Below are 72,089 nucleotides of genomic sequence, written 5' to 3' on the forward strand. Positions count from 1 at the left end.
TGAGATCTGCACGGTAGCAATCTTCTCCCGTTCCTACCCGTCTCATAGTGCTAAGCTCTTCCTAATATGCATTATCACCTGCACAATGTCAATTAGTACGCTCTGAGCAGGTGTAAATAAACATGAATTAGGTGAAGGTAAATAACCTCGAATTTAAGGTAGTGGATTGGAATTAAACCTGATATTGCAACAACTCAATTAAAAAACCCAGCCTGCATGGTTTCAGAGCCAAATACCCTTCGGATAGTCACAGAGGTTGGATCTAGACTAAGTCGGTTGAAATTAGGTTCCATTGAAATCAATGACACTAATCAGCCATGACTTCTCCTGTGTATTTCAATAGGCGCCAATTGCAACTAATTTAGTCTGGATTCAAACCAGATTCTGCTACTTGAGCTTTAGTACCACATGTTTATATAGACAGCATTTCCCAGTGGTTTTGATGCTCAGATGGGAAGCATTGGCTTGAATTCCTAGGTCTCATCCTGCTTTCCTTCATCTAGTTCAGGGGTGTCCAAACTTTTTTCCAAAGAGGGTCAGATTTGATGAAGTGAACATGCGTGAGGGCCGACCAAAGTTGTTGAGCCTTTTCTAGGATTGAGGTTGTTGAGCTTTTTTAGGGATTTCCCCCCAAAGTTGTTGAGTTTTTATGTTTGGAGTTGCTGACCTTGTTTTGGGATTTTTGCCCAGGTAATAAACTGCCACAGGGGCCGGATTAAACCGACAGGTGGGCCGGATTAGGCTCCTGGGCCAGACTTTGGACATGCCTGATCTCGTTCCATTGTTCTTCATCACTGCTTATTCTGGGTTTATTTTACTCACCGGAACCTCCTGGCCAGAAAGTTCTGCTGCCAGGAACTCTCAGCCCAAGTGCCAATGGGGTGTGTAGGGGAAAGAAGAAGCCATTCTCGCCAGCCCTCCATTTTGAGAGAAGCATGTGTCCCTTTCCTTCCCCCTTTGTCGTTCAACCCTCGATCAGCACCTTTTCTTCAGTGGAGCTATAAATGGAGAAATTTGCATATCAGTATTAATTCTTAACCACAACACAACTGAGCAAAACATAATTTTTATATTCATTTCACTTCATTTGTAACTCAGCTCTCCACAGCAGCAAGGTTAAGTAGGGTATGATTGGTTTCTTTTCAACTCAGCTCTGAATAGTTTGCATGGTGTTTGCATATAATTAGAAATGTGTTGCTTATGCACAGATAGACGGCATAGTAAGCTGTTTGGGCTGCGTATTCAAGCTTCAAACCAGACAGTGCTTCCTGGAGAGGAAACCCAGCTCCTTTAAAATGGCAATGAGGTGGAAACACTGGCACCAATATCTCCCCCCAGTTTCTCATCAGAATGGTGTATTAGCTATCCAGGTTGGGCAGCGGCTAATGCGCCGGAATAGGTAGGAAGTGAAAATCCTTGCTCCAGTTGACATTCATTGTGTGGCCTTCTGCCATAACAACTCAGTGGGAAAATGATCCTCTGGCAGCGGAGTTCCAGGTTCAACCTGAATCCTTGGCATATGCAGTTAAAACACGGGTGGGGAACCAGTGACCACCGAAGCCATTTCTGGTGGCCCACCAGCAAACCCTCCAACATTTCTCCGATGAAAATAGGGACGTCCTATTCCACAATAATACTACGGAAATCCACATGGCTGCAAAGTGGCATGGATACCTACATGAGGGCTGAAGAGAGAGAGAGAGGGAGAGAGAGAGAGAAGGAAGGAAGGAAAGAAGGAAGGAAGGAAGGAAGGAAGGAAGGAAGGAAGGAAGGAAGGAAGGAAGGAAGGAAAGAAAGAAAGAAAGAAAGAAAGAAAGAAAGAAAGAAAGAAAGAAAGAAAGAAAGAAAGAAAGAAATGTTATGTATTCCAGGAATGGAATGTTCTTCTCCAAGGGGTTGTAGTGAATCAGAGGAATAACAGGGTTACTGTGGGGTATTATGGGGGAAGGACCCTGATGTTGGGAAAGATGGAGGGCACAAGGAGAAGGGGATGACAGAGGATGAGGTGGTTGGACAGTGTTCTCGAAGCTACCAACTTGAGTCTGACCAAACTGCGGGAGGCAGTGGAAGACAGGAGTGCCTGGCGTGCTCAGGTCCATGGGGTCACGAAGAGTCGGACACAACTAAATGACTAAACAACAACAACATGATGAGGAAAGGTGAGGGTAAGTTGAATTGGCTACAGGAATTGCCGGAAGGCACCATCCAACCATCTTGGGACTCCACTCTGAGCTACCTTCCCAGGTTGACAAGCCCCATCCCATCAGCCTCTACTATAAAAATAATGAAGATGGATAGAGGGCAGGGACAACTGGTGGAAAGGAGGTAGGTAGGAAGGAGAGCCAGGCTAACTAGATTTGGAACAAATTAGGCTATGGTTTAACCATGACATCTTAGAAGACAGCTTAGAGCTGGGGGAGAGCCTTTCTAAAGGGGAACAAGGGGGACTAGATTCTTGCTGGGGGAATCTATGTTTTCATTCTATTGACATCTATGTTTCCTTAGAGCAGAGTGCAAAACTGTGCAAGAGAGCCAGTGTGCATGGAACTGGTGAAGACTTCTAATTCTTGGCCCATGTGTTGTCCCGATCACACCCCAAAGGCTGCTTTTCATTTAAAACAACACACATCATGGGCCTCCGTATCTACTTTGAGCCTCACAGAGTTCCCCACACATAGACCCCCGATGCAATGTCCCCGGGGGTCTCGTTGTTTATGTTGTGGGGATACTTCACCCTCTGCCCAACCCTATTTTTCTCCTTCGTTATTCCTCCCTGCGCTGTTTCTAAGCCATCCATCCTCGCAGTTTAGTATGCAGGAGATGATCTTTCCTGTTCAAACATTAAACATTATGTTTAAATATTCAATAGTAATGTTCTTCTTTTGCCGGGTAAGCCCTGCTATATAGCAGGGTTTAAATTGGTTTACAAATCTTTGACACTGGGCTTCTGCACCGGCGGTGTCACAAATGACGCAGGAGGGCTCTTTCTATTCCGCAAACGGTGTGGGAACCAACACATACCATTATTTTGAAGACAGATGTTCCTTTATAGGTGCGGTTTCGTTGTTTTCTAGTTACAACGGAAGATATTGCTCTTGGTGCATGTGTGTGTGTGCGTGTGTGCGCGCGCGCCTTACAACTTTCAGAAGCTTTGTTCTATAACAATTTTAAAAGGGAAAGGGGGGGAACCCACACAACATGCATCTTTTTAATCATAATCAGTCACCTGGCGGTTATTTTAGAGAGATGAGAATTCTGAAGTGTTGGAATAGGCATAGGAGTATGCTATTAAAATTTTCATGCAGGCTGCGAGAATACCCACTGAGAGCTTTTTCTCATCTTGCGGCTCCTTAAAAATTATTCTCTAACATTTAAATATAGGCTAAGCGCAGGCTTTCTGGTTTTAACCCTTTTTAAAGTTTCGTGCTGCAGGGATATATATTTCACTTCCCAGACCTTAAGCTCAGGTTTCCGAGGTGTGTGAGATCTAAAACCAGGGGTAGGAAACTTCCAGATTTGGAGTCAAATGTAGCCCTTCAGGTCTATTTTCCTGGCTCTCCAGACCTCCCTGGATCACCCCCCTATCCTGCAACACCCCCTCTCCCAGACCACCCATGGGCAATATTGTGAAAACCTTTTCCTGCTAGCATTGGCCTGAAAATGGATTCCTTTGGTTTGCAGATCGTTGAATTTGCAGTATTTCTGTAGTACCTTTAATGGTTGTTTAAAAGAGGGGATTTCAACAGCCCCCTTCGGAAGTTACTTGCCATATCAGCTGTTAGAGCATGAGACTCTTAATCTCAGGATCAAGGGTTCAAGCCCCGCATTGGGCAAAAGATTCCTGCATTGCAGGGGGTTGGACTAGATGATCCTTGGGGTCCCGACTCTATAATTCTATGACTCTATGTTTCCAAATCCCTGGAATGTGAATGACCCTGTGCTTGTTAAGCATAATAGATTTAATTGAGGGGAGTGTGTGGCACTGTGGTCTAAACCACTGAGCCTCTTGGGCTTGCCATTCGTAAGGTCAGCAGTTCAAATGTGCATGACAGGGTGAGCTCCTGTTGCTATCCCGATTCCTGCCAACCTAGCAGTTTGAAAGCACGCCAGTGCAAGTAGATAAATAGGCAGGAAGGTAAACTGTTAGGTATTGAAGTTCTCACCCTAGGCCACTAGGGGTGTTGTGTATATAGTTTCACTCTGCCCACCGTGGCTGCAGTTCTCACTCAGGTCCACAACATGCAAATGAAGGATTGAGAGTGCCGTTCACGGATTGGGTAGCTAGAGAGAGTTGTTACTGTTGCATGTTGTTGTTGTTGTTGTTCAGTCGTTCAGTCGTGTCCGACTCTTCGTGACCCCATGGACCAGAGCACACCAAGCACCCCTATGCTCCACTGCCTCCTGCAGTTTGGCCAAACTCATGCCAGTCGCTTCGAGAACACTGTCCAACCACCTCATCCTCTGTCATCCCCTTCTCCTTGTGTCCTCCATCTTTCCCAACATCAGGGTCTTTTCTAGGGAGTCTTCTCTTCTCATGAGGTGGCCAAAGTACTGGAGCCTCAACTTCAGGATCTGTCCTTCCAGTGAGCACTCAGGGCTGATTTCTTTAAGGATGGATAAGTTTCATCTTCTTGCAGTCCATGGGACTCTCAAGAGTCTCCTCCAGCACCATAATTCAAAAGCATCAATTCTTCGGCGATCAGCCTTCTTTATGGTCTAGTTTGCATGTTACTGAGTACTATATAAGCAGGCTGGCTGAGCCCTTCAGTCCAGTTCTGTTCCAGCCTGAGAAGAAAGAGAGCTGCTTTGAGAATCACTGTGTCATCTGCTATGTCCACCCACTGCTTAATATTAATGGCGTTTCCGTGCGCTCTGGAACTCGTCGCAGTGTCCTGTTGTGCCAAAAGTGGTTTAGTTCTGCTGGCCACATGACCCAGAAATCTGTCTGTGGACAAACGCCGGCTCCCTTGGCCTGGAAGCAGAGATGAGCGCTGCACCCCTTTGTCGCCTTCGACTGCACTTAACTGTCCAGGGGTCCTTTACCTTTACTAGATTTAATTGACACAGATATGGAAAATGTATGTGTATTAATGAAGGTTTAAAATGGAAAATGGCTAACATTGGGGTTTTTCCTTGAAGTCAAGGAGAGCACTTTGAGCTCTTGCTAAGTTGACGATTAACCGTTTGTTGTTCTCTGGTAGCTAACATGTGAGTTTCTTTGTCCCCCAAACTCAAAAGAGCTCCTTCTCTCCTCCATGTTCTTTTAAAAATCACTGCTCATTTCCCCTCCCTCCAAATAAGTTCCTTCGTTCCCTTCCACTGCATAAAGCAAAGAAGAAGTGTGCATCTGGCTCAGAACAAAATAAAATAAAATAATTCCTTCCAGTAGGACCTTAGAGACCAACTAAGTTTGTTCTTGGTATGAGCTTTTGTGTGCATGCACACAAAAGCTCATAACAAGAACAAACTTAGTTGGTCTCTAAGGTGCTACTGGAAGGATTTTTATTTTATTTTTTATTTTGTTTTGACTATGGCAGACCAACACAGCTACCTACCTGTAACATTAACTACACAGATATTCTTAAGGAGCAGAGGTGGTTGTTTATCATTCTTGTAGCTTAAGGTGTTTGCAGAAAAAAAGAATGGGCTTTTTTCTCTCTCCTGGAACACTTTCCTGTGCTATTCAGCCTCTGCCTCAAACTCTTCCTGGATAGCTGCAGGATTGCTTCTCCCTCCTCTTAGATGAGTTGTTTTGGGAGTGGAATCCCCTCTGCTTTTTGACGGCAGGACACGGCCGCTCAGCAATGTGTCTTCAGCAATCAGTGTCTTTCACTACCCTCTGAATCTGCCAGCTACAGGGTAACTGACTTGTGTGAATACTCGGGGGTGGGTGATCGCACCCACAGCTGACACGGAGAGGAATTAACACCCTCACTCTGTCACAATCTGACCTGTCCTTAGCCTCTCCTTTGGGTATGAAGAGGCCACAGCTGCCGCCCCCGCTCTTGCATAGGAAAATGTGAACTCCCATTACGAGTCAAAGACCTTGATCTGTAAGGAAAATTTTGTTGTTGTTGTTGTTCAGTCATTTAGTCGTGTCCGACTCTTTGTGACCCCATGGACCAGAGCACGCCAGGCACTCCTGTCTCCCACTGCCTCCCACAGCTTAATCCCATAGTGATGATCTGCACTCCGGAGTTTATGTGTTCTTCATTTATATGCAAACAAGACAACAGAGAGGAATCCTCATTTATTTTGGAGGTTTCACACCAGTGGAAAAGGTCGGGATGGGGAAGAAATTCAAATCAGTTTGCATTTAAAGGCGAATGTACTTAATTCACACTTCTCAAAATACAATACAAGGCCTGGAACACAGCAAGCTTTCGAAATTTGCACTCCGCTGAATTTCGCAGTGCAGCTTTCCTACCAAACAACGTCTACAAAAGTTTAAATGCTAGAATAAAGTGTGCATTAAAATGCGTATATTAGTGCCATACGAAACGGCTCAGGACTGCAATACCTCAAGGAACCCCACTTTCCATATGAACCTACCCAGACCCTGAGATCGTCTTCTGAGGCCCTTCTTCGTGTGCCTCCTCCTCGAGAGGTCAGGAGGGTGGCAACACGAGAACGGGGCCTTCTCTGCAGTGGCTCCCCATCTGTGGAATGCTCTCCCCAGGGAAGTTCGCCTGGCTCCTTCATTACACACCTTTAGGCACCGGGCAAAAACGTTCCTTTTTAACCATGCCTTTGGTTGACCGATTGACATCCTATATGTGGCTCTTTGGTGTGGGGGGGTACTATTGGGATATTGTTTTTATTTTTATTTTATATATTGTGATCTTTTTTTGTGAACTTCCCTGAGACCTCTGGATATAGGGCGGTATATAAATTCAACAAATAATAATAAATAATAATAATAATAATACAAAAGACAAGGGGAAATTGCTTGCAAAAATTTGTGCTTTCGCCAGAACTTCATACAGTGATGTGTTTATTAGGAAAATTTCACACTCAAATGCTGATGGATTTTTATGAGGACAACCTTTGCAGCAGTTGGTGAGGCTGTGGCTCCATTAGCCACCACACTAAGTTGTGCATGCATGCTTCTTCCCCCTTAGCTCCTGCATGATTGGACGCATGCAAAGCCTTCAGGCGTTTGGTTTGCTATACCTCGGGGTCCCCCAGAGGATGCAGGTGCCACCTCCTTTTTGTGGGTGGGGCCACCTGAGTGGCAAGGCTATTAGCACCGAGCCAGCTGACTTTGCTGTTAGGAGGATTGGTGCCTGTGTGCTCTGAACGTCACAGCTTCACTATCCTGCCTGCATAACAGCCCGCATAATGAAATCAATGCTGTGCGATGCCTTGGGCTCTTCTGAGTCATCAATCCTATAATCTAGATAAGAAAGGAAGAAGAAGAAGAAGAAGAAGAAGAAGAAGAAGAAGAAGAAGAAGAAGAGGAGGAGGAGGTGGAGGAGGAGGAGGAGGAGGAGGAGGAGTTTGGATTTCATATCCCGCTTTATCACTACCCGAAGGAGTCTCATAGAATCATAGAATCATAGAGTTGGAAGAGACCACAAGAGCCATCCAGTCCAACCCCCTGCCAAGCAGGAAACACCATCAAAGCATTCCTGACAGGTGGCTGTCAAGCCTCCGCTTAAAGACCTCCAAAGAAGGAGACTCCACCACACTCCTTGGCAGCAAATTCCACTGTCGAACAGCTCTTACTGTCAGGAAGTTCTTCCTAAGGTTTAGGTGGAATCTTCTTTCTTGTAGTTTGAATCCATTGCCCCGTGTCTGCTTCTCTGGAGCAGCAGAAAACAACCTTTCTCCCTCCTCTATATGAGGATCACATTCTCCTTTTCCTTCCTCCCCCACAACAAACACTCTGTGAGGTGAGTGGGGCTGAGAGACTTCAAAATGTCCAGAGCCCTCAAAAACCTTGGTCAGATAAATGCCTCCATCATAGCCAATGGTTTCATGATGCTGTGGCCTCTTCTAAGTGGTGGTGAGAAAGATCTTTGGGAAATGTTCTGTGGAAGCTGGCTCAGTAAGAAGAGTTTGGATTTGGATTTGATTTCCCGCTTTATCACTACCCGAAGGAGTCTCAAAGCAGCTAATAGTCTCCTTTTCCCTTCCTCCCCCACAACAAACACTCTGTGAGGTGAGTGGGGCTGAGAGACTTCAGAGAAGTGTGACTAGCCCAAGGTCACCCAGCAGCTGCATGTGGAGGAGTGGGGAAGCGAACCTGGTTCACCAGATTACGAGTCTACCTCTCTTAACCACTACACCACACTGGCTCTCTTGTGTATAACCAAGTGAAAAGAGAGGTATAAAATAGCTCAGGCTGTCCCTTCACTGCTCATTCGTTCTCCGCTTTCCAACACTCTGCCCTCCCCAGCTCCCCGCACTGTTGCTTAGCTAAGTTAAGATGACAATGTCGCTCCTGTTTGATATGGCCTTGATTCATCGCTGATCTGCCGGTTTCCCAAGGTTAGCAAAAACAATATTGGTCTTCAGAAACAAATGCATGATTAATTGGTGCTTTGACAGTTGCATGGTAGTAAATGGGGCTCCAAATCAATCAATATTTATGAAATGCCAGTCCTCTATGAATTTATGAATTTAACAAGCGTTGAGTTAATATCACTCAGTTGTTTTTCATTATTTCAAACCTGGAGGGTAAGAAATCCCCTTCTGTTTTAAAATATAAATAGCTAGCATGCACAGAGAGTAAATTAAAAGTGTCCTGCTTTATTGTCAATACTTAACCCTCCTATCATGCTACATTTTCAAATTTCCCTACCTGGAGCTCACAGTCGGAAAACTCTGAGAGTCAGTAACGCTCTCCAGGAATTCTGCTCATGTGTAAAAGCTACATGTCAACAGGGAGAGTTGGAATGGTCATACTGCATTTCCTATCAAGAAGAAGAAGAGTTTGGATTTGATATCCCGCTTTTCACTACCCGAAGGAGTCTCAAAGCGGCTAACAATCTTCTTTCCCTTCCTCCCCACAACAAACACTCTGTGAGGTGAGTGAGGCTGAGAGACTTCAGACAATTGTGACTAGCCCAAGGTCACCCAGCAGCTGCATGTGGAGGAGCGGAGACGCGAACCCGGTTCACCAGATTACGAGTCTACCGCTCTTCACCACTACACCACACTGGCTCTCTATCAACACACAACTCATGAAGGATGAAGTGCAGCAATGGAGATGCATGGAGGTACCTGCATAATTGGGGTTCTAAACTGGGTGTGGAGCCTCCACGAGTACAGAAATCTTCCCATTTCAAATCTACATATTCTTATATGCAGTTTGGACTAACGTACACATTTTTGCAAGCATTTTCCTGGAATATAATGCAATTTTTTTTGGGGTACATTAGTTTCATTGGTATGTTAGTTCCAGTAGTGTCACGTTCTTGTGCAACGTTTCCCTAATGCAAGCACTATGATTCTATGATTGCTTGATTGGAAAACTGCATCGCAAAATTCAGATAAGTGTGGATTTCAAAGGAGGGCTGTGTTTTGAAGCACAGAATTCCAAAGTTAGATGGGATGACAGGGGTTATCTAGCCCACCCAGCCCACCCCCCTGCAATGCCGGAATCTTTTGCCCAACATGGTGCTCGAACCCACAACCCAATGATGGAGAGTCTCAGGCTCTACCAACTGAGCCACCAACCGGTTTTCATATTGTTTCAGAAAGTGCAATTTGATCAATATCTTTAAATGCAAACTTCATCTTAAATTTTGTCTCCCCCCCCCACCTCTGCTGGATATGCCTGTATGATACAGTTTTTTGCAAGCACCTGTACGTTGCAATTGTACCATACATTTGACCACCAGTTGACACTATCTTGAATGTGAACCTAAGAATGTATTGTGCAATGTGGTTCTGAGTTCAGAAAATGGTGGCAGAAATCCTCCCCTTCTTTTTTTAAAAAAGAAATAAAATAAAATAAAAGAAGATCCAAAAATAGCCTCATGCTTGTCCATAATTGTACAAAAGAAGGAAAGCTTTGATGTGAAATGAAGTACTCATGGTATTCACTTATGGAGAAAAATGGAAGGACTAAGAGCAATTTAGGCAGAAAGTGCTTTAAATATAAAGCACTAAAAAGGAAATATGAAGAGGTGAGGGGGGAATATCTCTGCTCACCAAGCAAAGAATTAGGTGCCAAAATGGCCATGTAGCCTTCCTGGGAAGATTTAATGGAGGTGAATCAAAAGGTAAAGGAGACAGTAAATAAAGTAAATGGGTTAAAAGGGAGATAGTTCAATACCTAAGCTGACTTCAAAGAAATTAAAGAAAAGGTGCTGGCAAATGAAGCAGAACAAAGAGCCATGGGTTGCGAAGATTAACTGTCTGAACTCTTGAACAAATTAGACTTCCAGGAGGTTCAGTAGAACAGCTGGAACGTAATGCTAACATCCTCATTTGAGGAGATTCCCTCCCCCCCTGCCGCCGCCCATTGGGGGAAATAACTCAGTTTACATAACATATTTTGAGCATCAGTTCTTCTTCTTTGGCAATCACTCACAGCCGAGTACGATTGTCTTCCATAAACACGGGTTTAATAATGAGTCTGTAAGTGACTGTGGAGGCCAATTCTGGATCCACACGTCCTTCCACAGTGGGGACATTAGTTTTCAGGTGGGAGATGATCACGGTGAGGGTTTGCCAAGCATGCCTTCCTCTTGCGTCCTGAGTTCAAGTGTCTTCAAAGCCCATGACACCTTTGGTAAAGGCTGTTCTGCCATTGGAGCGCTCCCAGTTGTCAGTATTTATACTACATTTTTAAAGATTTGCCTCAAGAGAGTCTTTAAACCTCTTTTGTTGACCACTGGCATTACGCTTTCCATTTTTAAGTTTGGAATAGAGTAGCTGCTTTGGAAGACGATAATCAGGCATCTGCACAACATGACCAGTCCAACGAAGTTGATGTTGAAGAATCATTGATTCAACACTGGTAAAATAGCTCAGTCTACATAGCATATTTTGAGCATCAGTATGGTAGAATAGACGGAATATTGGTCAAGAAGTGAGGAAACTTGAGTTTAAATCTCTTAAGAACCTAAGACAGGTCTGCTGGGTCAATAATAGCTCCTCTGGTCCAGAATTTTGTTCTCACAGTGGCCAATATGCAAGCGGAATTAGAGCACTCTCTCCCCTCCACTCGGTTATAAAGCTCTCTGGGTGACTTTGAGGCAGAAATTTACCCCCGCCAATTAAGCCAATTAACAGCATTTTTATGAGAATAAAATGGGGTTGGAAGAGTCTCTCTCTCTCTCTCTCTCTCTCTCTCTCTCTCTCTCTTTCTCCCTCTCCCTCTCTCTCTCTGTGATATACTTTGAGCTCCTTTGAAGTGTGGGCATGAGATTAAGCATGAGACTCTTAATCTGAGGGTTGTGGGTTCGAGTCCCACGCCAGGCAAAATATTTCTGCATTGCAGGGGGTTGGACTGGATAACCCTCAGGGTCCCTTCCAACTCTACGATTCTATGAGAGGCACCTTGAAATGATCTGGTAGAATGTCATAGCTGGAAAATGCTAGTAAGGCTCTGGGGGGGGGGAAGAAAACCCAATCAAATGCTCATCGTCATTTGCTGTCATCCTTGTTGGTGGATGGGACTTTTTCAGAAAAACCGGAACTGATACAGTGTTGAAATTTCTGTTAGTAATGACGAGTTTGCTCCTTCTAGATCATTATTATATCTCCACAACATTGCTAAAGTGATTTATAATAAAGCAAGAGTGGGGAATCCCAAGATCAGGAGCCACTCAGCCATTTCTATCTGGTCTGCATAACTTTCCCCTGTCCACACCCGTCTATGGCCCTGAATCGTATCTGGAGCGGGTTTTTGCCCTGCTGGATTTGGTACTGTGATCACGTGTCTGGATGGAGGTTAGAGAGGCGCTTGTGTAGAAACTAATCTAATTGCATTTGTTCCTCGGCCCTTTCGGTGACAGCACCTCAACTTTGGAGTGAAATGTCTGGTGGTCGAATATTGCAATCTTTTCAACGACAGGTGAAGAACATCTCCTTTTTTTGTCCAGATGTATTAGATGGGTTTTTGTTTTGTTTTGTAGAGCAAACCAAATCCTTGAGCATCCCCCAGTAGCAGGTTGTATGTCCATCCTTCACCCTCTGTAGGAGAGAGCATGAGAAACACACACTCCTGGGTACATGGTTTATTTTGCAAGAGGAGGCTTGCAAATACAGGTCTGAAGCTTGAGAGGGACATTGAACGGAAAGCTAAAATATTTCAGCTTAGGCCTGGAAGAGCTGAAGAGAGGGATTTTTTATCTCTGCATAGATACAGGCATGGCAGATAAAGAGCAAGCTGTGGAAAATAAAATTGTTTGGGTAGCTGATTGAAGGAAGTGGGGAAAAGAGATAAGTGACACTCCATATTGCAGACATACCTCTAGCTCAGCATACCTCAGAACCAATAACTGGCTGTTTTAATAATTCACTCTCAGCCCAGACATATATATGCGCTACCACATTTCATAGGCTGGCAACCCCTTGCCAATTTAGCCACATTCAACTTGCACTGATAAGTGACTAGACTATGCAGAAACAGGGGGGCATTCCTATGAGCAGGGGCACCAACTTGCCCCCCCATGGGTGCCCGATGTGCCGCACCACGCCATCATGATGTGACATAACGTCACGACATGGCAGTGTAGCGCATGCAAACATGCCAGCACCATTTAAAAAAACTGGGCCTGGGCCTGTTTTCTTCACGGCACATTTCCCCCAGGGCCACTGCATGCCGCTGCTGCTACCCCCCGCCGCTGCTAACCCCCCGCTGCCATGCACCGCCACCGCTACCTCCCCGCTGCCACCCCACCCCACCCCTGCCGCATGCCACCACCCACCTGTCGCCGCTAACCCTGCCCGCCACAGCCACCACTGTGTGCTGCCGTCCCCCACCGCGCACCGCCTTACCTCAAACCCATGGCAGAAGCACAGGTCCGGGGATGCGCAGGCCTTGGAAGCCTGGGGCCTGTGCGTACCCAAAGACCCCTCCAAAGACCAGTATTCTAATCCCCACCAAGCCATGGATCACAATGGGTGGCCTTCGTCCAGTCACTATCTCTCAGCCTAGCCCACTTCACAATGTTGTTGTGATGCTAAAATTGAGATGGGGGGAAGCTTTTCGTCCACCTTTCTTGGAGGAAAGGTGGGATATGAAAGTAATAAATTAATAAAGCAGTTGTTTCGTCAAGAACTGAGTTACAATTTTCCTTTTTAAGACAGGTCTTTGGTTGCCAAGATGATGTTCACAGTCTTGTAGAGTGAACAGCAGCGGCTGGTGCTGCTGTTGCCCAATTGGAGTTTGTTGTTTTTGTGGTTTTCATTATTTTATCTTTGCAACACACACACACACACACTTTCCGCAAGCCACTGCAAGAGCCCTATGGGCAGGTTGGTAGGATATAAATTTCAGTAGTACACAAAATAAAATTGGCTGATATTATATAAAGGAGATTAGCGGGAGCTGCATGCAGCTGGAAGAAGAGGCAGGAATCAGAGTCAGTCTGCACTTCAGAACATGCTGGCGGGTGTCCACTGCTCCAGTGGAAAGCACTCTGTACAGGGCAGATAAAGCAGGAGGAGAAAACCTTTCCAAAATGTAAACACTTTATTTAGAGGACTCCACTTTGTCATTTTTCAGTCCATCCAAACGCATATGCATAAAAAAATTCCCACCAAGCACCCATTCTGTATTCCTCTCTCATGCACCACAATAATGCAATAATAATATTTGAATCTGTCAATCTTTTAGAAACATTGAAAAAAGATTGTTGATGTTTAGTTCCTCTTATGTTAATTATTTCTCAAACTAGGTATTGTTCTTTAAAATAAAGGGTCAATTTATATTTATTAGATCTGAGGTATATTTATGATATGCTCATGTGGTCTTATTTGGGTTGTATAACTGAGCGTATATTGGAATGACGGGAAAATGATAGAAAGCAACAATTTATCCTGACAGATGTGACCTTATCAAGAAGGTAAGTATCATCCATTTCATTTAAAATGTTCGATGGCAGAGAAGGGTTATTCTTCTAGATTGTGGGTTCTATTTATTAATGGAAAACTCTCTCTTTTTTTGATGGATTGGTATATGCAACGAATAAGATCTACAGGACAAAGGGGGGGGTTATTTTAGCAAACCTACCATTTGAATGCTGAAGTCAGAATGTTTAATTGCAGTGTGGTTAACACGAATGCATACAAAATGGCATGCAATTATAGAGCGTAATTCTAGCTTCAGAAAATCTAATTCATATTAGGAATCAAGTCTTTAAAAAGGATGAAAATGAGTTTCCCCCCTCCCCACATTTTGAACAGAAGCTGCAGCAGCAGCCATCTTCAAAAGCTTGTCAAAAGCAGGTCTCAATACTGCCCACAAAGGAAATTGAAAAAGAGAGAGAAAAGCTTACGTTTTCTATGCAGGATGAAACACATTCCAGGGAGTGGTGGGGAAGGGGGGTTGTTTCTCAAAATGAATCTTACTGTTTTGAGTTATCCTCAGAGCACCATTCCAAGATCTTGTCTACCTTACTTTTGTCTCTTTTATAGCAAAGGGGAGAGATTCTCTAGCACAGATTTTATAAACTGTACGCTTTATTTTGATGTATCCCTGGCTGGACTACTGTGCTGTGATGTACTGGAATGCTCACAAACATTCCAGCTGAAAGGAACCAGAAACGGTGACAAAACACTGTAGGTTCTGTGAAGGAACAGACGTGTGCATTGACTGTGGGAAATTCATACAGGGCCGGGGGGGGGGGGACAAGGGGAAGGCTTGTGCTGTTATCATCATCAGTATTGCAGATATCCATACTGTGCAGTTTGAAGCAACTGGAAGCATAGCAACTGACTCCTTTTGGAATAAATCATTGTCCAGACCCATAAAAAATATTGTTCAAACTTTTACTTGCAGAACTCTACAGAAAATAACAAAGTACAGTGGTACCTCTGGTTGTGAACAGGATCCGTTCCGGAGGCCCATTCGCCATGTGAAAAGCCCACAACCTGAAGTGCTGTATCTGCGCAGGTGCGCGGCGTGATTTGATGCTTGTGCGCATGCGCTAAGCGCGATTTAGCACTACTGTGCATGCGTGAGCGGCGAAACCCGGAAGTAACCCTTTCTGGTACGTCCGGGTCGCCGCGGGACACAACCTGAAAAAAACGTAACACAAAGCAAACGTAACACGAGGTGTGGCTGTACTGTAAATGATACACCCAAAATATCCATAAGGCATATGCTTGTCGAAGCAGTCGCTTTTAGCTGCAATTGGTCAAGCTATGGGGCAGGGCTAATTTATGCTTCCTTTTCTTAAATCCATCTTCTGTGTAGCAGCAAAGTGTGGGAATGTCCAGGGTGGCAGGAGTGGATATATTGTTTATTAATATCCTTCCTAACTTGCGCTAGCAATTTCCTTTACTTAGCAGAGTTTCACATTCCCCTTTTTACATGCACAGCAGATAGCTGGTTGCAGGCTCGTGTAAGCCTCTCACTATTATACAATTCAGTCTGACAGACTAAATTGTACGTTCCTGGTAAGTTCCACTGAATGCCTCTTAAAAGAATAAAGATGCCACAATCTTATTCAAAGTCAATAAAAGAAGTTTACTTACATCAGGCAGAGCACAGTGTGATCCCTGAAGGCAGACTTAGTTACAAATATGTACATGTGGATCTACCCCATATGGAGGAATGACCCAAGTGCCTCTGCTAGCTGAGAAATTAGCAGGGCAGTCCTAGCTAGAAGCTGGTCAAACATAGAAGGAAGTGAAAGAGAGAGAGAGAGAGAGAGAGAGAGAGAGAGAGAGAGAGAGAGAGAGTGCTGATTGACTTGTCCTTTTGTTACCTGGACAGGTTAGGTCACGCCCACCTTCTATCACATGCAAAAGGAAGGATGTTCCAGCTAGGAGGAACAAGGAAGTTTCAACTGGCTGGACCAAACATTCCCTCGCATGTCTTCTCTAGCATTACAAGGAATGTTGTACTTGACTGCTCCCAGTGGATTACATCCCACAAAAAGGGCTTTGAGCATTCCTGCCAGGCCTCCACGGTTGCACACACACACACATTTGCCCAAGGGCCCTTCCGAGGTGCCCTGGACACCCACCTGAATCTAAGAGAATGGGGGAGGCGGGGGCGCATTTATTTGACCTGCACCAGAACCAGGTGTGACCCCCCCCCCAAACCAGGTAGGAAGACAGCTTGCCCTCATTTTCAGCACCTCTGTGGGTGGTGAACATGGCTTTTTGTCAAACCGGCATCTGCTCAGGGCTGTCCAGAGTCGCCAGGCCACTTACTGGAACAACTTCATGGTGAGTTCCGGCACCTATTTTTCTTGAAAGAAAGCACTGCTTGTTACTAAAGTTGTGGCCTGCTTTTTTCAACCTAGCGGCGCCTGTGTGCTCTCTCCTCGTTCTCCCCTGCTATTGCTCTGCTATGGCAAGCACTGTTTAGACATTGCCGGCTTTGCACATCTAGCCAAAAGCAGACATTAGTTGTCCCTGCAGCCTATGCATGCCATATGTTGTTTTAATGTTTCTGCATGAGAAACTTTGGGAGGCAAGCGTGCTTTGAAAGTTAACACATATGCTAAAGATGACTGCACATCTCCTATAATTTTAAATTATACTGGCCAGATGGCATTTTTTATATTGTTATCAAATATTCTCTTGCTCGGTTGAACAAGAGTTACTATTTTATTACTTTCATCCCTTGGTGTGGGATTCGAAAAGAGAGAGTTATTAACGCATGTTTAGATACAACATGCCTAAAGTCTTCACATCATAACATTTTTTTTACCAGTAGCAGCAAGCTTCACTTTCCTCGAGGAAATTAAGTGCCATTAGATTTTCACACTCAGCGTCGTTTTCATAATGCGGCGTCTCCTTTGCATGGAGTAAACAGTCAGATTCTGCTTGGGTTGTTTTGCTTTTGTCCTCTCAGAGAGAAATTACAGCACTGTCTCAATTCGCCCCTGGGTTTATTATTTGCAAATCTTTGCGAAGGCTTCCAGGAAATTAAGTTCACTGTTATAGTACGGAACACCTAGCAACCACAGCAGCGAGAAATTCATATTAATAACGACGTCCTCGCTTAGTCTTCTGTGGTTCCTTCAATGCGTGCATACAGTACCAATTACCTTTGCCGAGAGTTTTTAGTTGCACAGTAAGGATCTAGCCCTCATAATTAACTAGACTTGGGGGTCAAGAGAAACATTACCTTAGGGCTGAACTAGATATTTGGTGGCTGGCATGGCTCAGGGAATTCTGCTCGTAACCCAGAGGGTAAAATGGTGGTAAGGTAAAGGTAAAGGGACCCCTGACCATTAGGTCCAGTCACGGACGACTCTGGTGTTGCAGCGCTCATCTCGCTTTACTGGCCGAGGGAGCCAGCGTTTGTCTGCAGACAGTTCTTCTGGGTCATGTGGCCAGCATGACTAAGCCGCTTCTGGCGAACCAGAGCAGCGCACGGAAATGCTGTTTACCTTCCCGCCAGAGCGGTACCTATTTATCTACTTGCGCTTTGAAGTGCTTTTGAACTGCTAGGTGGGCAGGAGCTGGGACTGAACGACGGGAGCTCACCCCGCTGCGGGGATTCGAACCGCCAACCTTCTGATCGGCAAGCCCTAGGTTCTGTGGTTTAAACCACAGCACCACCCACGTCCCAATGGTGGAGGAAGGTCCAAATTGAAGTGGAGAGATCAGGAAGAGGTGCTGCACTTTACAGCCACTTTTGACTCTGCAACTCCTGGCACCATGATGCTATAACCCCCCTGCCCTGCTGTTGCTAGCTAAGCACAGGAAACCAGCTGGGGCAGGACTTGTAGAGACATCCTTTCCTTCTAAATTTCTTTGCTGCACATCAGGAGCAAAGGCAGATCTAGGGGAGTGTGACCGGGCATGAGGTTTCTGGGGTGCCGTAGAGGGCACTGGATTTTGGCATCGCCACTGTTGGGAGCTGCCTTATACTGAGCCACAAGATAATGGCAAGTCGACTTACATCAGTATTGTTACAAAAGTTGGGTGCCTCCCCCCCCCCACCTCTCTGCTGAGCGGTTGCGAGAGCCCATGGGATTCCAGGCACTCATCCAGGATCTGTGGACCTTCTCTTCCAAATTCTTCTCTTCCAAATTCTTCTATAGCTTTGTTGCAGGATCTCCTGCCCGTTTCTTTATCTGGTAGTCACCATATTTTGGTTGTGATGGCGAAGAAACTTTGTTCCATTTCATCCTTTCAGTGTCTCACATGCTGGGTGTGAGGCTAGAGGTTGGAGGCTGTGCCTCTGCTGGGATGAACTTCAGCGCCAGATTGGAGGAGGCAGGGTTGTTCTCTCAGCACCTCCAGATCTGGGTCAACGCTGGTTGTGCTGTGGTTTGCCTGGGGGGTAAACGTCAATAGCCTTGGGCAACCAAAAGCAACCAGCTGTTTGCACTCCAATGCTAAAATATATAGCTTTGCGTGACTAACAGGCAATCCAAGTGCATTTCAACATAGATTTGAATGCAGCATTTGTGTTGCTCCAAAAAGTTGTATGTTGCTCTGCTCATTTCACAAGTAGTGTCTAATGGGGCTGTCTCCCTTGCAAGTGTCTTTGGAATGGTAGTCTAACTCTACAGTGAAAACTATGCCCAAACAAGAGAGTTGCAGAACCGTACCTAAAACTACTAACTTCATTTCCATAGGGCAACCAAATTCAGACCATTGAACTTGATAGAAAAGGGAATGCTACAAAAGTTCAGATGAAAGAGTGCTGAAGAGATAAAATTAAAGGTAAAGGACCCCTAGAAGGTTTAGTCTAGTCAATGGCGGTTATGGGGTGCGGCACTCATCTTGCTTTTCAGGCTGAGGGAGCCGGAGTTTGTCCACAGACAGCTTTCCGGGTCATGTGGCCAGCATGACTAAACTGCTTCTGGCGCAACGGAACACCGTGACGGAAACCAGAGTGCATGGAAACTATGTTTACCTTCCCACCATAGCGGTACCTATTTATCTGCTTGCACTGGTGTGCTTTCGAACTGCTAGGTTGGCAGAGGCTGCAACAGAGCAACAGGAGCTCACCTCGTCACACGGATTTGAACCACCGACCTTCCGAACAGCAAGCCCAAGAGGCTCAGTGGTTTAGACCACAGCGCCACCCGTGTCCCTTTACCTTCAGTGCTGAAGAATACCAAGCTAAAATGCCAGATTATAAAATTCTGGGTGACTGTAGAATTCAAGAGAAATTTGAAATCCATAGCCTTGGCGGCTAAACCCAACATCTTAGATCAGGCTACTTGGAGAGACTTGCATGCACGTGAAAGCTTATACCAAGAACAAACTTAGTTGGTCTCTAAGGTGCTACTGGAATGAATTTTTTATTTTTTATTTTGTTGTAAGTGCAAGTAGATAAATAGGTACTGCTATTTAAATCACAGAGCCTAGGGCTTGCCGATCAGAAGGTCGGCAGTTTGAATCCCTGCAACAGGGTGAGCTCCCGTTGCTCGGTCCCAGCTCCTGCCCACCTAGAAGTTTGAAAGCACATCAAAGTGCAAGTAGATAAATTGGTACTGCTCCAGCGGGAAGGTAAACGGTGTTTCCATGCGCTGCTCTGGTTCACCAGAAGCAGCTTAGTCATGCTGGCCACATGACCCAGAAGCTGTATGCCGGCTCCCTTGGCCAGTAACACGAGATAACCACCACAACCCCAGAGTTGGACACGACTGGACCTAATGGTCAGGGGTCCCTTTACCTTTACCTTTTAACACAGCAACTGAATTTCATTCTGTTTTGGGTGTTTTTTTAAAAAAAAAATAATAATAATAATCAGAAAGTGCTACAAAATGGATTTTTTTAAACCATTCCATGTATTGGGTAATGGAAATCACTGAGAATACAACAAAGGAACAAAATGCATGAAGGCTCTCCACTCTCAAATAGAGATTGACACACTTATACCTGTGTTTATAAGAACTTAAGAATATTATTGTTGAATCAACCAAAGGTCCATCTGACGTTCTTTGGAACTGCTAGGTTGGCAGGAGCAGGGACCGAGCAACGGGAGCTCACCCTGTTGCAGGGATTCAAACCGCCGACCTTCTGATCGGCAAGCCCTAGGCTCTGTGATTTAGACCACAGCGCCACCCGCGTCCCTAATTTTTGGACCTAATAGGTATCTAAAGCCATTTGCAGATAACAAAATATGTATTTTATCACATTGGTTTTATTTTATTTGTTTTTTTATCTTATATTTTGGAAATGTAGATCCAGCTGTTTTTTCCCTTTAATTTTTTTGGGGGGCCCCAAGAGAGTGGAGCCCTAAGCTATAGCTTGTTTAGCTTATACGTAAATCCGTCACTGTCTGGCACACACACATAATGTATATACAGTTACAGGTAGGTAGCCATGTTGGTCTGCCATAGTCGAAACAAAATAAAAAATAATAAAAATTCCTTCCAGTAGCACCTTAGAGACCAACTAAGCTTGTTCTTGGTATGAGCTTTCGTGTATCTGAAGAAGTGTGCATGCACACGAAAGCTCATACCAAGAACAAACTTAGTTGGTCTCTAAGGTGCTACTTACTGGAAGGAATTTTTTTATTTTTTATTTTGTTTTGATAATGTATATACACTGTAACTTGACGGAATAATTTGCAACTCCCAAATGTTATTAAATATGAAACAATGTGTCCAGAATTAGGCATACACACAATAGAATACTGGGCCTGGACTACCGCTATAAAATACTGGCTGCGCTGCCATTTCCGCTGTCCACCATCAAGCCTGCTTAAGGACTCCTATAAATCTAGATGGTACCAACTCCTAGAAAATAAAATCAGATTGATAGGCATTGAGCTGGAGCCCTTGTACAATTCAAGCGAGCAACATATCTTTCACAATGTCCTAATTAGACTAAAGGATGTTGAGAGACAAAATATTGCGGCAGCTGTAAATAAAATTTGCTCTCCCATATTCTATCATTTAAATATCCTAGATAGCAGGGTCAACTATGTTGCTAAACTAATAATACCAGCCCAACGTAGGGCACTTATGTTGGCCCAACTGAATATCTTTCCCTCGGCATTTGTCAGGGGTAGATATCAGAATATTCCCAGAAACAAGAGATACTGCAGATGTTCCTTGAATGTCCCGGACACTGTAGAGCATATTCTCTTTTATTGTCCACTACACAGTACGCTGCATGAACGCGTGTTGTCCCCCCTTTTGGATGGGTTGAAACCGCAGCATGGTGGAAGTGTTGGATTCTGTCTCTCTGACATTGACCAAGGGGTGACTGCGGGGGTAGCCAAGTTTTTGGCAGCAGTGCTTCAAGGAGTAGTACTTTAACAGGAGGAAATTCTAGATTTTACTAACACACACATACAATCAGCCTATGAGTTTAATTGTTGTTTCTTTGTGTATATATATTTTAAAGTTCCTGTATGTGATTCTTTCTCTCGCGATTTTACTTGTAAATGCCTAATAAAGGTTTGATAAGTAGAATAATTTGCAGTTGCAGTGGTGAGAGAAGCTTTAGGTTATGTACTTAAGGTTCTCATTTGGTCAGTCTCTGCATGTGCTGGATGGAAGTGGCGCACATACTGTGGCAAATGCTTACGTTTGTTCACCGTTCCAAAAGCCTCCAGCAACAATCAGTGTGTGCTCATGTAGCAAAGCCTTGGCCTTTTCTATCAATTCTCTTGACAAGAATGTTGTCAAGTCTCATTTGTTCTTTTCTTATATGATGAAGTTATTTCAGAAGGCTAGTAGATACCTGTCCCATCTGTCTCTGATGTGCTGTGCATGCCCTTAAAAGGTGCCGTATCTTCTCTGTCTGCTCTCTGCCAGTATAGAGTGTCAGAGATGTGTGCCCATGGTCACATTTTAGGCATGAAACTCTTATTAGGCATACCAGGGTCATGGGTTCAAGCCCCACATTTTAGATGAAGTTTTTTTAAAAAAAATAAATATTTTATTTGTTGAATATAAGAACAACATATAATCAAATACAGAAAAAGGAAAGAGTTAGACATGCTAGAACTACCAAAAATAATAACATCCCTTCAATATTTAAATCAACAATACTATGAATTTAATAATAAAAACTCAACAATCTTGGCAAGCCAACTAAAGAAAGGTAAATTAAACAGAACAATCCACTCAATTTTAGATGAAGTTAAAAGCAAAGGCACCACAGAAAATTCACACACACAAACACACATACAGTGGTACCTCGGTTTAAGAACAGTCCAGTTTAAGAACGATTTGGTTTACAAACTCCGCAAAACCGGAAATAGTGACTTGGTTTGAGAACTTTACCTCGGTCTAAGAACGGAATCCGAATGGTGGAAGGGCACCAGCGGCAGGAGGCCTCATTAGGGAAAGCATGCCTCGGTTTAAGAACGGTTTCGGTTTAAGAATGGACTTCCGGAACGGATTAAGTTTGTAAACTGAGGTACCACTGTAGTATGGTGTCATGGGCATAGCCAGGATTTATTTTAGCAGGGGACAGGGTTTGTGTTAGGAGGCAGAACCAAGTTCTCTGTGACGCAATTGGAAGAAGTGTGCATGCACACGAAAGCTCATACCAAGAACAAACTTAGTTGGTCTCTAAGGTGCTACTGGAAGGAATTTTTTATTTTGTTTTGCCAATTGGTCAGTTAGTTAAGTATTTTGATTTGATTTGATTTGATTTGGGGGGGGCAGCTGCTCCCCTGCACACCTATGAAGTTAAAACCAAAGGCATCACAGAAAAAGGTTTTTTGGTTTATGTTTTTATATATGTTGGAAGCCACCCAGTAAGATGTGTGGGGTATAAATAGTAAAATTATCATTATGGAATGGGACGTCCCTATTTTCATCATAGAAACGTTTGGAGTGGGGTGGTATGCTTGAGGAACAAAGTTCCTGTTCCGGGCATAAGGGCAGCGTAGGAGAATTAATAGAGCTGGATTCTTTAAGGCCATTGGGGGTAGTAATGTCTGAAAAATGAAAAGATCACAGGTGGGGTGGAATGAGAAGCAAGAGATAAAAGAAAATAAGAGAGGGCAAAGTCATAGAGAGGAGGAGGAGGAGGAGGAAGAAGAAGAAGAAGAAGAAGAAGAAGAAGAAGAAGAAGAAGAAGAAGAAGAAGAAGAAGAAGAAGAAGAAGAAGAAGAAGCTCAGTAGCAAAATAGTTGTGGTCTGTTTTGCTGGTGCTCCACATTCATAGACCTTTCATTCATTTTTCTTTCAGGCATTTTGCAACAGAAAAAAGAGATTTTGTGTGTGAGAGAGAGGGGGGAGAGAGAGAGGGAGGGAGGGAGAGAGAGAGAGGGGGGAGGGAGAGAGAGGGAGAGAGAGAGAGAGAGAGAGAGGGAGAGAGAGGGGGGGGGGAGGAGAGAGGAGGGAGAGAGAGAGAGAGAGAGGGGGAGAGAGAGGGAGAGAGAGGAGAGAGAGAGAGAGAGAGGGGGAGGGAGAGGAGAGAGAGAGAGAGAGAGGAGAGAGGGGGGAAAGAGAGCACAAGTGAATGCATACAGACACACACACACACACACACACACACACACACACACACACACGTCTCCATATGTACACAGTGTTTGTTTGCTTCCACAGCTAGCAGCATCCAGCTGCCTAATATAACATTTCTGGGACATGACCAGTTTTCTAAACATCTCCGTGTGTCAAAAGTGAAAAATAAATCAACACTGTTGTAACAAAGCAAGTCAGAAATGAAGGGGGGGAAATGTCATCTTTCAAGATCAACTGTTCCGCAGAGTACAGTACAAGCTGGCAGTCAGCATAACACCATACATTAGCTAGCATAAGGTCTGAAAAAATTCTGACAGTCGGAGTGTGCATGTAAAAGAATCAGTTGTCCCTGGAGCTCCGCATGTTGCACTGCTGGAGTTGGGAAAGCACTTCTGAACCACAAACTAAGGTCCCTCCCCACTACTTTTGCAACTGCAAACATAAATACAGACACGCCCGTGCGGACACAGCATCCTGTAGTGCGAAATTACATTCTAATGCCGTTGCTTCAGGTTGATGGAGAATAATGCCTGCAGTAAAGAGATTCTGGGTTTATAATGAACTCATGGAACTCACAGATCGTCCAAGTTTCCCTGTTGTCCAAATACAGTCCCAGATTTACAGAAGTTGTCCAAGTTACAGGTAGGTAACCATGTTGGTCTGCCATAGTCAAAACAAAATAAGATAAAAAATTCCTTCCAATAGCAGCTTAGAGACCAACTAGGTTTGTTCTTGGTATGAGCTTTCGTGTGCATGCACACTTCTTCAGATACCAGTTGTCCCAGTTTCTGATTTCATCCTGGAATGTCCCACTTTTCCTTAGGACGTCCCTATTTTTATTGGGAAAATGTTGGAACATATGGAAAAGGACGCCATGTCCCTATTTTTTTACCGGAGAAACATTGGAGGGAATGTCCCAATTTTCACCGGAGAAATGTTGGAGGGTATGAACTCAAAGCCATGGGGGAAAGTGATAGCCATTCGGGGAAGGCATGGAGCAGTAGGGCAAGCGAGAGGCGTGGCCTATGGAGAAAGGGGTGGGGCCTAGAGAAAGGAGCATAGCCCCCGTAGGGAGAGTCTCAGGGGACAGATAGAGAAGGAGGTCCACATTCAGCCCTCAGGCTGAGAAAGTCCCCAGCCCTGCCTTAACAGAAACAACCAACGACTCCCTTCACAAAATAAGAAAAGGAGCATTTTCAACGGCCCAGAATAAGTCCAGGTGCCTCAAAGGAAACAGAAATGTGTCCTCTTTGTACCATTGGCCTATTTATAGCTGAAATCAGACATCCTGTAAACAAGCTTTTAAATATGAGCCAAATGGGAAGGAATTTCATTCTGCGCTTTTCTAAAATTAAAATATAGTTTCACCTGAGACATTTAGATAAGCTTATTTGGCAGGACAGGGTATATGCTTTGGGTACAGTCCAGAAAACCTCATTTGGGACAACATCCCATTCTGTTGCTGCTGTGCTTTTAAAATTTAAATGGCTAGCAACAAGCTGTTAAATAGCACTTTTGTGTGTTTGAAACCGTCTCAGAGTCAGCTTGTATAGGAGGCCAGTATTACTACATTCACTTCTAAGAAGAAAGTGTTTATTGTTGTTTTGGCAAGCAAATCTTCAGGTTTATTGACAGTCAACGAGCCCTGCTTGTTGGCTTCTATGGGCATCTGGTTGGCATCTGAAACAGGATGTGGGACCCAGTAGTAGGGCTCCTATTCCTTTCTTATGTTTAATCCCCATCACCCAAGACAGCATGGCTAAGGTAGTCCAGGGATCATGGGAGTTGTAGTCCAACAACATTTGAAATTGGGAAAGGCTGCATTAAAGGAATGGCCAGTTACTTTTTTCAAAAGGAATTTGGCCCTTGACGCTTTGTTGCAACTTTTTTTTTTTTTGCTTGTAAATCTTAATTGCCGTTTCCATTTTACAAGCCAAAGGAATTAGATTCCCCAGCTACAAAGTTGCTCCATCTGCTACAATATCTACACAGAGAAAAGGTCAGTCTGAAATTGACAGAACCCTGCCGATTCTCAAGGGAGTCCATTTTCTTACTGGTGATCTCATGTGCAATCCAAATGTAGCATTTATAATGCCTGAAATCCAACAGTTCTAAGTGTGGTGTTTTGTTCATTTCTGTGGCTTTCTGCATTGTTTACTACAGGTTTGTTGACATGCGAGTAAAACCCGCTGTTTGTTTTTACCGCTCTGATTACCTGAGTGTGGTGGCAGATGACCTGCTCAGAGCCTTTCAGGTGGTAGTAACAATCAGCTGCATCTTCTCTTTCTTTGAGAAAATGGAAAAGCTTATCTTGTGGTTGGACAACTGTGTGATGAAAGCTTCAAGTCATCAAGTTATCATGGGGTAATTGCAACCAGCTGGTGATTATCATGGCCGTTCTGTGACGCCCCATCAATATTCTTAGAAAGCTAGAAATATGCCTAGATTGGGGTGTGGACTCAGTTGAATCACATAGTTGCTCTGCAAGGTTTGCTAGTTACATTCTGGGTCAAATTTCCTATGGTTTTTTTTTAATATATCCAGCTATATATTAATTGTTTAAAATCCATTTTTAATTATATGGAATTGTATTGTTCTGACTTTTTGGTGTTGCCAGTTTGGTTTCCTTTGGGAGGGAGGGCATGATATAAATTGATTGATTGATTGATTGATTGAATGAATGAATAAGGGCTGCTGCAGACTGACATTTTATTGTGGATGTATTCTGCAATACATTCTTGACACATTAATAGTGTCTTAAAGGTAAAGGTAAAGGGACCCCTGACCATTAGGTCCAGTTGCGGACAACTCTGGGGTTGCAGTGCTCATCTCATTTTACTGGCCGAGGGAGCCAGCATGCAGCTTCTGGGTCATGTGGCCAGCATGAATAAGCCGCTTCTGCCGAACTAGAACAGCGCACAGAAACACCGTTTACCTTCTTGCCAGAGTGGTACCTATTTGTCTACTTGCACTTTGAGTGGTACCTATTTGTCTACTTGCACTTTGACGTGCTTTCGAACTGCTAGGTTTGCAGGAGCAGGGCCCGAGCAACAGGAGCACACCCTGTTGCAGGGATTCAAACAGCTGACCTTCTGATCAGCAAGCCCTAGGCTTTGTGATTTAACCCACAGCGCCGGTGGGGGTGTATTCTGCTTTTGTTTGTTCTGTGATGCTTCCCCAATGCTACCACATTATGGCTCTCCAGAGTTGCTATAGCATAATAAAAGTGGGAGAAAAATAATCATGAACATTTGTGGTTTAAAAAGATATATAAAGATTTCAGCAGGAAGCTCTCGAATATGTATTGATTGGAAGAAGCCACCCCCCAAAAAACGTATGCAGGTATGAGCAGTGTTGAAAGTGGGATCTTCTGACTGCCCCGATAACATAATGAGCACAAATCATTATCAATCTGTAATAAAAGGATGTCTGGAAGGGCCTAAATGTTGTTGTTGTTCAGTCGTTCAGTCGTGTCCGACTCTTCGTGACCCCATGGACCAGAGCACGCCAGGCACGCCTATCCTTCACTGCCTCCCGCCAAACTCATGTTAGTAGCTTCGAGAATACTGTCCAACCATCTCATCCTCTGTCGTCCCCTTCTCCTTGTGCCCTCCATCTATCCCAACATCAGGGTCTTTTCCAGGGAGTCTTCTCTTCTCATGAGGTGGCCAAAGTACTGGAGCCTCAACTTCAGGATCTGTCCTTCTAGTGAGCACTCAGGGCAGATTTCCTTGAGAATGGATAGGTTTGATCTTCTTGCAGTCCATGGGACTCTCAAGAGTCTCCTCCAGCACCATAATTCAAAAGCATCAATTCTTCGGCGATCAGCCTTCTTGATGGTCCAGCTCTCACTTCCGTACATTACTACTGGGAAAACCATAGCTTTAACTATACGGACCTTTGTCGGCAAGGTGATGTCTTTGCTTTTTAAGATGCTGTCTAGGTTTGTCATTGCTTTTCTCCCAAGAAGCAGGCGTCTTCTAATTTCGTGACTGCTGTCACCATCTGCAGTGATCATGGAACCCAAGAAAGTGAAATCTCTCACTGCCTCCATTTCTTCCCCTTCTATTTGCCAGGAGGTGATGGGACCAGTGGCCATGATCTTAGTTTTTTTGATGTTGAGCTTCAGACCATATTTTGCGCTTTCCTCTTTCACCCTCATTAAAAGGTTCTTCAATTCCTCCTTACTTTCTGCCATCAAGGTAGTATCATCAGCATATCTGAGGTTGTTGATATTTTTTCCGGCAATCTTAATTCCGGTTGGGGATTCATCCAGTCCAGCCTTTCGCATGATGAATTCTGCATATAAGTTAAATAAGCAGGGAGACAATATGCAGCCTTGTCGTACTCCTTTCCCAATTTTGAACCAATCAGTTATTCCATATCCAGTTCTAACTGTAGCTTCTTGTCCCACATACAGATTTCTCAGGAGACGGATGAGGTGATCAGGCACTCCCATTTCTTTAAGAACTTGCCATAGTTTGCTGTGGTCGACACAGTCAAATGCTTTTGCGTAGTCAATGAAGCAGAAGTAGATGTTTTTCTGGAACTCTCTAGCTTTCTCCATAATCCAGCGCATGTTTGCAATTTGGTCTCTGGTTCCTCTGCCCCTTCGAAATCCAGCTTGCACTTCTGGGAGTTCTCGGTCCACATACTGCTTAAGCCTGCCTTGTAGAATTTTAAGCATAACCTTGCTAGCGTGTGAAATGAGTGCAATTGTGCGGTAGTTAGAGCATTCTTTGGCACTGCCCTTCTTTGGGATTGGGATGTAAACTGATCTTCTCCAATCCTCTGGCCACTGCTGAGTTTTCCAAACTTGTTGGCATATTGAGTGTAGCACCTTAACAGCATCATCTTTTAGGATTTTAAATAGTTCAGCTGGAATATCATCACTTCCACTGGCCTTGTTGTTAGCAAGGCTTTTTAAGGCCCATTTGACTTCACTCTCCAGGATGTCTGGCTCAAGGTCAGCAACCACACTACCTGGGGTGTATGAGACCTCCATATCTTTCTGGTATAGTTCCTCTGTGTATTCTTGCCACCTCTTCTTGATGTCTTCTGCTTCTGTTAGGTCCTTTCCACTTTTGTCCTTAATTGTGGTAATCTTTGTACGAAATGTTCCTTTCATATCTCCAATTTTCTTGAACAGATCTCTGGGCCTAAATACCACTGAATTAAATGGGCTGTACAAGACTTTGCCTTCAAAGTAAAATGATGGAAGACAAAGTACAAGACAAATCTTCTTGGTGCCATATGGAGATTTACAAAATGCAGTAACGAAGCCTTACGAGATGAAGAAGACAGCATTATTTTTCAATCAGAATCTCTGTGACGTTGACACAGAAGTCCAACTATATAGAGCATCTTTCCCTAGTCACATTTTACTGCTGTGGTGTACTTTCACCAGCTTTATAGACAACACATTGTCTGGTGTTCTTTTGAAAACAAATGCAACTTGAGGGTGATATACTTTCATAAGATGTGAAAAGTAATATTCTAGAGCCTCTTCTGTGCAGATGGTAATTTGAAAACAACATGCACATAAGGAAGAAAAGGCACCCTGCAGGTATAGTCATCATTTCAACCTGCTCTGTGCCTATTTCCTTATATTGTGCGTAACAGTGAAACATCCTATTTGCGACTGTCATCAACTTCCACTGTTAATCTATGCAACAAAATGCTACAACCCTACAAGTTATTGCCAGAGAAAGCTCCCAAAATTCAAATAAGTCGCCTCCCTATTTTGAGGATGCAACTTTGGATTGGTAACAAAAATAGAATTGATGCCAATGATTCATTGCAAGAGGTCATGACCATCTGGTTGGGTCTAGAGTAGGTTTGTCTAGATCAAACCCTGGAAGGTTGTAGATGGAGTCCAGTAGAATCTGGAGTTTGCTGGCTTTTATAGTAGAGATTTGCTGCTAAGATGAGAAAGAAGAAAAGATAAGTAGAAACCCCATCCTGAAAACTCTGAAGAAATTTATTTATCTCCGTATGAACTGTTTGGGGTGATTTGTTTTGCCCTGTTGCAACCCAGTCTACCTCATCCACCCACGAATGGCTGAAAAATATATTTTTGAAATTTATAGCACCAATCTGACTTAAAGTAAAAGGATGGCAACATATGGAAGCAACAATTACAGCAATATCTAAGTCAGCAACAAGGGACCTCTGGCCTGCAAGCCAGTTTAGGTATGCCATGTCCCCCAATTGACTGATCAGGCTGGCAAGATGAACCTGTCACTCATGAGGTCATGGGACAGGCTTAATTCCACAGTTTCCAAGACACAATTGCACTCTAAGCAGATGTCCCCAGTTGTTTCTTTGCAGGCCTGGCTTGCATTCAGGACTGTTTCAATCAGGCACTGAATACACTGCTGTTTTGGGATTGGACCAGATCTGCATGGTGTCCTAGGACATCAGTTGATTGACATGTGAAAAGCTCCACCTACCTGTCCATTGTGGGCCACAGAGGGCTGGGTGCGTTTTGATCTGGTCGGCTGGACAAAAGCGTTCCCCTGCTCTTGTTCCAAGCAGATCTATTGAAACATAGCAATACGAAAGGGAGTGGCATGGAACTGAACAAAATCACTTGCCATCAGCAGAAATCAACAAGTGGCCCTGGGAACAGACATGCTTGCTGATAATAAAGATATAGTCAACATCCCACCCTCCTCTCTCCCCCTTTTCTTCCCAATGTCTCAACAACAAAAACTGATTTGTAAAAATGTTATATGGAAAAATATGAGAGAGACATTGCACTACCTTTGCAAATCAAGAAAATCTTTAATTATAGATAGATAGATAGATAGATAGATAGATAGATAGATAGATATAGTCAAATCACAGGGAGACGGTTCCTTTTTCTTTAGTTTCTGGAAGGCAAAGTGGGGCCGGAATGGGCTGAAATGGAGGCAGAATTGTGGATTTCTTTCCTTCCTGTGCACTACAGAGAAGATCACCTGCACTCTCAGCACACAATTCCAGAGGAGAAAGCCATTTCCCGTTCCGGGGAAATGGCATTGCGGGCTGGGAGCACACACGCTTGGGGCGGGGTAGCCCCACCGCCATTGGAGGGTCCTTGGCCATGTCATCCCTAGGCCGTCCAATCCGGATGGCCCGGGGGCGTGGCACAGGCTATTTAAACTGCCTGTGGCCTAGGACTTGCCTGCCCCTCTTAAGTCAAGGGTATTCCGTTAAAGGAATCTGAGGGGCGTGGTCTCTGTCCGAAGCCACAAACAGGGGGCTAGGGCCATGGCACGACCCCTAGCGGTGACCCTGGGGGAGTTCCTAGTTGATGTGCAACAGCAGGGCTTCCCCTACTGGCGGTTAACCCTCCCAAGACTTCCTGCGGATGGGCAGGAGTCAGATATAGTTGGGTAGTTTCCAATGCCCAAGCCAATACCTCTGACATTCTGTAACCAATAAAGTTGTGACCTTTTTCGCCCATTAACCTAAAATATTGTTTCATGTTTCTTCATTCCACTTCCTGGGTGTTGTTTGGGACCTTGCCACGCAACTGCCACACCCTAAAAAGGCCCCACTGCACAATCTCACAACTTTGCCATAGTTAAGGGAAAAAAATGCACAACATAGGTTCCCCAACTGATTCTATGAAAGGGGGTACACTTACAAAATAAGTTATTTTCAAAGTTATAGAAGACTGGGGAATGTAGGGGCATTGGAAAACCCACTTGAGATGTCTTTAAAAACAAAATCTGCATTCAAAGAAGTGTCACTTGAATAATCATTGCACACATGTACACCGGCACATGGCCAGCCCAATACCAGTTGCTGCCTGAGGCAGGGCACCAAAGGGTGCTGTCCTCACTGTCTGGTGCACAGTAGCCAAGGCTGCATCATAATCCTGAAAACCAGCTGCCTCAGGCAGCCAACTCACTCTGCCTGATGGGAGGGCCGGCCTTACATATTCATACACAACACAGAGATTTGGCATTTCAAAGGAAAGTACTTTCCTTTCTTTAACCAGTACCACGGGGAATCTTTAATAAATCATCTGTCATTACTGACTGGCAAGATAATGGTTCCATGTTAGTAAAGAGAGCGACATAAATGATGTGTTGTGAAGTAATAACCGAAAATTGTTTAACAGGTAGGTGAAAAATGGCACAACCGTCTAATGTAACAAATCCAATATGACAGTCAAGTAAATGTTAGTGCATTGGTGGTTTGTGAGCGATTTAAAAAGGGACTCCCTCCCCCTTTCTAGATGGCATGGTTTAATCACTCTACAGTTTCTGATTATGATCAATAGAGAGTTATCAATGGTATCTCGGTTGTTTCGTTTGGAAGTACAAATTTCAGCTGCAGCAACAAAGGAATGAAAGAAACAAAGCTTGGCAGGTAAATAAGTCAAGCCCTGTTCGGGAGTTTGTCTAAATATATGAAGGGGACTGAACAACCAGATCAGCATCCTGCCCCTCTCAAGTTTTAATTTGAAAACTCCTGAGACGACAAGGCACAGGGACCCATTTCAAATTTAAATGCAGGGAATGGAGGAGAAGAAGGTGCCCATGATGCTCTCTAAGATTTAGAGCTGTGGTGGGCAACGTCAGGCTCGAGGGCTCCTAACCTTTCTCTCTGGTCCTTGGCATTCAATCTTGACCATGCTCCTTTCTCTGGCCACGCCTCTTCCTGGCTTTCCTCTACCTCTTCCTCTGAGTGTCTTTATCTGGCTGAAATGTGTTCCTAAACTCACTTGCCTGGATGGAAAGATGGACGTTTGTTTGTAGAAACATCAGATGTCAGGAATGAGCCAGCTCCAAGTGAAGATCTGCAGCCAACTGCAGAAAGCAGCCAGGGGAGGCTTAGATTTTAGTTAGGCAGAGGAGAACCGGCAGCTGTAGACTTTGGCTCTTCCTGACCTTGAACAGCCAAATGATAAGGCAGTACTGTCATACTTCTGCATACGAACACTGCGTGTTGCGTTCGTCACGGGTTACGAACGCACCGAACCCGAAAGTACCGGAACGGGTTACTTACGGGTTCGGCGGTTCGCGCATGCACAGAAGCGCCGAATCGCGCTGTGCACATGTGCAGAAGTGCCGAATCGCATCACGCACATGCGCAGACATGGCACTTCAGGTTGTGCGCTGCTCATGTTGTGAACGGGGCTCCGGAACGGATCCCGTTCGCAACCAGAGGTATGACTGTAGCTGAGAGCAGGCGGGAACACAGCCAAAGCTCACAGGAAGAGGCTGGAGCTCATCCACCAAGTCCAAAGAGTTGGTGAATTGGAGGGATGTTAGATAGGAAACAAAATAAGAGTCGTAAGTTCAGTATCTTCTGTTGCGGCTGGAAGAAGTCTTCAGAATGGTCATCTTGAGTAATGATGCCAGAGGCTTGGTCAGAGCCGTCCAAAGATATCTGTTTGTTTTTGCAATAAATCCTCCTTTTTAATTACCTACGCTTACTGTATTATCAAGCTGGGAACCTGACTCCTGATATCAGACTACTGCATGGCTGGAACATGGCCTAGGGTCCTGTGCACACCCAGCCAAGGAAGGCAAACGGCGGGTGGTTAATTCTTTATTGACAAAAGCCCACAATTGCAGCAGCTCCCAAAGTGCACTGGGTACACAGAGAGAGGCTTCTAGCATCTACCTAGCTTGCAATAACTTTTCCAGGTTCTTGCCCGGCAGAGCAGTTGAAGTGACAATTGGGCTCAGGTACCCTCATATGACGGAGTCTGCACATACAACCTGAGACTCTGGCCAGTGAGTGATGGAGACAGTGGGGCTGGAGGCTGACCCAGGAAAGGAGAGGTTGGATCCCCCCTGCCCCTCCTGGCTCTAGGAGTTAGGGGGCAGGGGGGATCCAACCTCTCCTTTCCTGGGTCAGCCTCCAGCCCCACTGTCTCCATCACTCACTGGCCAGAGCCCCGCCAGTTCCAGACACCTAGTCTACATTTAATGTGGGTTTGACCACAGGAACAGTAGAATTAATGGGAAAGTTAATGGAAAGGTCCAACCTAGTCCCATTGCATACTCAGAGGGTGCCTTTTTAGGCAGTTGTTGTTCTACTTTTGCGGGGGGGGGGGCTGTTAGTCATATAACCAGTTCTATTCATTGCAGTCCATGGGACTCTCGAGAGTCTCCTCCAGCACCATAATTCAAAGCATCAATTCTTCGGCGATCAGCCTTCTTTATGGTCCATCTCTCACTTCCATACATCACTACTGGGAAAACCATGGCTTTAACTATACAGACCTTTGTTGGCAAGGTGATGTCTCTGCTTTTTAAGATGCTTTCTAGGTTTGTCATTGCTTTTCTCCCAAGAAGCAGGCGTCTTTTAATTTTGTGACTGCTGTCACCATCTGTAGTGATCATGGAACCCAAGAAAGTAAAATCCATTTTTCCCTTCTGTTTGCCAGGAGGTGGCCATGATCTTAGGTTTTTTTGATGTTCAGCTTCAGACCATATTTTGCGCTCTCCTTTTTCACCCTCATTAAAAAGTTCTTTAATTCCTCCTCACTTTCTGCCATCAAGGTTGTATCATCAGTGTATCTGAGGTTGTTGATATGTCTTCCGGCAATCTTAATTCCAGTTTGGGATTCATCCAGTCCAGCCTTTTGCATGATGAATTCTGCATATATCGTATTTAACCGTGTATAAAACTAGGTCCCCCCCCCCTAAAAAATAATGTCAAAAATTAGGAGGCATCTTATACTCTGGGCCATCTCTCCCCATTTTCTTAAATCTGATTCCGCAAAATAGGGTGTGTCTTATACATGGGGGCATTTTATAGACGGAAAAATACGGTAAGTTAAATAAGCATGGACTGCAAGAAGATCAAACCTATCCATTTACAGGTAGGTAGCCATGTTGGTCTGCCATTGTCAAAACAAAATAAAATAAAAAATTCCTCCCAGTAGCACCTTAGAGACCAACTAAGTTAGTTCTTGGTGTGAGCTTTCATGTGCATGCACACTTCCATTCTTAAGGAAATCAGCCCTGAGTGCTCACTGGAAGGACAGATCCTGAAGCTGAGGCTCCAAGACTTTGGCCACCTCATGAGAAGAGAAGACTCCTTGGAAAAGACCCTGATGTTGGGAAAGATGGAGGGCACAAGGAGAAGGGGACGACAGAGGACAAGATGGTTGGACAGTGTTCTCGAAGCTACCAACATGAGTCTGACCAAACTGTGGGAGGCAGTGAAAGACAGGAGTGCCTGGCGTGCTCTGGTCCATGGGGTCACGAAGAGTCGGACATGACTAAATGACTAAACAACAAATTCATTGCAGTGCCAAGTCTCCCTGTTCCAACATACCAGGATGAGAAAACACGTGGCAAGACGTTGTCACATCACCTGTTCTGCTTTAGTAGAAATGTCACATCATGTGCTGTATACTGCAAGACTTAACAGAGAGCAGAGGGGGATAAAGCTACTGTTTTGATATCTCCCGTCGCATCTGGCTGCAGCTGGAGTCCTATTGAGATCAATGGAACTTTGTCAACTGGCTTGGCCAGGACTTTTCTCCAGCCCACCCCTGGCTGTAGGATGCAATCACTGCCTCAAACCAACAAATAAGCTTGACACAGTTGTCATTTGACTGAACAAACTCCTTGTGATCTGCAGCTAACAGGACAGGTTTTCGTTTTGTGGGCAACAGCACTAATCAGCACTCAGTCAGCTGACATCACTGGCATTTCAATCGAGTAAACTGGTGCAAATGAGATTAGACTCAAGTTTTCATATCTGTGAGCCATTTGGCTGCCATCTTTGTTCCATTGCTTTGCTTTGCCCAGTAAAATGTCTTAAGGGGAAATGTACTCTGCTGGAAAGCAGCAGGCCTCATTTTATCACACTGGGGGGGGGGGGGGAATGACAGCCTCTTTTTGTTTTTAGAAAAAATTAAGGACTAAGCCAAATCTATTTTGGCTGATCTTATAGTGGAGCCCATTAGTCTGTGGTTGGCTTAGTTGGCAGAGCTTAGTGAAAAAGCCATCTACTGGTGTACAGCTAAGAGGAATTCCTGTATATGGGCAACACGATAACCATGGTTTTCATGAGGGGAATAATCTGAGGAGATACAAACTATTTCCTCCAAACAAATATTTTTTTTTCCTCTGAAGATGCCTAAGCCACTTCCTCTTGGTTGTTATTGTTGTTGTAATTTGGATAAAGAAAAAAAAGAGAAATTATCTGGATGCCTAGATCCAGGTTTGGGGCAAGTACTCGTTGGTGAGAGACCCCCAGCAGAGATTTTAAAAACACAAAACATGCAGCAAAGTAAAACATGGAAATATAAGTTGTTATACCTTTAAAATATCTCCTTCTAAGCAGTTTCCAATGCCCCCCTCACTTCCCCTGACATAGAAGGAGACCACACATTTAGTAAGTGAAAAATGGTTTCCTTACAAACTCTTCAAAGGTCAGATTCATGTGCATTCCCATACAGCAGCAAGAAAAGACAGGCATATATAAATAAATTGCGGTGGGGGTGGCGGTTTAGGAGCTGCTAGACATGTCATAATTTGCTCACTTGTTCACAAGATGCATTAACATAGCTGTCAACTTTTCCCTTTTCTCGCGAGGAATCCTATTCGGAATAAGGGAATTTCCCTTTAAAAAAGGGAAAAGTTGACAGCTATGCATTAATTAAATTAAATTTGTCTTCCCTCAAAAAAAGAAAAGAAAAGACAGGCATTACAACTCAGTTTCAAAAATGGAAAGAGTTTCTAAATTATTTGTACAGAAACACAAAGATGGATTGCTAAAGCCACATGGTCTAATCTTGGAGCATTCAGCATAGGCATCCTTACTGGTTGGGTTCACATGGTGGAAAAGAGAATGAATAAAGTGCCCCAAAGTGAAGGGGTGTGGCCTAGCTGAGCCTGGCAGGATAACTTAACTCTTAACCCCTTCATGCATCAATTAGAGTCATAGCTGTCAACTTTTCCCTTTTCTTGTGAGGAATCCTATTCGGAATAAGGGAATTTCCCTTAAAAAGGGGGAAAGTTGACAGCTATGATTAGAGTGAGGGACCCAGGTGGCGCTGTAGGTTAAACCACAGAGTCTAGGGCTTGCCGATCAGAAGGTCGGCGGTTCGAATCCCTGCGACGGGGTGAGCTCCCGTTGTTCGGTCCTAGCTCCTGCCCACCTAGCAGTTCGAAAGCACGTCAAAGTGCAAGTAGATAAATAGGTACCGCTCCAGCGGGAAGGTAAACGGCGTTTCCGTGCGCTGCTCTGGTTAGCCAGAAGCGGCTTTGTCATGCTGGCCACATGACCCGGAAGCTGTCTGCGGACAAACGCCGGCTCCCTCTGCCTATAGAGCGAGATGAGCGCCGCAACACCAGAGTCGGACACGACTGGACCTGATGGTCAGGGGTCCCTTTACCTTTACCTATGATTAGAGTTAAGCTTGTTGGATATATGAGACTGGATATATCCCACTGTTCGGGAGTCCAGATGGGACATTTTCCCTCTGCACAGGAAGCAGCTTTCAACAGCATCTTCCAAGTAGCATTTCCCCCCTCCTCTGCAGACATGAGAGTGCCCGATTTGGAGGAAGCATTTTGGATTCAAATAGACTTCAATGGGGCTGATCAGCAGTTACAGTCTGACCCACTGAAGGTGTGCTCTCAGCACCAATGAGCTTCAAAGGAGGTTGCTATACAATGCAAGATGTTGCTGTAAAGCTTCTGATTCACTCCTTGAGTCCACATTGGAGGAGAAGGAGCAGGAGGAGGAGGAGGAGGAGAGGGCAAGGGACAAGGTCAATGAACTACAGTTTGATTTGACATCCAAACACACCCAACTTATCCAAAAGCGGCAATATATTTTCTTCTTTGGTCAGCTGACAACCCAACAGGTAAGATGTAAAAATAATGCCTGTATTTCCGAGTCAGTATCATTTTCTTGTAATTTCCAACGGAGATGTGTTTTCTGTTTCAAACTTTTCCATTTTCTGCTTCTCAGAGCAAAGCGTTTAAGTATATTAGAATACAATTCTGTGTTTTCCACTCTCAGCTTGCCATTACCGCCAAAGCACCTGCACATTCATTTCATAATGCCATGTAATATTTTTATATGCTAACTGAATTCTGTTTTCCCCCGCCCCTGTTATTTTCCTGGAAAATACAATTTGGTTTGCATTTCATCCTTCTCAAAATCTTTCATTTAAAAAAATCAAAACAAATAAGTTGCTTTCCCATGTCAATGAAACATGCAAGATGTTTGCATCTATATTGCTGGAGCAACACTAGTGCCATGACTGCTGAATCACTGTGGGCTGAACTGGTGGCTTTTCTGTTTAAACAGCATCCCTAATCTGGAATGGCAATATTAAAAGTATAAAATACCATAATATTTTTTTTTATATATAAAATTTTATTATTTTACCAAAAAAGAAACAAAACAGAAACAACATTAATCATACATAAACACAACAAAAAACATAATGCACAATCAAGCAATATAAAACACGACAATACCATACAAAAAAAGGAAACTTATACAAACCTTACCAATCACTTATCTTTGTTTCTCAACTTATTTTTAACTTCTTGGGGGGGACTTCCCCTGGTCCCTCCTCTGTCTTCAAAAACATATATACTCTTTAGGTAGCTTCATTTCTTTTCCCATTAACTTATACTCAATTTCCTAATACTTAAATTTACTTAAACCAATATATTTCTTAACTTCTATTCTATATTCTGTATCTTAAGACCTTCTTATACAAATAAATCTATCACCTCAAAATTTCTTCTAAACCATTATCACTAACCTTAAACTTCTCAAGCCGATTCTTTTATATATTTCTGCACAAATATTCAGACATTTAATTTAACATGCTTAACTAAATAGTCCTTAAATTTCTTCCAATCTTGCGACACCTTCTCCTCCCTCTGGTCTCGGATTCTGGCGGTCAGGTCTGCGAGCTCCATATACTCCATCAGCTTCATCTGCCATTCTTCAATTGTCGGTATCTCTTCACCCTTCCAAGTTCTTGCCAGTAAAATTCTAGCCGCTGTCGTGGCATACATAAAAAAACTCTATCCTGACTGGGTATCTCTTCATTGGTCATGCTCAAAAGAAATGCCTCTGGTTTCTTACAAAAGGTAATTTTCATTACCTTCTTAAGCTCATTATAGATCTTATCCCAGAAGGCTTTTACCCCTGAACATGACCACCACATATGATAAAAGGTACCTTTCGACGATTTACATTTCCAACACACATCCGACATTTTAGAATTCATTCTAGCTAACTTAACTGGTGTCAGATACCATCTATAAATCATTTTCATTACATTTTCTCTTAAACTATTACAAAATACCATAATATTTTGGACTTTTCTTGGTAGTTAAGTGTTTAGGATTCCCTCAGTCCTAGGTGGGATAATTCAATATATATATATCATGGGGATGACCAAGTTATCTGAACTTCTCCATTCCTCCCTCCACATAGAGAAACTTAATGTGGAGCAAAACCATGGTTTAGGAGTAGAAGGTTTTAGGTTTAATCCTGTTTGTATCCAGGAAGGGCTGTTGAAGAGACTTCTGCCCAGAGAGCTGTGTAGACAATGCTGAACGAGATGCACCAATGAGTATGACTCACTTTAAGGCGTCTTCCTATGTTCCTAACTGCAAACTGAAACTTCCCTCTTCTGATGGGACTTTGTGTGGGAACCTGGGGATATCTGACCACGTAAAGCTACAACTGCCGAAATGACCTCTTCAACAATTGAAGCTACAGGAGCCTCAACATCACCAAACAGCCATCAAACCAAGATTATCTGAGGACATCATGAAAGTGAAAGCGATTTCAAGCCAACAGACGTATATAAGATGGAACCAACAGAAGTATGTATGGCAACGGCAAAGCAGTTGACTAAGAAGGGGGTATTGGTATTTCTAATTACAATTGCCATGAGGGAAGGTGAAGCTGTTGGAGGAGGGAGCAGCTCAATGAGTAATTATTATTATTATTTCAACCTCGTCCATCTGGCTGGGTTTCCCCAGCCACTCTTGGCGGCTTCCAACAGAAGGTTAAAAATACATTAAAAACCAGTTATTAAAAACTTCCCTAAACAGGGTCACCATGTCATCTCTCTCATTGTTAGCCTATGTGGTGTAGTGGTTAAGAGTGGTAGACTCGTAATCTGGTGAACCGGGTTCGTGTCTCCGCTCCTCCACATGCAGTTCCTGGGTGACCTTGAGCTAGTCACACTTCTTTGAAGTCTCTCAGCCCCACTCGTCTCACAGAGTGTTTGTTGTGGGGGAGGATGGGAAAGGAGAATGTGAGCCGCTTTGAGACTCCTTTGGGTAGTGATAAAGCAGGATATCAAATCCAAACTCCTCCTCCTCCTCTTCTTCTTCTCCAGTCTCTGTTTCTCAATTTGTATTATCACATTTTTGTATTGCATTAGATTGTTATAAGGTGTACGTTCTTTGTTTCTTCAGCTTGTAAACCGCCTTGAGTATTGTAAGATAGAAAGATGGTATACAAATGAAAAGTGATGATGATGATGAAGATGGTCCATTCCCAATGCTGTCCGTTCATTTGGGAAGATGTCTACAGTGGGGCAGCCTACCAGTGCACACAGTCTCCTGCATGAATCCTAAGAGCTCAGAGTTTCAGTGCACAGGAGCAGCCTCCTTATAGTCATTTGGCTGCCTTGGACTGAACATGCTTCAGGAACACAGGAGCATAGGAATTTGTCAGATCAATTAATCTTTCTGCCTCCGCCTTGTTGACTGGCAGAGGCTCCCTGGGTTTACAGGCAGAAACCTCTCTCAGCTCTACCTGAAGAAACCAGGGATTGAACGGGAGACATTCTGCATTCCAAGCAGATGCTCTAGCACTGAGCCACAGCCCTTCCTCGAATGTGTGGTCACTATCAGGGAGCAGGGAGCCCATGGGGAAGCTGAAGGGCAAATATGCATCTGCCTCGTGCTATTATCATCACATGCTTTGAATGCCTGAATGGGTCATAATTTGTATAAGCAAGTGCAACCAGATTCGCGCTGAGATTGACATTTTACTAAGCCATGTGCTTTGTAAATTTTATTTCATGAAGCTGTTTTGGTCAGTTTGTTAGCATACCACAATTTAAAAGTCAAGGCGTTGGTTTATGGTTTACAGCTGGAGACCTACGTTTGGGAAACTCTGTTCTAAAAGAAAAGCACTGGGTACGTCTGATATGTGTGGGAATGACCCGAAAACATGTCAAAAATGTCACAGAATGGGGCAGGGCAGGGGGGTGGTGGCATGGAGTGCTTGCTAGCTTTTTCCAGTAGCGTTTCCCAGGTCCTCGTCTGATACCCTAACCACTATGCTAGAGAGAGGTAGAAAACAGGTAGAAAAAATGAACAGAGAGCAAGCTTCAATCCAGCTCACTCTCAGGAAGACCAGTGCTAAGAGAAGTCACCAACCAACTCCTCTCACTTAATTTTCTTTATTTCTTCCTGTTCTCTCTCTCTCTCTCTCTCTCTCTCTCTCTCTCTTACTGTCCTTTACCTTGTGTCTCTTCACTTCTCCCCCCCACCCTCCCCTACGTCTCATATGTTCAATATCAAATCAAGAAAACATTCAAAGGAAATGTTTTTCAGCTGTCACAGCATTAAGCGAGCATATTTTTGTCTTCTAAAAGCATCAGAAATACGGCGGAGAGAGGCGCATGCCTCCCAAAGTAGCAAGTGCCTTTTCAGCTGAAAGAGAATCTCCTTCTGTCAGCAGTAATGCCACCTCAGATATCCTTCCCAAAGCATCCGGTTTGCTGTGACATGTATAATTTATGCAGCCCCATGATGCACGCACAGTCCGCAGCTCCCTTAGTTGTGCCTTTGATACGCCATTAACTTTAAAATGTATATATAATGTAACCAGCTCCCAGGTGAGAAGTTGAAAAGTTAAACAGGGTTGTTGCTCCAAGAATAAAGCAGATGGAGAAAAGTTTCTGGCTGGCAAGAAGCCGCAAACAGAGGCCGTGCCAATCTCCCAGGTTTTCTTCCTTCTTGACACACGTCCACACAGAACATTTTGAAAAGGAAAACTTCTCAGGCTGATGAGTCATGCTGTTATGTCAGGTCCGGTTTATCTGCCGCATCATATACAGCGATGTCAGAGAATTTCAACGGAAACAGAAACAGGAGCGGAAATTGCCAATGTTTGCTTATTCGCCCGATGTACAGGATGGAAATCAGAAGCAGCAGACATGGCTGGCATTCACTGTAGTTACTTTTCAGTCTGCAAATACCATGTGTTTGGTTACTCCCCCTCCCCCATGTGCGTCGTGTTTCCTTTGAATGGAATTACAACGTCATTTACGTAAATGATGCAAGTTACATAATTTCATCACAGTGGCCAGCGCCGGTAATGCAGTTTCTGGTGAAAGATGAATTGAAGCATATGATGAATTGGATCAGAGAATACAAACCCCCCTTTCTCTCATTCTCCAACTCTGAGTCTCGGTCTCTGACCCACCTGCCCCAGACCGTGTAAGAACTCTCTCCCCACCCCCTACTCTCCAACAGAGCCATGTAACCCCCCGCCCTCGCTCTCTGAGTCCAACCCACCCTTGCCCTCCTGCCTGTGAAAAAACTCTCTTTCCCACACTGGACCAGGCCCCTGCAAAAAAAAAAAAAACCCTTGCTCTCTGACTGTCAGGGACAGGGAAGAGGAGGAGGAGGAGTGGTGGAGACCCTCTTCCCATCTGACCCTTCAAGGGAGGAGGAAAAGGAAGACAGTATAGATTTACAGCAGGGGTTTGTGGGAGGTCGCAGCTCAGAGGGAGATGAGGAGGAAAGTTGGGAAATCATGAGAAAGCCAGAACAACACCCGGCTGACACATTGTCATTAGAAAGCATCCCAGGCCCTCCATCTCTCAGAACCTGGCGAGCGTTAAAAGTAGGAGAGCAAAGAGCTCAAAGACAGAGGGTGCTAAGCAGCACCCGTAGAGAAGATAATGATGATGACGATGAATGAGGAAGTGGGAGAGAAGAGAGTGGAGATTCACTCGGAACAACGCCATTATACAAGAGTCTGGGTTCTATAGCCTCTCTATAGCCAACACGGTGTAGTGGTTAAGAGTGGTGGACTCGTTATTCCCCCTTTCCTGCCTTGATGGGACCACATAGGACTTGCTGCAGATAATATAGACCATAGACCAGGTATGGTTAGATGGGATGGTGTTGCCATCTGATGAGGGAAGTGTAAGTCTCTCAATTTCAGGTTCTCTCAGGTTCTCATTTTCCCCAAACATTGACTGCAGTTTTCGGCACTGCAATGTTGTTGTTGTTTTAAGTCCTTGTGAAAATTCAGTGTTGTGTTCCTCTTTCTTTGCAATTTTGCGCAGCAGTCTCCCCTAATGCAGTGCATGTGGGTGTGTTATTTTTACTAATACATGCAGGCTTGATGGGAGCATTTTTGCACACATTAGTTGCTGGCGAACAGCATTGCAAAATTCAGAGAATTGTGAATTACAAACGACGGTTGTGCTTTGGCTCTTCCTCTTGCTTGTGAGAATGGCATCGAAGTCAACCAATAATGCTGCTTGTCTGATACAGCCAATCCCACAGAATCATCCAAAAACCAACCGACAAAAACCCTTAACTCTGGTTTCACATAAAACTTGCTGATACTTTGTGGATTCCGTGACGAAGCAGTCCCTTGACTCTCCTAAATATTTCATTATTCTTAGCTTAAGTGTCCAGCTAGGTCGTTGGCGATCCCTTCATGAGTTGGCAAATTCCTTTTGGTTTCAATTTGGGCTGGGAGATTTTCAGTGGCGGCATGGCTTCCTTGTCGATTCCAAGGGAAGACTGAATACTTCTGTTTTTATTTTGACTTAATTCCCCCCCACCCTTGGCGGTTACTGTGTGCTTTTATGCGCACACATATATATATAGTGCCCCAGGACCTTGTGTGAAGGGCGCAATATGAGTACATGGATAGGATTGGCTGAATAATTCTTTTTGACTTCATCAGGCTGTTAATCCTGCATGCCTGTGGTGATAAACCCACAAAATCCCTGATAATCCTATATAGTATTCAGACAGGGCTGGCAACAGCTATAAATACATATCAAACTGTCAAATACCATTATCATTTAGACAACTCTGCAGCCCTTTCCAAATTACATTAGAATATCCAGACTTCACTTAACGTCCCCCTTCCTCTCCTCCCCCCGCCCCGTTTTTCTTTCTCCCCTCTTAATAACAGGGAAATGCAAACTGCTTAGGTTGTGAACCTAATAATGTATGTTTACAGTACGCCCAACCGTTCTGCTACAGAATCTTGTTTATTCCAGCTCTGCTTCCATATGACTTACAGGCAGAGAGAGCAGTTGAAATTCTGCAGATAAGCAAATAATTCTTGGCAGTTTTGAAAACTAAAGGATTCTTCTGCCAAAAGGCTTCTGTTTACCACACAAAACAAATGTTGTTCCAATTGCATTTCTCTCTCTCTCTCAAATAAAAAAAGTATCTTAAATATATCCTTTCAGGAAAACACTTGTGCAGCTTTAAAAGTTTAATTAGATGTGTAACAAAAATAACCAAAAAAAAAAAAGAAAGAAAGAAAGAAAGAAAGAGAGATTTTCTCGCTTGCTCGCTTTACAATTTTAGCTTGGCTAATAACCAGTGATAATAAATAATAGTTTAGTCCCTGCTGTGTTCTGCGGCAACACTGCACTGCACAAAATTATAATTACCGCTAAATGGAAAATCCTTGGGAAAGGATGTATGCCCAGCCCAATTGTGTCAGTTTAATCCCCCCCATATGTGGGTTGTTGGGGCAGGGAAGAGAGATATTTGCAATATATAAATGTCCTTGGGCCTGATTTTCTTCTTAATTAATCCAGCGTGATTCTAAAACAATTCAACTGAGGTCAATAGAATTACACCAATGGAAAAAATTGGTATGAGTGACTCTGCCCCAAAACCAGACTTGCCAATATTTAAAGGGATTAGATTCATCTGGGATACTAATGGGAGGTCATTTTTGTTTTGTTTGGTCTTTATGGGCTTGACAAGCTACAGCTCTGTCACATGACCACATAGAATTACATTGGTTCCCTACAACCCACCAACATGCACAAATGTCTTACCAGATGCATGAAGACAACCCATTTATATGTTTATCACAGGCCATTTGTATACTTGCAGGACTTATCTGCCAATTGCAAAACCTAAGCTTTGAACTGGTATATAAAGATGTCATCGAAGCAGCAGGGATATCTGTGCGCATTGCAGGTGCGCACACACACACATTTTGGAAAGTTGCTTTCCACTATGTACCAGTATTTGGACACCTTTTAAGACATTGTAACCAAATTTTGCATGAGATATAGGAAGAAATATTTGTGAATCTTTGGATCCAATTGGATGCCATTTTGAATCAAGATGGCAGACTGAACATTTCAAAACTGTACTGATGTTAACTACTTATTTCACGACTCCACTGAGACTTAAGAAACTTAAGCTGAGCCAAGTATAAGGCTGTTAGTAAGAACACAGATTTACTTCCGTTCTTTGATGGCAGTGACATCTGCTGCTCAATTCTTCTTATTCTTCTTTGGTGATCACTTGTAGCTGAGTAAGGTTGTGTTCCATAAACACGGTTTTAACAGTGAGTCCGTAAGTGACTGTGGAGGCTGATTCTGGATCCACACGTCCTTCCACAGTGGAGACATTGGTTTCCGGGCAGCAGTTGATCACGGTGTGGGTTTGCCAAGTGTGCCTTCCTCTTAGCACATTTCTCCCTTGCATCCTGAGTTTGAGTGTCTTCAAAGCCCGTGACATCTTTGGTAAAGGCTGTTCTCCAATTGGAGCGCTCACAGGCAAGTGTTCCCCAATTGTTGGTGTTTATACTACATTTTTTTAGATTTGCTTTGAGAGAGTCTTTAAACCTCTTTTGTTGACCACCAGCATTACACTTTCCATTTTAAAGTTCGGAATAGAGTAGTTGCTTTGGAAGACGATAATCAGGCATCCGCACAACATGGCCAGTCCAACAAAGTTGACTGTCAGCAAAGCTCAGATGCTGACAGGAGGAGGAGAAGCAGGCATAGAGAGAGAACAGTTAACAGTGGAAGGCAGAGAGGAGGGAGAGAGCAGCTGTAATCTGAGCTCTGAACAAAGGGGAGACGAAAGACAGGGCCAGAGTGACAGGTGGCTGTGTGAGAGCTCCAATAGTGAGTCAGACGCTGGAATGCAGGAAGCATTCTCTCTGAAATCTCATAAGATCTCAAAAGTGGCCGAGACGCTCGAAAGATACCAGAAAAGAAGGCAGGGGCTTCCGTGCTGGGGAAGGGGGAGGAGCTCAGTCTGGGCAACTCCATCTTCTGGGGAGGACAATGAGTAGAGGAACGCCGTCCTAGTTTGCTGTTTTAGCAGTAAATCTGAAATAATTAATAGTCAGAGTCGTCTCGCGTTTGTGGGAGAGACCAAGCCATAACAATGATGCTGAAGAATCCTCGCTTCAACACTGATGGTCTTTGCTTCTTCCAGTACACTGGCATTAGTTCGCCTGTCTTCCCAAGTGATGTGTAAAAATTTTCGGAGACACCGTTGATGGAATCTTTCGAGGAGTTGGAGATGGCGTTTATAAGTGGTCCATGTTTCACAAGCATACAGTAAGGCTGGTAGTACAATATGCTGGTCAATAAAGCAACCAAGGCTTACATAGAATGGAAGGGGCCCTGAGGAATATGCAGCTGGCCCTTCCAGGGATTGAACCTGCAACCTTGGTGTTATCAGCACCACACACTAACCAACTGAGCTATCCAGCATATGTGTGGGCTTAACCAGGAGCCATGCAACATCCAGTTAAGCCGAGGGTTATCACTTTTTCTTTTCTTTTCAAATGAGCTAGTCTGCTATGAGCAGCTGCCTCCCCACGTGATTAATAGGAACGAGACAGGGAGCTTTCATATCTTACGCCATCCCAAGAGATACCTTAATGAGCACCTGGATATCGAAGAAGGCAGAAGTGTTACAGGGAGAGGGATATGAAGAGCTGGCAGGCGATAAAGGAAGCTGAGTGAAGAAACAACTTAAATTCCAGAAACTGGGAGCTCCTTCTTGCATGTTATTTCCCCACGCATGAGCATATTTGTCAGCAGAGAAATGTGCATACTCACCGTTTGTTGTCCTGTAACAGATATTTTCACATACTACTCCATTTTGTCTATAACTTGTGTGTGTGTGTGTGTTTAGACCTTTTAACCTGACCCTAGGAATAAATTCAGACATGACTCAAATTTTGGTTTTTGGCAGAATTTAGGCCACAACTTTATTGATTACAATCAAGTGAGTGGTTGCATAGGCTCTGGTTCAATTAGCTCTTTGCACCGTTGCAGGCAGCGCTGACCTAGAGCTCTATCGTAGGTCAGGCTCGGGTAAACGCCAAGGCCGGCGGAAGGGTTACCCAGCTATTCCACTGCCCTGGCAAGTCCTGGATTCCGGTACAGGCACAACCCCTTTCAGGGTTCACCAAACCATTGAATCCTTGGATTCCTATACCAGAATACCCTTGGCATAGGGATGGCCAGACCGTTCTGCCACCCCTATCACTTGAACCAGAGCCTATCTGCCAACCTTACAAGTTGTGACATTTTGCTACGCTGCAGGCAAAACCCAAGTGGCACCAGCCAATCAGCCAAGTGGAGGAAATTCCTGCCGTGCCCCTGTCCCAATGACAGGTGACACACGATGGCATAGCAAGGTCAAGCGTAAGCCCTAAATGTAGGGAGAGGTGGGTGGGTGTTCCGATGCACTAGCCCCAAAGAGGAAGCTCAGGATCACGTGCATGGGCTTAAATAGGTCCCTCGATGTCCTTTACTTGCGTCCCATAGGTCGGATTGAACCCAGCAATGAGGGACCTACCAATAGGGTGTTGTGGCTATCCAATTATCCCACCCACAACACACTGGGTCTGGTGGCCAGGTCGCACTGCAACACGTGCCCTCTTTGAGGGAGGACCCGATTTGTTGGAATCTGTCTGTCTCGAGGGACAACGTGCGCCTCCGGGGGTGAAGTCAAACTGCTGTGTCAGCAGCGCTAAACATATAACATCCCTGGTACAGAACCTCATATGTTGCTCCAGCGTGCTCATGAAGCTCTTGCAGAAAGTACAAATGGGGCTCCTTATTCCCTAAACCTCTGTTTATGGGAACGGGTGTCATTTTGTACACAAGAGTGGTACGGCTTCTTCTGTGTGGCCACTTCCCATTTTCAGGAAACGCTTGGCACCAAAGCATGACATGGAAGAGGCTACCCTACCAGCATGGTTCCTCTTCACACCACTGCCACTGAGAGGCATTCTAAAAGGAAGGCCAAGTGCAAAGGGTAGTTTATGATGAAATTAATAAAGAGAAGTTTTTCTCCCTCTCCAGTTAGAATTAGAACTCAGGTTCCAATGGAGCTGAAGGTTGGCAGAGTAAGGATTTCAAAAGAAAGTTCTTCACACGGCACATAGTTAAATTATGGAACATGAGTGGTTATCAGTGGCTACTAGGCATGATTGTTGTTGTCCAGTCGTTCAGTCGTGTCCGACTCTTCGTGACCCCATGGACCAGAGCACGCCAGGCACCCCTATCCTCCACTGAATCCTGCAGTTTGGCCAAACTCATGCTAGTCGCTTCAAGAACACTGTCCAACCATCTCATCCTCTGTCGTCCCCTTCTCCTTGTGCCCTCCATCTTTCCCAACATCAGGGTCTTTTCCAGGGAGACTTCTCTTCTCATGAGGTGGCCAAAGTACTGGAGCCTCAACTTCAGGATCTGTCCTTCCAGTGAGCACTCAGGGCTGATTTCTTTAAGGATGGATAAGTTTGATCTTTTTGCAGTCCATGGGACTTTTTGCAGTCCATGGGACTCTCAAGAGTCTCCTCCAGCACCATAATTCAAAAGCATCAATTCTTCGGTGATCAGTCTTCTTTATGGTCCAGCTCTAACTTCCATACATTACTACTGGGAAAACCAGCATGATAGCTATGGTCTACTTTCATCGCCAACGGCAGCAGGCCTCTGAATACCAGTTTGCTGAGAATTACAGGTGGACAGTGTGTGTGTGTGTGTGTGTGTGTGTGTGTGAATCCTTATTTGCATCAGCCATCGGCCATAGCAATAAAACAACAATACAATATACATAGAATATAAATAAAAAGTCAATTATATAAAATACATTTTAGGGTTTTGAATAAATAGTCAAATAGTGGATCTTATACTGATTGCCCCACCGAAAAACCTTGCAGCCTTTGCTGTTATCTGCTCATCTTGATCTGCCAAGATCTGTGTGTGTGTGTGTGTGTGTGTGTGTGTGTGTGTGTGGAGAGAGAGAGAGGGAGAACTGAAATGCAAAATTCAGAGAAGTGTGATTTTTAAATGATGGCTCATGTATTGTTTGGTAAAATGTATTCGGTAGGTTCACCTTCAAATGCAAACCAATGAACCAATGATCTGACCTAGAACGAGGCAGCTTCATGCACATGTGTTTGTCTGTCATCGCACACGTGAGAAAATATCCTCCAATGCACTGAAGTTTAATCGGACTCAGCCCATGCATGATTAAAACATTTCTGCCTTTTAGTTTCACCTCCTGCTTCCACCTCTGGGAAAAAAAACCTCCACCTCTGAACTTTCTACCATAAACTATAAGCTATAAACATTTTTGCTGCATCCTTTTTATACCTTAAAGCAAGTACTCATAATATAAACACTGAACACCCCCTAATTGAATATTATATATAATAAATGTAATGGCCGCATGTTTATTATCTGCTTTTACCCTGAAACCTTCTGGCGCGCATGAGAAATCAAAGCAGTGGTTTGATATGTCCCATAGCCGTAAAACTAAAGTAAAGCTTCACAGCTGAACCCTCCTCTCACAGCGGGCTATTTATCTGCAGCATTTATTTTAGCTATAGCTTTTGTTTTATTTGCAACTAACGCACTGTCATAGCTCTAACTGCATTTGACATCTTTATTCCTCTAGCAGCAAGAACATTTAAATGTGTTATGTATGAAAAGGTGATACCATTGCATTAGCTTGGAAACTGTCATCTGGTGGCTATGCTCCTGTTTCATATATTTTACATGTACCTAGTAGGGTTATTTGGGGGAGGGGGGAAATCTTGCTAAAGAAATAAGCACCATGGCGCCGTGGTCTCCAGACACAATCACCAAACAGGACATAAATGGTCAAAGGCCTGGAAACGATGCCTTATAAGGAACGGCTTAGGGAGCTGGGTATGTTTAGCCTGGAGAAGAGAAGGTTAAGGGGTGATATGATAGCCATGTTCAAATATATCAAAGGGTGTCATATAGAGGAGGGAGAAAGGTTGTTTTCTGCTGCTCCAGAGAAGCGGACACGGGGCAATGGATTCAAACTACAAGAAAGAAGATTCCACCTAAACATTAGGAAGAACTTCCTGACAGTAAGAGCTGTTTGACAGTGGAATTTGCTGCCAAGGAGTGTGGTGGAGTCTCCTTCTTTGGAGGTCTTTAAGTGGAGGCTTGACAGCCATCTGTCAGGAATGCTTTGATGGTGTTTCCTGCTTGGCAGGGGGTTGGATTGGATGGCCCTTGTGGTCTCTTCCAACTCTAGGATTCTATGATTCCAAAAAGGGGGCATTCCACCCAAAAAGTTTGAGCTGTACTTGTAATTAATTTGGTTCACGCCACCAGCATCCCTTTCCCTAATCTGCTGAAATGTACCTGATAGGATTGGTGACAAGCTACTGCCTTCATTAGGTGGCGTCTACATATTGTGTGCAAGCATTCCTGGGAATCATAGTTTCCTTGGGTCCTGAATCTGGTCTTGGGGTTAGAGTGTTGGACTAGGACCTGGGAGACCAGGGTTCGAATCCCCACTGGGTCATGACAGAAGCTTACTGGGTGGCCTCGGCCAATCACTGCCTCTCAGCCTAACCTACAGGGATGTTGTGGGGGATTACAAAGGAGGAGAGTGAAAACCAGGTATGCCACCTCAAATTCATGCATTAAAAAGGTGGGCTATAAATGCGATAAATTTATAATAAAGTAATACTAATGGGGAAGGAAAGCTGCAAATGGTGACAGCCTCCTTTACAGAACCGCTTTCCAATATTGGTTCCACGCTTGAACATCCGAGGAAGAAAGAAAAACACAGAAAATGAGCTGTGCCTGGTATTACAATTCTGAACTTAGGCTATATCAAGAGACCCAATCTGAGCTCTGATGTTGGAGGGGGGTGAGGAGAGAGGGAGAGAGAGAGAGAGAGAGAGAGAGAGAGAGGCTCCCACACAGACAGGAAGAAATATTTGATGTAGTTTAGTCCCAGGGACAAGATGAACAACAAAGATTTGCACAATTTAAAGGCCCTGAATTTGCCCAGTGGGAAGACTGGTTGAAAGACAATATTGGACAAGAATCCAGCTGAAAATGAAGTAGAGAGAGAGAAGAAGAAGAAGAAAAAGTACAATTCATCACTTTTTGTGCTGCCATCAGTTCTGCTGCCTTTAGCTTTGCTGTCTCTCAAATGGAACGGCTGATAGTTTAATGGTGATATTAATTTCTTGTCAAGGATAAATGTTTGGCAAGAGACGGAGGCATCTCCAAGGTGAGAGCTGGGCTGCACAGTTAATGTCTTAATGTCCGCCGGGTCATGGTCCATGAGAAACAGGGCTGCTAGCCAGAAATTCAATATACCTTGTAAAGTTTAGGAATTGATACTACTTTGCTGTTATATTTAACCTTTACAACTGCCCTATGAGGTTGGTCAAAATAATCATCCTCATATTGCAGATCTGGAGCAGAGGGAGTGGGGAACCTTTTGGCCCGCCGGAGTAGATTTTGTTCTTTGCTATTTCCTGTGGGCCAACTGTGATAAAGACCACCCACCTGCAAATTATATGACATCAGAATGATATCAGATGATTAGCATATGGGTTGCTCCATCAACCTATAAAAGTTGACTCATGGGGGTAAGGGGAGATACTGGCGGAGCATCAGGATGTATGGGGGAAGAGGGGTGTCTATTCTGCTTTCTGCAGGACTTGGGCAAGTTGGCCAGTTCCCAATGGAAACTCACTGGCTCAACCCAATGTTAGGCTTTGGAGAAGCAGCTTCCTCCCCCTGTTTGGCCGTGGATAAGCAGAACAAAGTGAAAATAGTCTCTTACCAGTTAAAAAGATTTTAATGTTCACAGCGAAAGACTCCATTCTCGGAGGAAAGGTGCTCCCAATTAAGGTTACCACCCACTTTCCCCCAAGCCACCCACATCACTTCCTCGTCTGGCAACCTGAACTAGCAAACCATTTGGCTTTCTGTGTATGTACCTTATCTGCTCTCCTTGACCTTGGACTGAGGGGTTGGACACTTTCCAGTGAAAGGGATTCTGTTAATTTTCTCTCTCTGTTGTCTTCTGAACTATGGCCCTCTGCAAACTACTGTTCCAAATCTATACTGCTCCACTGCTCCTGGGCAGCTTCAGGATCCTGGTCAGGAGGAGGGGGGGGCCCCACCATTCCTCATCAGAGTAGCTCTCCTCAGCCTGGTCTCTGACACCCAAACAAAGCAAGATTTACCTCCGCATCCATCACCTGATGCACAAGGACTTCCATTCTGATTTCTATAGAAGCGTCTCTACTTGCTCACACCTGTCACATATAGCATCAGGTGAGGGTAGGTGGCATGACTGGAGGAAAATAGCCTTGTGGACAAAAAAGAAGAGGCTGGCAGGCCAACTTGAGCATATGAGCTGGAGACTCTCCACTCCTGGTCCAAATGCGTGGTGAGTGGGAACTAAAATAACAGATGCTTGAAGCCACTAAGTGACTTCATTACTTGAGCAATCCAATAACCAGTTAGGCTTAACACTTCCCCCTGATGTCATCCACAGTATTAACCCACCCATACATCCTATGGTTTAAATTCAGTTGTGTCCATCTACATGTGAAATGGACTTATGCTCTTGTTAAAGCAAGTACTTCCCGACCCAGAAGCAAAGCTAGCTGCTCCGGCACCCGAAGCAGCAGGGGCGGAGCTAGCCACGCACGGGGGTGATTGCCGCCTGCAGCAATTGTTGGGGTGTGTGCCTCCCACGGCTATTGTCAGGGGGTGTGCCGCCCACGGCCAAATCCGGGATGCGCCGCCTGCGGTGAGCGTCCAGGGTGTGTGCCGGCCACGGCGAGCTTCGGGGGTGTGTGTGGCGATGTCATCCCCGCCTCAGGGATGACACCCAAGGCATGCCGCCCCCACCACACACCCCTTCCTCTGCCACTGGCCCCTACCCTCAGATCTGGTTTAGAGGTCTGAAGAACCCTCCAGCACAGATTGTGGGGGACTGCAGTGGAGAAGAAAGGGAAAGTGCCTCTCTCATAATACTAGAACTCCAATGAAGCTGGAATGTTCAGGACAGAAAAAAGGAACTTCTTCAGTACATAGATAAACTATGGAATTCACCTGCAGAAGATGTAGTGAATGTCAGCAACTTGGGTGGCTTTTGAAGATGATTGGCTTCATGGAGGAAAAGGCTATCAATGGCTACTAGCCACAATGGCTATGTTCTCCCTCCACTGCCGGAGGCAGGACCTTTCTAAATACTGGGCATCGCAAGTGGGGATACTGCTCTTGTGCTCAGGTCCTGCTTGGGGATCTGGTTAGCCATTATTAGAATTGGATTCTGGACTTAATGGCCATCTGGCCTGATCCAGCAGGCACCCAGTTAAATTTTTAAGCCCACTTGTGCAACCTCAACCTTTCTTCGCTGATTGGGAAGGTCTACAGGGGGATTGTAAGAACATTCCTTCCACACTCTGGAATCCTGATTGTGTTGAGTTCCCGATTGCAGGGAGCATGGTAAGTGCATTCAGCTGTAAACGTGTTCAGAATTCCCCTTTTGAAATCCCCACTCTGTGTGGGAACATCAGGAGTAGGGCCAGCCAGTGTGGCACCACACTCCTTGGAGGGATTGTCTAATAACTCTTGAAGAGCACTACTGTTTCCTACCTAACCAAGCTGTCAGGAGTCCAGGTTCCCAGCTTGATAACACAGTAAGCGTAGGTAATTAAAAAGGAGGATTTATTGCAAAAACAAACAGCTAGCCCTGGACGGCTCTAACAAAGCCTCCGGCATCATTACTCAAGGTGACCCTTCTGAAGACCCCTTCCTGTGTCCACATAATATATTGAACTATCGCACCTTTCGTCTCTTGTTTTGCTTCCTATCTAGCAGCCCTCCCATTCTCTGACTCTTCGGACTTATTGGATTAGCTCCAGCCTCTTCCTGTTCTGATGGACTGTCTCTGTGTTTGTTCGCACCTGTTTGAGCTTCCTGGGAGCTTTGGTTGTGTTCCAGCCTGCTCTCAGCTGTCCCTTGGCAACTGGCATTCCAATGCCCAGAGGAGTCACCACTGTGTGCTCTGTTCTTTGCTCAGCCTGTTTCAAATCTAAGCCTCTCTGTTCTGCAGCAGGCTGTAAAGTTCCACTAGGAGCTGGCTCATTCCTGACACCAGCACATTGTTGGGTGCATGCAGATTCAAACCCATATAATTAAGGGAGCTGCACACCCAGGGAGAAATTTCCATGACCTAGCTTTGCCAGCCTTTCTGTAAGTGTAAGAGAGCCAGTGTGATGTAGTGGTTAAGAGTGGTAGACTCGTAATCTGGTGAACCGGGTTCGCGTCTCCGCTCCTCCACATGCAGCTGCTGGGTGACCTTGGGCTAGTCACACTCAGTGTTTGTTGTGGGGGAGGAAGGGAAAGGAGAGTGTTAGCTGCTTTGAGACTCCTTCGGGTAGTGATAAAGCGGGATATCAAATCCAAACTCTTCTTTCTGTAAGACTCCATAGCTTACAGCTGTTCAGTGCTACCCCAGTCCATCAAGACTGATGTACTTAGAGTTCTAGATTCCGTATGCAAGCATTTCCCCCCTCTTCAGTTAGTAGAGCAGAAGTTCTGCTTCGGGATGCAAGTACGTAGCTGTTTCTCTCTCTCTCTAACATTTCACCATCTTCTCTGGTGTAACTCAATCATCATGTTCAGCTAGGTATCTGCATGCTCTGTTTAATTTGGCACTGTAGAGTGCACTTTTTTAATAAAATAAAATAAAATGGAAATTCTTAGAACTGCTTTATTATCATCATAATAGTATTAATCTAATCAGCTTTTAAATAAGCCAATTATGCTTTATACAGATTAGTCCTCCTAAATATTAATTGAATTATGTGGCTTAAACATGTCGCCTTTTCCAGGAAAAAATAAGTGCAGAGTGAATTTCAATGTGTTTGAAAAAATGTATACTGTATATTGCAACTGCCCTACTCCTCTTCTCATGCATTCTACTGTGGTACCTCGGTTTATGAACTTAATCCGTTCTGGAAGTCCGTTCTTAAACCGAAACCGTTCTTAAACGGAGGCACGCTTTCCCTAATGAGGCCTCCCACCGCCAATGCCCTTCCACCATTTGGATTCCGTTCATAGACGGAGGTAAAGTTCTCAACCAAGACACTATTTCCAGTTTTGCAGAGTTCGTAAACTGAATCGTTCGTAAACAGGGCTGTTCTTAAACTGAGGTACGGGGGTAGGGGATGGGGCAATCTATGGCACACCAAATGTTGTTGGACTCCAGCTCTCATCCAGCCCAGCTAGCATGGCCAATGGTCAGGAATCATGGGAGTTGGTGTCAATTAACATCTGGAGGCTCACAGCTGTTGCTGATCTAAGTTCCTTCTTCCCATCATTATTCCACTTTCCATATACTCACATAAATCGTGCCCAACTTTTCACGGGGGCATTTTGAAAGGATGTCTGTGTGATTAAACTGTGTCCCCTTCCCTATTTTTGTTGTTCCAATGCTCCCCTTTTCTCATTGCTATGTTGATAATGCACAGATGAACCTGCCTTCCTTTTGAAGAACGAGAGGGCACACACTTCTTACTGATCAACCTGCAGCCTTAAACACATATAGCTGTGAACACAGCAGGTCTTAATTCTGAGTAGACATGCTGGATGTAGCCCATTATGCAGATGGTAAAAGCTGAAAGGAAGATTTTCTCATGCTAAATGCTGTGATAATTGCTTTGCCGTGGAGTACGGTGGGAAAGCTCATTCACAGTAGGTTGCGATGTGTGCAGTATCTTTAAAATGACCACCATCTACAAACAAATGTGCACAGTTATTTGTAAAAGGCTTGAAAATGCTTTATTGGGTATAGCGGGTGAAGAGATACCAAGGAAAATAAAATACTGGTTATGTATGCAACAACTGCGGCGAGAATCATCTTAGCCCAAAAATGGAAACAACAAGAAGGACCAATGAAAGAAGAGGGGCAGGTGAAAATGATGGACTTTGCGGAAATGGAGAAGGCTGATGGGAAAAATCAGAAACCAGCAGAATCAAGTATTCCAAAAGGACTGGAGTAAATTTATATAATATTTAAAAGACTATTGTAAGCAATAAACATCACACGCAGGGGTGTCTGAAGACTAGGCTCTGTGGTTTAGACCATAGCGCCACCCGTGTCCTTTATTATACAATAGGACATTCCTATTTTCATTGGAGAAATGTTGGAGGGAATAGGATTCTGCTTAGGACAGAATTCTGCCACTTTACTCTTGAAGAACCTCTCAGCCATTCATTTTTCCTGTCCATGTAACAATCTGAACTACTCATTCTGCACCTCTGTTTGTCCCCCCCCCATTTATCCTCCACCTCCCAATCCTACTGTGCTTCAAGGGTTCATCCACATTACTCAGGAACCCGGTCCCCCCCCCACAACTTAACTGAACAAGAAATCCTCATCGAAGCAAGAAAACAGGGTTCTAAAGCTGTGCAGAGAACATCATTCCTTTAAAAGGAAAACAACCCCCCTCAGTTTTGTTTGTATCAAAGTGTAAAGTATCTCCCATAGGGTGTTATGTTTTATTTCTCCATCAGCCATTCTTTAAAAAAGAAAAAGCTTCTGTTGTGAATCTGCAACTAAAGTCTTGCATACCACCTCATCAGGTATTTTGCCTTATTTTGGCTTGGTTGCTTTTTCCACTTGTATATTTTATTCTTCAATTCAGTATTTATTGATTTCTTCCTATCAGCCCTCTCCTTCAAAGTCTTTTGAAAGATTCCCCCCCCCCATCTAAAGACAGTAAAAGGAGTTTGATGGAGTTGTGAAAATTGGGGCCTTTTGATCCTATTTAATTCAATTTTGGATAGTTCAGTTATTGCTTTGCTTGCAGAAATAAACATGCACGCACACACCAGCTGGCATTTCTGAATAATCAAGAAAATGCAGAAAATGCAGATATATGGAAGAAGGGATAATACACTTTGCTTTCCACAGAGAAGCCCTTTAACTCCAAGATATGAACAAAGAAAGGTAGCAAATTCACCCAGCAGTTTTGTTCATCAGGTTGATGCCTCCATGTGAAAGCAACCCATTGTTTTTGTTAGGGTTTAATTTAACACAGGGGTGGGAAACTGAATCTGGCCAGCAAGCCTGAGCTTTATTTTCCCAACTCTCATGGGTTGCCCACCTGTCAATCACCTGATGTCACAATGACATCAGGTATGGTGTTTGATTTTTTTTTTCGCCCGCAGGGATTGGAATCCACCAGCGCATGCAAAGCGACAGCACTATAGAAGCTGATACCATATATGATGTCAGGTGCAGAGCAGGGTGGCATGGCTCATGGAGCAAATTTGGAGGTCAGTGGACCAGAAGGTATATTTATATGCTGTTGGAGCATGTGCAGAGTGCCCATCCCCATGCCAGAGGAGTGTGCCAAAAGAACAGAGAAACACCAAACAGTTCCAGGAAGAGGCAGTTGCTCTACTGACAGTGCAATTTCAGTTTCATACGGTTGTAGATCATGTGAAAAGGATCTAGGAGTCTTGGTAGACCACAAACTTGACATGAGTCAACAGTGTGATGCAGCAGCTAAAAAAGCCAATGCAATTCTGGGCTGCATCAATAGGAGTATAGCGTCTAGATCAAGGGAAGTAATAGTACCACTGTATTCCGCTCTGGTCAGACCTCACCTGGAATACTGTGTCCAGTTCTGGGCACCACAGTTCAAGAAGGATACTGACAAGCTGGAACGTGTCCAGAGGAGGGCAACCAAAATGGTCCAAGGCCTGGAAACAATGCCTTATGAGGAACGGCTAAGGGAGCTGGGTATGTTTAGCCTGGAGAAGAGAAGGTTAAGGGGTGATATGATAGCCATGTTCAAATATATAAAAGGATGTCATATAGAGGAGGGTGAAAGGTTGTTTTCTGCTGCTCCAGAGAAGCGGACACGGAGCAATGGATTCAAACTACAAGAAAGAAGATTCCACCTAAACATTAGGAAGAACTTCCTGACAGTGAGAGCTGTTCGGCAGTGGAATTTGCTGCCAAGGAGTGTGGTGGAGTCTCCTTCTTTGGAGGTCTTTAAGCAAAGGCTTGATAGCCATCTGTCAGGAATGCTTTGATGGTGTTTCCTGCTTGGCAGGGGGTTGGACTAGATGGCCCTTGGGGTCTCTTCCGATTCTATGATTCCTTACAGAACACAGACTATGCTCTGGTCAAGGGCAGTGGCCAAACGCCCTTAAACATAACAGCATTTACAGACTGTAGATTGTGCTGAGTCATTCTCACATGTTTGCTGATTCATTCTCACATACTTAACTAGCTGCAGGTGCAGGGCAAAGCACACCCAAATTAAACAGCACACCAAAATCAAACCTTTCTTGTCCTTTTCCTCTGCGTGCATAAACCCTTATACATTAACATATGCAACGTGTAGATCATCAATAAGAAGTCTGACGTAAATACGCACAGAAGTCTATGGCTGGCAGCCAGCCAAGCAGAAAAGTGTTAGGCCATAGTCCTCCATTGGAGCCCGTTGCCAGAAATGTGATGGATTAGACCACCCACAGCCATTCATTTTGTATTTCAAGAGTTAGCAAACCCAAGAGAGTTTCTGGCTCCGTTTAAGCCTAATAAGAAACCATGCTTTGGCAACAAGCCTCAGCTTCACACATTCTCCCCTCTCATTCTCTTTTGTGCTTGCAAGATCAAAAGCCTGTGGCTTCACGCTAGCCACAGCCCCCCACAATCCCCAAATGAATTGTTTTAAAGGCAGAACAAACCAGGATTGTGGCCCGAATTCAGGTGTCATGCAAAACTGTGGCTGGCTTGTCAGCCGAAGATTTCCATCTCCACCTTGAAAACATGGAAGATGTTCTTGTAACACAAGATCATCATTTAGCCAGGGGTGGTCAATCTGCTGCCCTGTGGCCTAATTTCAAGCAGGCAGCAAAGAGGGGGGAAGTGGAAGAGAGGGGTGTTACAAAGAGTGGGAGAAAGAACAGGGTGGCAAAAAGAAAGAAGGAAAGAGGAAGAGGGTGCCAGAAAGAGCAAGAGAGAGAAAGGGATGTCAGGGAACGAGAGTGTGTGTGCTACATACCCTCCAACTTCCCTGAAAATGCCAGGACTGTCCCGAAAACCCTCTAGCGATCACGGCTTCTCATGGTGTCACAGAGAGTCCCAATTTCACAAGGAGCCATCCCTTCAGTACAATGTTTCATTGTGATACTGGGACAGGTGGGTAGCCGTGTTGGTCTGCCATAGTCGAAACAAAATAGAAAATTCTTTTCAGTAGCACCTTAGAGACCAACTGTGTTTGTTCTTGGTATGAGCTTTCGTGTGCATGCACAGGAAAGCTCATACCAAGAACAAACACAGTTGGTCTCTAAGGTGCTACTGAAAAGAATTTTCTATTGTGATACTGGGAGTTCAGATCCTTGCATTCTTAGGTCTATGCTTCCTGCGCCCCACCCTCTGACTCAATAAGCATCACTTCCTGTTTTTATGAAAACATGTTCTGGGCAGAGGCAGAGGTAGCTGATCCAGCACCCGGAGCGGTGCACATTCTGTGCACTCAGGGGTGGGGCTAGCCACCCGCAGGGGCAGGACTAGCATCCCAGGGGGGCGCCACCTGTGGCGAGCGTCCCAGCAAGGCACCGCCTGCAGCAAGCATCCCAGGGGGGCGGCGTGGTGATGTCACCCTCCTCAGGGATGACACCTGGGTTGGGCCGCACCCACCGCAACCTCCTTCCTCCGTCAGTGGTTCTGGGTCACTTGAACGCCCTTAAGAAAGTCTTGGCTCTGACTTCTTCGTTCAGCTTCTGCATCCCTGCCCCAGCCTCGTAGAAGAAGGGGGGGAGCACTATTTTTATTTGAGGTGTGTTGGTGTCAAGAAGCTGACAAGCGAGCCACGTCAACCTCGGGGCAGGCACACACACACGGGAGGCGCAGAATGCAATTGGCTGTTTATCGACATAAAATAACAACGTAGTAGAGTCCTCTGGTCTGTCTTACGCCAGCTGAGATATTGCTGAAACTGACTAGTTCCGCCCTCCCCACTCTAGCCTTTCACTCTAGATCCCTCCCAAGCAGACTGTGATGGCCTGGTATTCAGGCCCGGGCTCGGAGCCAGAGAAGTCTCAGCCTGGGACATCTGGTGAACCAAGTCTGGGTCCTGATTCTGAGGAGCCTCAGTCTGCTCAGCCTCCCCTGCAACAAGCACTAGCTGAGCCGAGTCTGGGGCCTGAGCCTGCCCTGGTTCCAGATGCGGGGATACCTTGTTGCCGTCAGCCGGGTCATCACCAGAAGCTGGCCCACTACTGGCCGGGGCTGAGGCGGCTCCTGGGTCCAGTAACCCACCGGCGTCTCCCGAGCTGCAGAGACTCAGGGCTGATAGAAAGAGAGACCTGAGTACTCGCAGGAGTGCTCACCTTCAGGTGAGACGAGGCGATGAGTCGCCAGGGGATCGGGGCCGACCGTTACCTCATATAAGATAAAAGGCGGGCAGACCTCGCCCCGGGTTGCGGGAGCAACATTGTTGGTTGCTAGATCCTGCTAGTGTTCCTGCTTTTGACCTGTCTTGCTTTCTTACCTGAGCTCCTGACCTGCCCTGGTTCCTTGCCTGCTTACCTGCTCCTGACCTTGCCTGACTCCCTGCCCTGCTCCCAGCTTCGGCTACATTGGACTTTCTCTACGTTAAACCTACGGACCACGGACCGGACTTGGACCTTGCCTCTTGGGTAACCCTCGGGACCAGCACACAGACAAAGGCTGTGTCAAGAGCATGGGCTTCTCCTCTGGGCCAGTCTGGCCTGATGCTCAGCAACATGCAGGACTCTCCTCGAACGGGGTGTCAGAGGGGGAGGAGAGCTAGCAGGACTGGGACTGTCCTGCTGCTGGGTAGCAAGGGCAACCATGGACTTCTTTTCTGAATCTACGCTCACTCTGTGACTGTCCTGGAAGGTCTTCTTTCTCCTGACACTCCTTAATCATGTGACTCTCTCTGCCTATAGCACCTCCAAGCTCATCCCTTTCACAGACTGCTCTTCAGTGTCCCACCACCAAGATCCAGGATCTAAGTCGTCATCTTCTGCGCAGGAGGTTCCCACGACCCATCCTCATCCAGCCAGTCCCTGACAGTTGGAGGGTATGGAGCTATAGGGTGGCTCAAAGAGAGAGATGGGGTGACCCAACCAAGCTTTGCTTTTGGTCTTATTCCTTTTTGCTTCAGCCCACCACTGGTATGCGGCCCCTGACAAATGTACTTATAGGGAATGTGGCCCCTCAAGGCTGCCCATCTTTTCTTTTCTTTTCTTTTTATTTCTTTTCTTTATTTTTCATTGTTTTTTCCCATTATCCATTTTTTTCATTTTTCATGTTTTTTCATTTTTCATGTTTTTTTCCCCATTATTCATTTTTTTCCATTTTTCATGTTGGAGGCAGGCCTTCTTGTCTGTCTTTGCAGCCCTGCCTAGACCCCCCACTAGATGTCTTGTGTACCCCATATGATCCTGTGCATATCCTTGCATATCCCTCCTTACCCCCTTGTGTTTTTAATCCCCCACACTGCCAGCCTGAGAACAAACCTTGCCTGTTCTTCTGAACAGCCTGAGGGTGACACAAATTTTCATTGGCACTCCTTTTATGCATTTCCTTCCTAGCTCCTGGCTCTTTCCTGACACTGGGTAAATTTCATTTTAAAAAGCTATTACGAGTTCTATCAGTAATAGGGAGAGATATGAAGAAGGTTAGACTTCTGTCAGTCAGAGAGCCTGGACTGACTATTACAAATAAACTCCAAGGTATCTGAGCATTTCCCCAACACAAAGCTATTTATCCAGGGTTGCTTTCACTGTTAGGCTGTTATTAGAGATGTATGCTTAACATTCACAGCCCAAGTCTGAAACTTTGGGCACCAGATATTTGCCTCCTGAATCCATCTCTGGGATACATTCGGAATAATTCTACATCGGACCTTTTTGCACGGACGGTTCTCTTTAAATTTAATTCCCTTTAAAATATTTATATCCTGCTTTCCAGTCAATGTTCAAAGCAAATCCAACAAGCCATCTAATTGTAAAATGGCACAAAATGTCAGTAATCAAATCAGAGAAAGCAACAACAGAGATAAAAGCAGTGGGCATGCAAACGTCTACATCAAAAGTCCAAGGAAAGGGCCATAGCTCAGAGTTTTTCTGAGAACGAAATGGGATAACCCTCCTTTGTAGGGTTGTGCCTCTGGTACGAGCTGGGATACAAGACAGAGTCCTGACTTGGTAGAATGAAGCATGTGTCAGGAACTTGGCCTCCCAGAGTGCAGGGCTCAGAAATTGAGCTAAGTGAATGAGGGACCAACTCTGCAGATGAGAACTGGCTGGCAGAATCAAGAGGGAGCAGCCCTACCCCCCCCTTTCCAGGGAAGACTCTATTAGAAGAGGAAGAGTTAGAGGGCAGCCAGAGCATTGCTAGGCAACCAGCAGATAAGCAGAGGTCTGAGTCAGTGTCGAGTGAGAGGGGGAGAGGGAGGAGGTCAGCCTCTCTGTCCCCGTTCTAGGCGTTTGGATAAAATCAGAAGGCAACAGAAGGGCAAGAGGGGAAAGGCAGGAATCTGGCATCCTTCCTGCTGTGGGAGGGTGAAACTTCAGACTGACCAACAAACATAAATGTGAGCAGGCGAAAAGCTGGGCACTGGATGTGTCTTTTTGTAAATAAACATACGTACAGTAAAATTGCCAGAGAGTTACAGTGGCAGCTCTGGTTGCGAACGGGATCCGTTCTGGAGCCCCGTTCGCAGCATGAGCAGAACGCAACATGAAGTGCCGTGTCTGCGCATGCACGTGGCCCGATTCGCCACTTCTGTGCATGTGCAAAGCGCGATTCGGCGCTTCTGCCCATGCACAAACCGCCAAACCCGGAAGTAACCCATTCCGGTACTTCCAGGTTTGGTGCATTCATATCCCGTGACGAACGTAACCTGCAGCTATCGTAACTAGAGGTATGACTGTATTACTTATTGGGGCTTGCTTGCTAGCCAGAGATCATTACAGCATACCGCTTTGACTCCATGTTGAAGCACATGCCTGAATGCACCTCTGCATAAAATAAACTGCCTGCAAGTTGATAATTAGCATCACAGGAAGGAGATCGGGACCATCCCTGATGTGCTAGTTCTTTAATGTTTGCTGGGAGTTGTAGGTGCCACTTCATGCCTGCAGGCCACCATTAGATTCTCTAGCTCATTCTGATGCATTTGTAGATCAAGCCTTGACGTCGTAAGGGCGATGTGAGCAAGCCCTAAAAACACCTCCCAACATCTGCGCCTGGGCAGTGCAATCGTCCTAGACTGTTGGAATCATCAAATCCACAGTTGTATTTGGTTTGTGCTGGCAGGGAAGAAGGTGTGTGAGGAGCGGTGGTTTCTTTCTTCCATTGGCATTTGGCTTATTGCTCAAGGGATGTGTCAAGGGAACAGGAGGGCTTTGAATCCAGAAGATCAAAAGTCGCCCCTCATCTGCCCCTGGGATTTAAGCCATTGGACCTCTGAGCTTCCCATGCCTTCTCCCATCATGGACCACCAGTGGGAGGTGGACCAGTGGGAGGACAGGGAGGCCTGCTTTATCCTGTAGTTCCTGTTATACCCTTCCCAGGGACCACTGAAGTGCACTCTAAATGAAGGAACACAGGCAGCAGACTTAGGAACAATGCAAAATACACGGAAGGAAACTAGATGACTCCAGAGAATACTTTTAACTCTGGTTCTTAAGTCTTGGTATCTGAAGGTGTACATAATCAACTTGTCTCTAAATCCCATATTTATCTTAATCCTTAGAAATCCAGGAAATTACTTTTTAAATCCATGATTGCAGAGGTTCCAAAATTTACTCAAAGAAGGGCAGAGCTATGCAGCCTGAAGCCTTAAAGGAAACCACTGTGGTACTGTTCCAACATAAGCACTGCAAAGAGTTGTTTGCCCTAAGCCAACCGGCTGAAAATTGTGGACTGAGTGGTAGAACTTCACACAATCCTGCTCTGCTTATTCAAATACAAAAGCACCATGCCATGCAAAACCCTTTAGCAGTTAATAAGGAGGTTCAGAAGAATGTCACTTGTGGCCTGGAGATCCAAGTGGTTTCTTAAGAGACGGAAAGACAGAGGGCGCTTCTGAACTTCTCAATTCAAGTCACACAATTACCGTTGAGGGGAGGCCTTGTGCAACAGAGTGATGAGGAAATGTACTGGGAAGGGTAGGATGACACCAGCATGAGGCAACGTTGTTTCTGTTCCCCACGTACAAACAGCCGGCATCTCTTAAGACCCCTGCAAACCTTTGGGCTGAATGTTCAATGAAGAGATAACCTGAAAGTGCCCAGACTGAGCTGGCAGGATTTGTACCCCATACATCTGGCTGGGTTTCCCCAGCCACTCTGGGAAGCTTCCAACAAATGTTAAAATGCATTAAAAGATTAAAAACTTCCCTAAACAGGGCTGCCTTCAGGTATTTTCTAAATGTCAGGTAGTGGAGCCTTATTTGCCCCTACGGGTTCCCATTGTTGCGCCCGGTGAGAAAACATGGAAGCAGAAAACACCTGAGGCTTCTGGCTTCAGAGAGAGAAAGATTTATTATTCTGCATGCAGAGGTACTTGCGGTGTTCAGACATCCAAGCAAGTACAAAACTAGCCAATTTTCAGACAGTTCTTATAGACAGTTCTCTGGCTCTCTTCCCACCCCAGAAAACTTCCTCTTGTCCATATAAGGAACATTTCCTGTTGTACATTTCCTGTTGTACATATAAGGCAAAAGGACATATAAGGCAAAAGGACATTTAGCCGTGAGTTGGTTCATGCGCACTCCAGCAAGGCCATCCTATCTCTTGACCTAGGCAACAGTTCCTCTCTGCAAGGACAGCTACAGTACTCTCTGTGTAAGGTCTACTGTTATCTCCAGACACTTAGTAATCATTTGCCAGTGCAATGTAGATCAGAGTTCACAGCTTTACAGAGCAGTTTCATACAGAAAAGCTTAAGAAGTTCTTTTATACTTAATACATTCACTGGACTAACAATACATTCAGGTGAATATATATAGGTTAGCTAATTAACCCCTTCCATTCCCTCCTGTTCTCTTGGACCGCTGGAATTCTTTCTCCAGCGCGTCCCTGGGAAATGACTGATATTCTCTAGCAAGGGCAATGAGCTAAAGAATCCATGACACAACTTTATAAATCACCATATGCATGCATTGCATTAAACAGAAAATACAAAGGCAAAATAACAATGGGGGACACAATATCAACAGATACAACAAATACAACTAAGGATCTTTTACTTCAAATATTCCTAACACTAATTACAGAAACTGTTCAACTGGTCACATTATCTGGTAACTGGTCAACACAAATTAAGGCAATATGATCATTCAGTCCTCCCATTCAGTGTTCTTTTCCTTCCCTTTCTTCTATAGGCGTGTGCATAGCCAATGGCATTGGCAGCAGGTTTGTTGCTTCTTGGCCTTTGTTGCTTCCCTGGATCTTCAGCTTCAAGGGATGTTTCAGCACACTGTGGCAGGTCCTGTCTCTACATGAGGAGGCGGACACCAGCCACTTTCACCACTGGCAGTGTTGCCAAAAAGACTGTGTAGGATCTTTGCCACTTAGGTTTCAGAGTCTCTGCATAGGGATAAAACTGGCTTAGCAAAGCTACATGGCATTAGGGGGGCGCACCTGCTAAAAGAATAGGAGATAGTTACAGAGATTATATCTGCCCTTGGAGGGTGGTGTCTTGGGCTCCTCCAGCCTTTCTTTTGCCTCACAGATTAACCTCGCAGGTATCGATATTGATCACACCTCAGTCCTCCTCCCTGTTGGAGGTAAGCTAGAATAACCCAATCAAATAAGGACAGCCTCCCATACACTCACAAGATATTACTAATCATGCCGGATCACTATCTCCTCGAAATACAATATTCTTCCGCAATGATTATCCCATAGCTCCTTCCTACATGGTCTACTCTTTGGCCCAGAGTAATAATTTAGTTCATTTTTCCAATCCATGCAAACACTCTAAACTTAGAATACACACAAATATAAACAAATACACAATACAATCATACACACTATCACCACAATTTCAGACCAATTTAACATAAAACTCTGCTAATGTCAGGGAACAGAAAGATACAATTTTTCCCAAATAAGATCCATTTCTTCAACATCACCTTCCAGACACACTACTAGAGCCATTGCAATTCTCACTATCTTGACATCCTTCAGAACATTCTCCTTTAAGAAAACTTTTACATAGCAACTAATCCACTCCAATATAACATTGTACAAATGATCTAGGGTATTTGGGTATAGCTATTCTCTCCTTACTGTCTTCTCTTTTCTAATGTTCCATTTCTCCATCCCAATTATATTACCAGTTCCAACAGCCATATCAGAGACTAACTTTCCCTCCTCTTCTGTTTTCCTGCATCCAAGCACCAGCCATTGATCCTCAGTACCTAATTTTCTACTTACCACCTCACCAAGCCTATCAGGACCTTGTGTCCAAGAATTAACTCACCACCACCAACCTATTTTTGACCCTCAGGAGGACTTAAGATGGGAACAGGGCAGTAGGGAACAAATTCTGACAGAGTTGGGTTGTCAGACAGAATAGAACTTGGCCTATTTATCTCGCTTCAGAGCCATCGGTAGGTCACTCTCATCATCTCACACGTGGCGGCCAGCTTAGCAAAATTGCTAACTCCTCACAACGGTGTTTCATTAGGACAATGGAGTTGAACCCTTGATGTGCTCATTCAAATAGTGACAATTTTCAGGTTTCTTTTAGGTAACAACAAATTATGGACAATAGGGAAAGCTCCTGTCTTTTTAAAACAATCTTTGAAGGGCTTACTATATATATCACCTCTGAAGCAGAGCCATCTTCAGGCCTCTCTCATTGTCTCATGCTTCCATGGCAACAACCTGGTGGTCCTCTCCATGGTTTGGACAATGGATTCACCCCCCCTAGATGTGCTCTGCAACCTTGGCATGGAGGGTGGTGTATTGCCTTCAATATTGTTTCCTGCTGGGCAGGGGGTTGGACTAGATGACCCTTGGGGTCCCTTCCAACTCTATGATTCTATGATATGTATACCTTCACTTTATCATCAATTTTTCCTTCCAATCATTCCAAAATTTCTGCCCCCTTTTCCTCCTGAGGTTCAAACTTCCTCCAAATCCTAACTTACACTGTCAGGGCTACACTGTCAGTTGCTAACCATGAGCCCCTTCCCATTCTACTTCAACATTCTCTTCTCCTTCATTCTACATCCCACAAATCTACACCTACATTCTCAAATACATTCTGCTAAGAAGCCATTTCTTCTGTTTCAAAACCTTCCCTGAAAAACTTAAAACCTGGGATATAAAATAAAACTTTTCCCTCTAATCAACTTCTGTTGGAAACAATCAAACTGCTCAAAAGACATAATCTCCCCCCCCCCCCGTGTGGGTGGCAAATTCCCTTCTTTTGCAAGATTCACTGCTGCAAAGAGGAAAATCCTTGCTGTTTAAACTAAGGCTTCTCTCCGTTTCTGTCCATCTCCCCACTCTCATTGCTTTACCAAAGGTCAATTAAGAAACAAAATAAGACTGTACCAGCTTTAAAAACAAACTAACAAACATTCCTGATTGCAAGAGCAGCCCTCCTTTCAATGCTTCAGACACACTTTTACATTCACCTTAACATTGCAGAGAAATACTTTTACAGCCCATTCTATTGAAGGGACATACCTTGGCACACAAACAATTTCCAAAACACACTCACCTAACCCTGGGGTTCAAACAGATTCCTTGAAGGGACAACAAAACAAAACAACAAATACAAATTGTGCAGCCACATATACAAGGGGGGGGGGAAACCAGACTTCCCAGACTTCGTTGGCAATGCAGCAAGAAATGAAACAATTTTGGGAACACAGAGTTTGGGAACACACAGATTAGGGCTGCTTTCTGCCCCACCTTTCCAGAATGAATGCAAGCCTCAAACAGGGACCAACACACACACACAGGCACTGCAGACACAGAACTCATACAACACACACACATACTGAAGGGAAAATATTCAACAGGTTCATAAAATTATTACAAGTCATAAATTTTTAAACAGCAACAAAAATTTCAATTCCACATCTCAGCTAGCTCAGGTTCAACCTGGGACACTCCTTCCACCTAACATTTACACGTGCACACACCTTTCTTCGCACCCAGTTGGTGACTTAGACGGAGTTGCCTCGCTAAGAAATGCACCAAAAGGGCCACAAATCGCTTCGCTTAGGGGTTCTAAACCCCCGCGTCTCATTCACTCAGCACCATTCACTGGAGTGTCCACATACACCATTCACCATGCCCAGAGTAAAATCACAGAAAAATTCTTAACCCCCTTCTCTCTCCTCAGAGAGGGCACCCCCCTTCTTTTTCCCCACAGCCAACGGCACTCTTTTTGCTCTCTGCTGGCTCCTGGCGGCCCTCTGTGGCTCACGGCCAGGCTCCCTGGTGGCCCCCTGTGGCTCACGGCCAGGCTCCGGTGGCAACTCTACTTGCACACTACCGGATTTTAACGGCGGCCCTCTGGCTCACTGCCGTTGCAGGATCGATCACATCCTGCGCTTCCCCTTCCCTGGGAAGCTGCTCCCCCTGTGGAGCTTACCTGTCCTCTGCAGATCTTACTTCCCTTCCCCCCTGCGGCCGCTTGTCTCTTTCTCCCGTCGCCACGGTGCAGTTTGGCTCTCCAGCCAGGTGAGCAGGTCCCTTCCCACAAACAGGCAGGAAGCGCGCTTGGGGCCAGCAAACGCCAGACCAGGAGAGCCTTTTCGCTGTGCAGCAACGCCTCGGACTCCCTGTTTTCTCAATCCCGGGGAACGGCGAAGGGTTCCCAGCCAATGCACCACGTAATGGAGCCTTATTTGCCCCTACGGGTTCCCATTGTTGCGCCCGGTGAGAAAACATGGAAGCAGAAAACACCTGAGGCTTCTGGCTTCAGAGAGAGAAAGATTTATTATTCTGCATGCAGAGGTACTTGCGGTGTTCAGACATCCAAGCAAGTACAAAACTAGCCAATTTTCAGACAGTTCTTATAGACAGTTCTCTGGCTCTCTTCCCACCCCAGAAAACTTCCTCTTGTCCATATAAGGAACATTTCCTGTTGTACATTTCCTGTTGTACATATAAGGCAAAAGGACATATAAGGCAAAAGGACATTTAGCCGTGAGTTGGTTCATGCGCACTCCAGCAAGGCCATCCTATCTCTTGACCTAGGCAACAGTTCCTCTCTGCAAGGACAGCTACAGTACTCTCTGTGTAAGGTCTACTGTTATCTCCAGACACTTAGTAATCATTTGCCAGTGCAATGTAGATCAGAGTTCACAGCTTTACAGAGCAGTTTCATACAGAAAAAGCTTAAGAAGTTCTTTTATACTTAATACATTCACTGGACTAACAATACATTCAGGTGAATATATATAGGTTAGCTAATTAACCCCTTCCAGTAGTTGTTTATTTCTTGGACCTCTGATGGGAGGGCGTTTCACAGGGCGGGCGCCACTACCAAGAAGGCCCTCTGCCTGGTTCCCTGCTTCTCGCAGTGAGGGAACCGCCAGAAAGCCCTCAGCGCTGGATCTCAGTGTCCGGGCTGAATGATGGTGGTGGAGACACTCCTTCAGGTATACTGGGCCAAGGCCATTTAGGGCTTTAAAGGTCAGCACCAACACTTTGAATTGTGCTCGGAAACGTACTGGGAGCCAATGGAGATCTCTCAGGACCGGTGTTATGTGGTCCCAGCAGCCACTTCAAGTCACCAATCTAGCTGCCGCATTCTGGATTAATTGCAGTTTCCGGGTCACCTTCAAAGGTAGCTCCACGTAGAACACATTGCAGTAGTCCAAGCGGGAGATAACCAGAGCATGCACCACTCTGGCGAGACAGTCTGTGGGCAGGTAGGGTCTCAGCCTATGTTACCAGATGGAGCTGGTAGACAGCCGCCCTGGACGCAGAATTAACTTGTGAGAAAGCAAAGCTGTGTGAGATGAGAATCCCATCAGGATTGACAAAGGAGCAGGACTAAATAGAGAGCAGGCTGAAAATGAGGTATCAGAGGCCATGGTTTGTACAGGAAGGGTGGAGTTCGAAGAGAGAATGGGCCAGGGGAGAACTATGGTCTGGAAGTGAATCTCTCAAAGACTATCATCAGAAAGGGAGCAGAGAGACAAAAGAGGCCAAATGGGTAGCTGGGGGTGTTGACAGCCTGAATTTTGCATAATCATTCGTAGCAGCTGTTGACCAGATCTTTGGCTGAAAACCTTCACAGTCACAGATGTCTATAATCTGGGCTATGTTGAAACCTGTATCTCCTGGGTTGATTGGAACATCAATACCCATAAACAAGCAATTTTCTGTTTGTCAAAATTAGGCAAAGCAGCATACTCACAGCTATTTAAAGCTCACACAATTATCACAGTGGAGGGGGAAAAAGAAATTGTACACTATTATTGCAATCCTCATTATAATGCTAAGCTCTCGCGAGCCACACTGGAGTGTGGCAGTGTTTATGATTATTGTTTTATTCCCTTCATTAATAATTGGAATCATTGTTGCGTTCGTACCTTGTGACAGCTGTCCTGACAACATATTTGTATTCTGTTTGTTTCTGAACCAAATTAAATTAATCCAAAGTTTTAAAAATTCTATTAAAAAACAACAATACACAGTTATACAAATAGCAAGCACATAACAATACCAAGCTGCAGAAGCCCAAAAGTTAATTATCTAAGGGCTGTATACAATGGCGCCTTTCTTTTCGCAATAAGGAGCTGATGTTTGCACAAGGCAACACAACCAATGCTTTCCACTTCTGCACTGCCTATTTCAACTCAGGATGAGGGAGAAATTGCTTCAGCCTCCTTCGCACTACCTGAAATAATCTGTGAGCTCAAATACAACTGCCCTTCAAAATCCACACTTTTCTGAATTTTCTCTTTTTTAATATATAGTTTTGAAGATTTTATTAATACATTTTACAATGAAAAGAAAATCCAACTTAGATGTAATCAAAAGGGGGGAAATGAAAGGGAAAGAAGGCATACAGATTTACCTCTTTCACAGGTAAACCTTAATAATTTATTATTTGTAATAGGGAATGAAAACAAAAGACAAAATTTCAGCAGGCTGAATGTTAGGGGGAAAGGGTGCGTACAAATGCATATATTGGAAAATAAGTTTATAAAAATGTATTAAGTAGGCAAAGATATGTATATTAGAAGAAATTCACACTAAATGTTGTGAGGATTTTTTAAAAAATTATTATTATTTAATCAGAAACTGAGAGAAACAGAAGTTGGCAGGTTTTTCTATCCCTACCCTAACTCGAGTCCTCCGTGGCATATTCTGTTCCACAGATCAATACTCAAGAGCAGCTTTACAGAGGGAATGAGGACGCAGTGGGTGGAAGGATAAGCAAAAAAAAAAAATCTAATGCTCTGATTTGCAGAAGCTCTCTGCTCTCTGTCTTACTAGAAATCTTCAGAATTCTTTTCAAATAAAAGTCCAAAGATCAATCAAAATGTCCAAAATGAATGAGAAGCTCTGAAAAGGGAAGAGGAGAAACATAAGCCCTATTTGCAACCTGACACATTAAAGAGAAAAGGGGGGGAGAGAACCAGAGGTCTTTGATTTGCTTCCAGTACAAACAGCGTCTCCATTCAAGTGTCCCAGTAGGAATCCTGCCCTCCACCTACCTTATTTAAACAAATAGTTTACTGAGTTTTAATTGCAACTATTTAAAAATTTAACAGAGCATAAATGTCAATAGATATAGGAAATAAAGCAAACTAGCTGTTCTCTGGTTGTACCAGTAAATTATATAAATCACAAACCACCTGCACGATCCAGCCGGCTTATTATCATGGTTATCATTTATTGATTTATATACCGCTTACTCGTCTGTATGTCTTCTAAGCTGTTTGCAAGTGTAAAACCAATTGTAGAAATGTATCTGCACGTAATTAAAACACATAACAAAGAATTTCATCAAGACATTTAAAACAGCCATAATTAAAATGTGCGTTAATGAAAACCCATTAAAACAGCATAACTATTAAAGCAGCTAAGCAGCAATTAAAACAGATGGTTTAGGAGATTAGGGGAATTATTGTCTAAACAGGAGCATCTCCTCAAAAGGACATCCCATTGAATTCAATGGGGCTTACACCCATGTTAGTGACTAC

This window comes from Lacerta agilis, chromosome 16, assembly GCF_009819535.1.
Source record: "Lacerta agilis isolate rLacAgi1 chromosome 16, rLacAgi1.pri, whole genome shotgun sequence".
NCBI classification, from domain to species: Eukaryota; Metazoa; Chordata; class Lepidosauria; order Squamata; family Lacertidae; genus Lacerta; species Lacerta agilis.